Source organism: Lactuca saligna, chromosome 8, assembly GCF_052625555.1.
Source record: "Lactuca saligna cultivar CGN05327 chromosome 8, ASM5262555v1, whole genome shotgun sequence".
NCBI classification, from domain to species: Eukaryota; Viridiplantae; Streptophyta; class Magnoliopsida; order Asterales; family Asteraceae; genus Lactuca; species Lactuca saligna.
In genome coordinates, this window is record NC_136424.1 from 223,839,954 (window position 1) to 223,912,042 (window position 72,089).

At 34.7% G+C, this 72,089-nt stretch overlaps 1 protein-coding gene across 1 annotated transcript; it reads right to left on the reverse strand.

Moving 5' to 3' along the window:
- Nucleotides 1-11,357: 11,357 nt before the first annotated feature.
- On the reverse strand, nucleotides 11,358-40,659 carry LOC145012298 (WAT1-related protein At5g64700-like). Its single transcript, XM_078971090.1, has 6 exons — nucleotides 40,285-40,659; nucleotides 40,024-40,203; nucleotides 12,657-12,903; nucleotides 12,151-12,309; nucleotides 11,887-12,038; nucleotides 11,358-11,794 (listed from the first exon to the last, which is right to left on the reverse strand). The coding sequence occupies exons 1-6, from the start codon at nucleotides 40,500-40,502 to the stop codon at nucleotides 11,617-11,619; spliced, it is 1,134 nt and encodes a 377-aa protein (XP_078827216.1). The 5' UTR covers nucleotides 40,503-40,659; the 3' UTR covers nucleotides 11,358-11,616.
- Nucleotides 40,660-72,089: the final 31,430 nt, after the last annotated feature.

A 72,089-nucleotide genomic window follows, 5' to 3' on the forward strand; every position in this document is an offset into this window, starting at 1 on the left:
TACACGACGATCGCATAGCAAAGTGTCATATCGAGAACTAGTGCATCACATTCTATTTTAGTATATTCTCTTGTAGAGTATATAGTATTCTCTTCATGTAGTATATAGTGTTCTTTTCGTATAGTGTGTAGTGTTCTCTTCGTATAGTGTATAGTGTTCTCTTTTTATAGTGTATAGTACGTAGAGACTCGTAATTGTACTGACCATAGTGAGTATCATAGTAACAATAGTAATGAGTGGTAATCCTTAACTATACCTAATATAGTTAAACATAGATGTTCATTTAATGCCTTTGATACACACAGGTGTTGAACTGAATTGAAGACTATTATATCTAACACAAATATATATGATATATAACTAAGAATTTAACGACAGTCGGACAGATAACCAAATACCCTAAGTCCACAATCAAACAAGAACAGGAAATAAGGTAACTTATCATTTCTAAGTCCTTCAATCCTTACTTATATAAATATATTGGTGTAGATATGATTTGGAAATAAAATAAGTTTGAAAGTATTGGAAAATAGTTTTAAAACAATTAAACATGAAAATAAGTTTGATAAACGTAAGCAATTTTGTTGGCAAGGTAGTTTGAGAGTATAGAAAATCCTTTTGGTAACAATTTATAAATCACATATGATTAGTATTATAACTTGTTTCATTCAACTTGTATTCCCCCCCCCCCCCCCATAAAAGCATATAAAATGGTTTTAAAAGGTTGATTTAGGGGTATGAACTCACCTGCAGTGAGTGATGCAATGGTAGGATCAGTTTAGGAGGTTGAGTGTCAATTGTGGACATGAGCACAAATGAATTCTATTAACCATATAATGACATATATATATATATATATATATATATATATATATGTGTGTGTGTAATTAGTGTTTAGAATAATTATTTATTGCATTGGGACTGCTTTAAGGACTAGTAAACACTTATTATGAAGTGTAACAATCATATAAGATTGTACATGAGTGGTGTAGGACTACACAAGGGAGTGTATGGTCAAAATGCACAACAAATGTGTGTGTGCGGTTGCACACATGAATGTGCGGCCGTACAGTGGGTGTGTGCGGCCGTACACAGGAGTGTGTGGCCGTACACTTCAAATGTGTGCCCAGCATGTCAATTTTTGAGGTGTTTTTAAGCTTATCAGTAAATGAAGGCCAAACTCTTCAGTTTGGAAAGTTTTTAAGGTATGTGCGGCCACCTTATGAAGGTGTGCGAACGCACTCCTTCAAAGGATGAAGAACACATGAAGAACACTAATAACACTATGAGTTTTCAGCTTAGATTCAAATGTTTTACCAGTATAACTAGCTGATTGATGGGGTGATTCACGTTCTTGAGGCCCGTAGAGTGTTATTTGAGCAAGATTTTTAGAGAGAGAAAGTAGAGAGAGAAGTAGAGTGCAGCCAAAGAAGGAAAGAATGAATGAAGGGGGTCCTCTCCTATATATAGAGGTGAGTGTGTGGCTAGAAACGGGTGTGCCTGTGTGTGGCTATACACTCAAGTGTGTGGCCGCACAATCCATGTTTTGGAGTGCTTGGCTCGATTTTGTTTGATATGTATTGTGTTATCTTGTTTCTAGGTCCCTACAACATTTTTATTATGTATAGAACGCTCCAATAGATCCCAAATGCTGTTGAAAGCTAACAAAATGAGTCTAACTTGGATTCAATTGGTCTCTTGGACAAGAAAGAAATTTCCGGTTGTCATAGTTTTCTCTACTATACATGCAAATATGATTTTTCCAAGGTTCTCATCCTAACTAACATACCATGGGGCAAATATACTACAAAATTCTAGTTAGAAGACATACCTTTTGATGGATCTTGAAGCCTTGAACCTTTAAGAGCTTAGTGCCCCAAGTGTTGCACCTCAAATGGTTCACACAACACCACCAAATAACTTGAGAAGAAGGTTATTTAGGTTCACTCTATGAAAAATAGCTTTTCCCTCTTATGTGTATGCACTAGTCACCATTTCATGAACCATGGGGTCCTTTATAAAGTGTGGCTCATTAGGGTAACACCATGTAAACCCATGACTTTCCATTTCCTTCATGATTCATGGGTTTTAACCTCCATGGAGTATCCATGGGTTTTAACCTCCATGGAGTATCCATGGGTTATCACATGGGTTAAGCCCAACATGAAGGACAATAAATCACAAGCCCACATATATAAGAATGAATGATTTACATAATCAATCCTCATATATTTAACTAGTCTCTTTTTTATCAAAAAAATTAATTCCAAATTAATTCTTGATCAATACCAATTAAATAATATGATTTCATATTAATATATTAGAACTTATAATATATTAATATAAATCATGAATAACCTTTTTCTCATTTTTCTATTCAATTGTTCCGATGCCATGCAACCCAAATGGACCATGCTACTCTCGGGTCGAATACATACCAATAATAGTTATAGGCTTAGAAATCTAATCCAACAAATACAAGTAGAAAACAATATAATTGTGCTATTCATTTACATGTGGAAACAAACAAAGCAAAAGGATTTCTGACACTTAAATGTTTTTAAAACCATTTTAAATACTCTTTTAAACTATTTTAGATTTCTGTTTTTATCAAAATCATATTCGGGTACATATTTATGTATAAGTATGCCTTAACGGACTTAGGACTATTTGCTAAATATCGTAACTCCTGTTCCTTGCTTGGTTGTGGGCTTATGGTAGAATCACTAGTGCGATTGTCGGTTAAATGATAGTTATACTTGCTAAGTATATGCCTGAATATTAAATCTCATTATTTTCAAGGAATATGCTTAACTCAGTTATACACATTAGACAAATTGAGTCTTTTCAGTAATAGTTCAAATAAGCATACTAGTAAACTATAATAGTTATAGTTTAGAGGATCACTACATACTATTGCTAGCACATAGAAACAATATATGCGTCAGTACATACATACTATTACTATTCATTTACAAGAACAAGAAGGAACTTACATACTATAACAATAACAAGATAACAAAAATGTGAGCCACTATTTCATGACATAGCAATACACTTGCTATGTCACATTTTTTAACTAGAGTCTCCTGAGGGAGAGCCTGAGTTTGTGTATACATCTATACGAGATTAACAATCTTGCACCTTGCTGCTAAGTACAGTGGGACCTGCAGGTCTACGGTTGACAAATGTCATATCATTTTTGACGTCTGAAGAACGTCATGTTATATACTAGTCTATCGAGCATGGTTAGAACCAAATCACATTTAACTTTAATTAAGCATTTGGTTTTCAAGGTAGTTAATGCATCAATAGCGTATTTTGTATGATTATTACTGTAAATCTTCATTTTTCCATTACTTTCATATAGTGATATTCTCACATGAGAGACACATACTATTTTCGAGTAAAGATAGTTTTACAAATATGGAAAACATACATTTATACTATTTCAAGTGAAAACATACATCTTACCCTACTTTGAAAGAGAACATATCATACAACCAGTGGGGTCTTGGTAGAAGACTAATTTTCATTTAAAGGCAGGAAATATAGGATTTTCTAGGAAAGATACAAACATTTCTACGAAACAAATACAAACATTTCATGAAACAAGAGTAAACTTTTGACACTAAAATACTTATGCACTCACCAACTTAAATGTTGATACTCTCTTTAAAAATAACTTGTATTATCGGAAACCAGTAGATAGGTACACGGACATGTTTTTGAGAAGACAGAGCATGTTCAAACTCATTTTTTATTTTGTTATACATTTTTGGTGTCATACTACTTTACAAAGAACACACATGTATTAACTGTTTTATTAATGCAATGGATGTTGTTGCTTGTTTTACTATTATGCATTGTTATGATACTGTACATAACGTCCTCCACCCCCGAATGTTTCCGCAATCTTGGTTTGGGGGTGTGACAATATGGTAGGTAGTTTATATGGGAGCAAAAAGTTAATTCAAGCACTAGTTTTACCTATGGAGATGATTGACTGCTGCAGATCTGGATGTATTATATATTGGAGGCGCGATAAAGATCTTTATAGGTGTAAATTTTGCAATGCAGATAGGTACAAACAGTCAAAAATTTTGGTCAGATGTTCTTGCGTATCCATTAAGAAAATGCATAACTTTCCTTTGACTCCAAGGTTGAAGAGACTATATGCTTCACAAGCCACAACCGCTTCCATGCAATGACACTCAGAGAATCATGGACATGACGCTGGAGTAATGTGTCATCCATCCAATTTAGAAGGTTGGAAGCACTTTGAGAAAATTCATCCTTCATTTGCAGCAGAAATATGTAATGTTAGATTAGGCCTATGTACATATGGGTTTGCACCACAATGAGCATTTAGAAAACAATACTCATCTTGGCCTATTATTTTAACACATTATAATTTGCCGCCTTCTATGTGCATGAAAGATCCTTACATGTTTTTGAATGCAGTTGAGCTAGGACCGTCAAACCTTAAGTATAAAATATATGTATTTTTGCAACCAGTTGTTACAGAGTTGGAGCAGTTATTGGAAGGAAGTGTAGTAACATATGATATATCTTTAAAACAAAATTTCCATTTACGAGCAACTTTGATGTGGATAATAAGTGATTTTCCAACATATTCAATGTTGTCAGGATGGTCTACAGCCGGTAAGCTAGCATGTCCACATTATGGGAAACATACACAAGCATTCAGACTATAAGATGTCATGGTTTGACTGCCGTTGAAGATTTCTACAGGTAAATCACCCATATAAAAAGGATAAATATAAGTTCAAGAGGAATCGTGAAGTGACAAAAGGTCCTCCTGCAAGTAAGAATGGTGAACAAACGTTAAGGGAGATTAAACAATTAGGTTTGGTAAAAGTGATTGAACTAAATGCTGATGATGTAAACAAAAGATGTGGCGATCATGGTTGGAAATAGAAAAGCATATTTTGGGATTTACCATAATGAAAAACAAACCTCATTAGAGATAATTTTGATGTTAGGCATATTGTGAAAAATGTATTTGAGAACTTTTTTTACACTGTAATGGATGTCAAAGGGAAGAAGAAGGACAATGTAGTAGCGAGAATAGATCTGAAGCTCTATTATAGGAAGAGAAAAGGAGTCTAAGATATTCAAAGAGCGTACTATGCTCTGGACAAGAATCAAAAGAAAGCCATATGTGAATGGGTAGAGAAAGTTTCTTTCCCCAATGGTTATGTTTCTAATTTGAGGAGGTGTGTTGATTTAACATGGTGTAGACTGTTCAGAATGAAAAGCCACGATGGACATGTTTTTATGCAAAGATTGATGCCAATTGCATTTCGTGAGATGTTGCCAAAACATGTGTGGGAAGCATTAACAGAGTTGAGTATTCTCCTCAAAACATTAATAGAAACATCAATCACAACAAAAACATGGAAAGGATTGAAGTCGAGATCCCAATAATTCTATGTAAATTAGAGACCATCTCTATCCCTGGTATTTTTAACTCCATGGAACATTTACTAGTTCATTTTCCATACGAAGCGAAGATAGCCGGTCCCATCTAATATCATTGGATGTATCCATTTGAAAGGTTTGTATGTTACATCATAATGTATGTTTTGATTTTTGTAAGCTAATTTAAATATTCTTCACTATAGATATCTAATCAGTTAAAAAAGATGTGAAAAATAAAGCTCGAGTGGAAGGGTCCGTTGATAACGTGTACTTGCTTCATGAAGCATCAATATTTTGCTCTCATTATTTCGAGGCTGGTATCCCCACACGTAATAAAAAGTTTCCTCGAAATGATGATGGAGGAGGAGATGAGCAACTAGATGCTAATAATGAAATGTTTTATACATTTTCATAACCTGGTCATCATTATGGAAGATTCTGGAATGGAATGTTGTCTAACGAGGAAGTGCATGCTGCCTAAACTTACATACTCCTTAACGAAGATAAGATTAAACATCACATCAGGTAAGTAACATATGCTTCACTTTTAATTATATTAATTATTTGTTGTGTAATTTCTCTAAGTAACAGTTACATACATGATTTTGTTTATGACATCATAGTAACTTTAAAAATGTTATTCAAATGGTAATACAGAATATTTGAAGAAGTTTTGAATGAACTTAATGGGGATATGGATAAACAGGAGCTTGCAGCTGAAGTTGAGAAGAACTTTGTAGTATGGTTTAAAAACTATGTGGGTGTTAATTTTGTATTTTTTTTTTAATTTTACTTTTTTTGTTATGGTTATAATTAACTCTAATTAAGTGTTTTACCATTTTTCATATAGGCATGTAAGATCTGAATAAACAACAAGTATATATCTAACCTTTCCAAAATGCAATTCAAAAAAGTGAAATTATATAGTGTATACTTTGTAAATGGTTACAAGTTTCACACAGAAGCTCATGGTCTGAACAAATCAACAATCAATAGTAGATTGTCTGTTAGTAGCCAAGGATGTGATTATTATGGTAAGGTAGAGGAAATTTTAGAAGTCGAGTACCCTATTTACCCAATTAAAAACACAGTTTTGTTTAAATGTCATTGGTACGATCCAATAAGTAACATAGGAGTTAAGGTTCACAAACAATATAACTTGGTCGAGATGACTCTGACATAATTGGATGTTTATTGGCATACTCTGATTTTATCATGATTTTATGAACATGTTCTAAATGATGGTTTTATTATTTTAATAATTGAAATTTTATGGTCTTAATTTTTGGGATATTTCATGACATTTGATTATCGATCGGTAGTTTGTTTTTTATTTTAATTATTGAAAACATATAAGTTGCAGGTTTTGGATATAAAAGAGGGGTAGTGATAATTTTCGGTAAGAACATGTTATGTCGGAGAAGGTGATAATGGTGGGGTTGTTCTCTTAAATGGAGAAGATGGGGAATTAGGGAAGATGGTAATTGGAAAAGTTAAAAGTGTTTGGATGTTTAAAAATGGCACGCATCAAATATTTGTAATAAAATAATAATTATTGAAAACTTTTAAAAAGTAAATAAGATAATGTGGGTAAAATACTCTTTTTATATCTGCATAGACCAAAACCACAACTAAATAAAATTTTAGGGACTTTTCGAGTGCAAACAAATCAGTGAACAGACGCGCAAAGGTTTCAAATCATGGGGACGATTTCAGTAAGTTGTTCAAATAATAATGTTATATTTTGTACTGTGTAATTTTTTGAATTTAGGATTTTGAAATTAATTATATAACTTTTAAAGTTTGGATTTTAAAATATATAATTAAGAGTACTTTTGTTATAGGTTTAAAAAAATTCATCAAATGAACAAAGAAGATGAGTGTTTATAGCAAATGACCATAAAAACACAACTTTATTAAATGACCATGACTTCCGTAGAGAGGGGCTCTACAGGAATCCATACGCTCTGAGGAATGGGAAAATTGCTCTAAGGAATCTGGCACCTAGGGAAAGGACAAAAAATGCTTTTACATAGTTCCGAAGAGAGGGCTCTGCGGAATGCATGTACACCTCTAAGGAAATGTCAGAAAAAAATTATTACTTTCAGCTACGATTTCCTAAGAAGCGTACATGTGTTCCACAAAGGTGTACTCATTTCTGCAGAACCCTTCTCTATGGAATTGTGTAAAAACAATTTTTGTTGTCTTTTTCCCCACGTGTTCGATTCCTCGTAGCGATTTTCCCTTTCCTCAGAGTGTAAAGACTTTCGCAGACTCCCTCTCTGTGAAAGTCATGATCATTTAAAAAAATTGCGTTTTTCTTGGTCATTTGTTACAAACATCCCCTTCATTTTGGTCATTTGATGAATTTTCTCTTAAGAAAAAGAGAAAATTATATATATATATATATATATATATATATATATATATATATATATATATATATATATATATATATATATATATATAGGTTTTATAAGGATATACTTGTAATTTAAAATTTTAAAAGAATATGTAGACCTAATTATGTAAATTATAAAAATATAAATGAAATTACCCTAAAAAATAAAAAATAAATAAACATAAGTTTTGACAGGGGCTTCAATGAAAAAAAAATGAAATTGCAAGGAATCATCGATAAAATATCCAATCTAAAAGGAGAAGTTTGCGAGGAATTAGCAATGAAAATTGAATCGAAGTTAAGGTTTAGTATCGATACCCAAATCAACATACATAATGACCATTTGCAATAGATATATATTGTGTAGCTAAGTTCTTGGCAAATTAAAACCTCTAACCAAATCATTTGAGATGCTTTTTAATGGTTATTAGAATTGTCCATCGTTGATGGTTGTGTTTATGTTGGTGCACAATAGACTAGGAAAAACAAAAGGAATGCGGTCTATCACTTAGATGTTATTTGTTTTTTTATTTGTAGGTCTTCTTGGCCTGTTCTGTCTGCGCCGTTCTTGGCGTAGACGTAATCTAGAGTCTTCTAACATCTTCAAGCATCTTCTAACCTAAAAAAAAACACTTATATCTTAATTTTTTCTCATTTTTATTCCAGTTATATTTATTCCAACTTTATTAGTGACAAACAATTTGAAAAAAAAAAGTTACAATACTTAAAAAAAAGTTCGACGAAACTAACATGATATTTTTCACAATGTTATAAATAAAAATTTATTACAATAATGGTCGTTGAAGTTGTTGATATAAATATGAAAAAAAAAAATGATAGTATATTCTTATATTTTTTGAGTCAAATTTTATAAAACATTAATTAATAGAGTATCATAAATTTGTTGGGAAAATATTTATGGTACGTTGTTAATTGATTTACCTGAAAAAATCACAGTTTATCTCCATCAATTTATGTATCAAAATCTTTTATTCCTAATTATAATTTTTAGGTATAACTTTGCGACCAAATTTTTTGGTTTTTATTATATATATATATATATATATATATATATATATATATATATATATATATATATATATATATATATATATATATATATGTTAATTCATATAATTTTTATTTTTACTTTTCTATCCAATAATGCATAAAAGTTCATCTAGTTTCGTTAATTATTTATAATAAAGTCATATAAATATTAGAAAATCAATTTGAAGTTTCAAAAAAAAAATCAGTTATTTTAGTAGCCTGCTGATGTTAAAAAGAAAACATACATCTTTTTCAGACCGCAGACGTTTGGTCCACCTCTTCTACTGTAAAGGTCTACAAATATAGTCCGCAAATTGCATACATTTGTCTCAGAAAAAAATCACTTTACTAAGATAAGTCGGAACCTCAGTTCCCAATATAAACAATTAGAAAGAGACGCTTTTCATATTCCATCATGTGCTTTCAAATGGGGGAGAAAATAGTTTAGAGAGTGATGTCGTTCGGAGCCAAATTGGTGCAGGTAGGGAAGCAACCATAAATCTCCCGTCAGCTTCAAGGTCCCATCTCTATTGACCCTAACAACAGTAAAATCATCCTGATGACACTATTTCTTAATCACTTCCAGCACTATCTCTGTAACCACTAATGTCTATTCTCTAGTTCTACTTTAAAATAATATTTCCCCCACCCTGTTTGCATTCTTTGATTGATGCTACAGGTTAGTCACTAATCAAGCACAAAATCAAGCATAACTAGCCTATGGAAGCCTTTCGAAAAGTTATAGGTTCTTCCACCAAAACATTAGTCCCGAACTTGAGGTTGCCGTTGGATCAATATATTACATAATTCAGTGGATTTGTTAAAATATATTTACATAATTAAGTGGATTTGTTAAAATCAGTCACACCCAGTGCTGCTGGTCCTAAGTATTTAAATATCTCCAAATTTCCTTGATGAATCAGAAAAAAAAACATTTATCGTTATTATTATATGTTTTTTTTATTTTTCAATAAATATATATACATATATAACATAAGAGAAATTAAATATCATCTTATTTTTTATTCTGATTTTTCGTCCTATTTATTTAAGATGATGATAAGTATACATACATATATATATATATATATATATATATATATATATATATATATATATATATATATATATATATATATATATATATATATATATATATAACATCCCAATCAAACTTTAGTTAAATTTAACGACATTTATCACCATAGTCACACCTAGCCAGAAAAACAAATGAATATCATATCCAACAAATAAAGTAGAGGGGAAGATGTTGGAACATCCCCTGAGAACAAACCCAAACATACATAGGAATACATCTTTCTAACCTCTTGCATCTTTTTATTCAAAACAATAGAATACAATATATATAGACTACATGCTAAATACAATAAGTGATAACAAACTACCTAGCCCACGTACTCCTTTATTGTCTCCATAAATCCTGCCATGCATATATATATATATATATATATATATATATATATATATATATATATATATATATATATATCAATACTCAGTCAAAACAAAGAATTAGTAAACCCACTAACTCTTCTTTATTTAGTAATTAACCCTTGAGACTAAATCAACCAGGACCATGATCTATGACCCATAACCCGATCCATCTCCATGCACTTAACCCATCAAGATTAAGCCAACATTCACCCCCTTAAACTTGATGAACTTCATCTTGCTTCACCCTCCTGCTTGCTTCATCGTGCTGCTTGCTTTCTTTCATTCTTTCTTATGTTTGTTGACTACTACTTGCTGTGATTTTGCTGCTCCTTGATATATACTTTTTTTTTGGTTTGCTACTTCCTACAAACCTCTTTCTTGTTATCTTGCTTTTCTTTCTTGCAAACCGGCCCTCTCCTGCTTGTTAATCACTTACTGCGTGCTTCTTCCTTCTTACCTGCTAACAAACAACAAAATTTTGCTGCTGCATCTTTCTTCTGATTAACAAACATGATCGGACTTGTTGCTTGCTTTCATTCTTTCTTCTTTCTTTCTTTCTTTCTTTCTATCTATCTTTCTTCTTGCTTCATTCTTTCTTTCTTTCTTGCTTGCTTCATTCTTTCTTTCTTTCTTGCTTTCTTGCTTTCTTCTTTTTTTCCTTCCTTCTTTCTTTCTTTCTTTCTTTCTTTCTTTCTTTCTGATTTGTTGTTGTGCAACCTTTCTTCATGCTTACTGCTTACTTACTTATATACTTTCTTCCTATAGATCAATTGATCCTCCTACCACCGAACTTCTTGCTTTCATCCTCTCTTTCTTGCTGAGAACCAGGTGTGAACCTGGTTGCTCTGATACCAATTGTTGGAACATCCCTATATATATATATATATATATATATATATATATATATATATATATATATATATATATATATATATATATATATATATATATATATATATATATATATATATATATATATATATATATATATATATACTCGGTCAAAACAAAGAATCAGTAAACCCACTAACTCTTCTTTATTTAGTAATTAACCCGTGAGACTAAATCAACCAGGACCATGATCCATGACCCATAACCCGATCCATCTCCATGCACTTAACACATCAAGATTAAGCCAACAGAAGAATGATATATTTAAAAAATCCTAATCATGTGTACATTATCTTTAGATGTTCACTAATTGCTAGTTAAACCACGAGATTTCATCAGTTGGTTATCTCAGACACTTATCAAATCTAAAAGTATCATGATTCAACTTTGTTTGAATTCTTCACCATACAATCATTGACATCTATATCCAAAGCAACTTTATTCTCCTTCGTAACATCGTTTTTGCCCTCATCTAATATGAAAATGTTGTCTTTACTCTTTCCCCAAAGTACGCAATAGAGTCCGAGGATAATAATCAATGCTCCTATCAAGCTGGATCATTGGAAAACCAAAGTATAGATTAATAAAGTTATTTTTGATTTGGGGGTAGAAGTCACTATTGGTTTTGGAAAAAAAGATGTGACCTTCCCACATGAAGTCTCTCATTAAAAGCGATGGCTGAAAATATTCCAACAATAATAAGTTGTAATGGAGTAAACATCGCGGCAAACACCGGCCCCTTCTTATTGATGGACCATAAGACTAGGTAGTATGTTAGTCCTGAGACCATGAAACCCTAATCATTATATAACAACATGGTTTGGTTAGTATCTCTAAACAAGTATTTTTGTGAATTCAGTAATTATATCTGTAATTTCTAATAGACATTAAAATCGTAACCAACTCACCCCGTAAAGGATGGTAAAGAGTTTTACATCCCACTCGAGCTTCCATAGATTTGCATCTCTTGCAAAAAAGAGAGAAAGGAAAGAAGATTGCAATGATGCAAAGAGACATATCATAATGTTCATTGACAACGGAGCTGGATACATCTTATGTATTAATCCCTACAAAATGATTGCCATAAGTCAGAGTCGATACATCATATTTATGAGCTAAAACAAAAAATAATATCATTGGTATGTTAAAAACGTGTACAACATGCACTCAATTTGCATATTTTCTAAGTTCTAACATTGTAAATTCAATATTATTCGTATTAAGTTATTATGTCTTTTTTTTAGAATGAAACATGTTAGCATTCCAAACATTCAACCTAAGGGAACTCCTTTGAAAGTGTTTTAATTTTCAAGTGAAGTTTTAATAGAGAAAAATGAAAATATAAAAATATAATAAATAACTCAACGACAATATATTTCAAAAAATTTGCATTTATTCTATTATCTTACTTTACCTGGAAAATGAGCCACAGGCTCCAACAAATCTTGCTTGCTGAAATAAGGGTTGCCCCTTTGACCCAGTTTTCTTTATGAACGTGAGAAGCTTTAGGGTTATAAATGTCGATTAGTGGCTTGTTAAATAACCCATTCAATTGAAACCCTTCTCTCCAAAAGGTGATTGTAAGTGTTCCCACCATGCAAATAAGTGTCCCTAAAACTTTCGCTTGCCCTTTCGTACTTCTAATCTTCACCTTCTCCATCCTTAGATTAAGATACTTCTTTGTAATAAGAAAATGATACATTTGAAATTTTTTATTGAATTTGAAGGTTTACATTAATTTTGCTTAGTAAATAGTTATAATGGTAGATCCCGTCTTAATCTACATTTTTTTCTAATAAATGAAACCTAAAAATGACATGTGTCACGTGTCAATTTTCTATGCTTTTTATTATTTCTATTTTTTGGTAACAAATCCAATTAAATTCAAATTATAATAATAAAAAATGATAACCTAATAACATTATTATGTTTATTTTGCTTAATAAATTAATTTATAATTACTTACAATCGACAATATCTTGGTTTTTTTATATTTAAATTTTTTTTATCTATACAAAATTTTTAAATATAAAGACCATGGTTTCCAAGGTTATAACCTAGTCTAATAATAGTAAAAAAGGATGGGTGTGGTTGTAACATCAAAATCATAGTCTCTCCATCTTATAATTAGTGTCCATTTTTTATTTTTAAAATTTTTATTCATCAATTTTAACTTTAAATATTTTTATTTGTACTATTTATTATTTGATGAAACTTATAACAATGAAAATATATTTAAAAAAAAATACATTCATATATTTGATGAAACTGCACACGTGTACTAATTATCTCCATCTTATATTTAAAATTTTTATTCATCAATTTTAACTTTTGCCTAATTATCTCCATCTTATATCTTTTGCCTATTTAAAAAAAAATACATTCATACATTCATAAAATTTTTAGTACACGTGTCACAGCTTCCTCTAATTATTATTATTTTTTCTTTTTTTGTATTGTAAAGACGAAGAAAGAAAATTTATTTTCTCTCATGTTTACTACGGCGATGAAGAATCAAATGATCACTATGTTTATTCCTTTTAAAGGTGGATAACATAGAAATAGGGATCATTTTTTTCATTTCTTTAGTTCCCTTTTTTATCAGAAGATTTGTTTATTTTTATCTGATTTAGTCATTTTTATGTTTCATATAGACTATATGTTTTATATAATTTTTTTTGATTTTATACTTTAATGCTTTTATTTCATTATTTTCTCCACCAAACAGGACACCTGCTTCTCATAGTTTTTCTAGCATATCACTATTTCTATGTGTTAAGTATTTCTCACTTTTTGCTTTCTCAATACTCCACTTCCACTTTACCTCTCCCACCAGATTTGGAAGAACATAGTCCAATCCCTTCAACCTGATTTACTCACCGGTCCTCCATTCTACATTTTCCCTAGGGCATTTCTTGGTGAATGCAAAGCATCAGGTATCATAGATTATAACAATCCTAAAATTGATTTTGCCATATATCTATCCTGCATTAGATATTTTCCCATTCACATCCATATCTGATGGATAAGAAAAATACTCCAAATGAATCAGTTTCTTTCTCTTTAAAATGATATTAAAAGTAGGATTTAGCCATTACAGTTTTGACAAAATTGGTACCGCTCGTTTTGGTTGGGGTAGTAGAAAATAGTGACGAAATCTCATTTTAAGATTTGAAGTTCAACTTCATCTTCATTTTGATTCTTCTTCAGGTTCTGGTGGTTTGGTTTTATGACTTAAAGTAGTCGAGGAAATGAAATGTCACACCCCCAGTTAAGGCGGTGGAACTTGTCAGGCTATGCATCCTATTTTATGGATCACAAACAATTAGATATATAGTACCAGTACAACAATAACAAAATAGTATTTGTATTTCATCTTGAAGATTCAATACAAGGTTCTTACAGATCACAATAATGTACATGAATAGCCTTAATAGTTAGGAAGATATAACAAAAACTAGAAAATCAACCTGAAAACCATGACTATTCCCTCGGTTAAAATGCCTGCTAGTGATCTCTTGAGAATACACGTAGTTTAAGGGTCGACACATGCTTGGTAAGAGTTACGGGTTTTCTGTTAGAGTGGTAGTGATACTTTTAAAACGATCAAAAAGTATTTTCTCTCTAAGTAAACCATACTTAAAAATGATTTGGTAAAGAGACTTTAAAGAAACTTTGAAAACCATAACATTTTTTTCATAATTAAAATCGTACTTATAACGATTTTGTAAAGAGAGAAACATAATCCTTGGTTTCTGGAAAGATATATATATATATATATATATATATATATATATATATATATATATATATATATATATATATATATATATATATAGAGAGAGAGAGAGCGAGAGAGAGAGAGAGAGAGAGAGAGAGAGAGAGAGAGAATTAATCCTTATAGTGAGTCCTATAATCAAACTATGTGACTGAAGGACCCCTTACAACGCTTGAATAGACATTGTGGAATCGACTAAGATATTTATCACCGGCTTTGATTGATCCGTCGAGGTTGTAACTAGCAATCGCAGGTGGGGGTGTCAACCCTTATAGATCTATACGTAAGTATCTTGCTCAGAGGATTGATGGTTATACTGGTGTGGGTATACTAAGTGCTTATACTTATGTTATGAATAATGTCTCACTATAAAAGCCACTAACTAATGTATATGAATAACCTACCCTATCTTATATGTGGATAATAATCGAGATTGAATAGCCCTAACTTATACATGGATAACTCACTAGGAAAATTGATTTACATTGCATAAGTTTTATAAAAGTCAAGTATGTTTGATAAGTAAATATATAAGAGTTTATGATACTTGCTTAAATAAGTGGTAAATCTCATAGTAGTGTATACATGTGCATGTATAAATCTTAAGTCAAAATATTTTCAACTTATATATATATATATATATATATATATATATATATATATATATATATATATATATATATATAAGAGTTCTATTGAGAAAAAAATGTTGAAAATGAGGGAATCATTTTCAGCCACACATTTATTTTGCCGCAAAACACTTAGGCATACTGACTAAAATGGGTAACGGATATACATGTGTTTTCCAGCCAAACATGGTTTCTTAAAATATGCTAATCATTACCTTAGTATACACAAAAACATACTTTTTTTGTGTTTTTATTTTTAGAAAACTATTTTTATTGATTTTTTTAAATATATCAAAATTTATAATTTTTTTTTCTATAAATAGACATCCATATTAATATAGTTTTAAGTTAAAATAAAAAATTAATTTCTTTTGAGTTTTAGCTCTCGTTATTAATTAGTGAATAAAAATCAATCAGATTTTTATTACAGTACATTCATTATTCACTTATGAATAAAAGGTCTGTTTAACTTTTTTTTATAGTTTAAGTATCGTTCATATATGAATATAACATGTAATAAAGTTTTCTTACTTCAAATATATTTTTACATCATCGTTCGTGATATATTATATTTATATATGAATAAAACATATATCAGTTGTTTTCATATGTTATATTCATATATGAATTAAACATTTATCATATTTTTGCTATAGTTAATTTGTTATTCATATATGAATAAGTAGTATGTTAATAAAAGACGAACTGTTTTAAAATTTTGATCTACTTATTCATATATGAATAACAAATAAACAGTAACAAATTTATGATAATTGTCTTCATTATATATGAATATAACTTGTAAGGAAAGCTAGTACATGTTTTATTCATATGTAAATATAACATGTGACGAGAGTTGATGTAAATTGTAAAAAGTTTAGTATATGTTATGTTCATGTTCATATATAAATAATATTCAAACCGTAAAAAAAAAATAATCATATTCTTTTATTCATAAGTGAATAACAAATATATACTGTAGTAAAAATCTGATGTGTTCTTATTCACTTATGAATAACAATATCTAAAACTATAAAAAACAAATATATCTTAAACTATATACATATGAATGTCTATTTATACAGAATAAAAAATTATGAATTTTGATATATATATATTTAAAATCATTTTTCGATAAAAATAACTCATTAAAAATTTAAAAAAAGAAAAAAAACTATGTGTTTCTATATACTAAGGTAGAGAAAAGATCGGGTGATGACTCTTTTTTAAAGTGATGATTCGTGATGACACCTTAAAAAAGTTGAAAAAAAAATATAAAAATCATAAAATCGAGCATAATATTGTATCCGGAAGAAAAAAAATTTGGAAAAAAAAATTGCATCATTAAAATTGAAGCATGGATAGTTTTTGTAATCCGTGATTCAATTTTAATGATGCAAAAAAAAATTTCCCAATTTTTTTTCTCCAGGATATAATACTATGCTCGATTTTATAATTTTTATTTGTTATATTTTTTTCAGTTTATTTAAGGTACCCTTACGAGTTCTCACTTTAAAAGGACCCCTCATCGAAACCTACCCCTATTAAGGTAATGATTAATATAGTTTAAGGAAACATGTTTTGTTGGAAAATATAAGTGTATTCCTTTCCCATTTTCGTCAGTACGATGGATGCTTTTGCGGCAAAAATAAATGAGTGACTGCAAATGATTCCCTCATTCTTAACCTTTTTTTTTCTATTAAACTTATATATATATATATATATATATATATATATATATATATATATATATATATATATATATATATATCAAAATGGGATCGGGTGAGGACTCGTGAGGACACCTTACAAAAATTGAAAAAAAAATCTAAAAAAAATACAAATCATAAAATCAAGCATAGTACTACATCAGAGAGAAAAAAACTAGAAAAAAAAAACTGAAACGTTAAAATTGAAGCATTGATCATTTTTATGATCCATTATTCAATTTTAATGATGCAAATTTTTTTCTCCCGAATATAGTATTCTGCTCGATTTTATTATTTGTATTCTTTTTAGATTTTTTTTCAATTTTTTTAAGGTGTCCTAACAAGTCCTCACAGGAACCGAACCATATATATATATATATATATATATATATATATATATATATATATGTAGAGAGATAGAGAGACATTATGATCTTTGAAATACTACGAATGTGGTAATGTCACATATTATAATATTTATGACACATGTTTAATGACATAACGTCAGAACTTGGTTCTAGTAAAAAGATATGTTATTTTAACTAGTTGTAACATTTTTCAAACAACGATAACATATGAAAATATCAAGTTTAATAACTAGTTTTTGTTAAACAATATATGTGTAACATCCTGTTTCAAATTCTCCCCATTTTGAATTGAGGATTAAGGGTTTGGGTATTATCCGGCTTAGAAACCTCGATGAGTTGGGTTTTCGACCCAGTTGGAGTTAGATAATGTATCTTGGTTGCTCGAGTATTCAATTGGAGTTTTTGGACCAAAGGGTATGAATTTATTTTGAAGAATTGCAAGGAACTCGACGAGTTGGGAATCTATGAGTCGTTGAGTAGAAAGCTTTCCATCCGCATAAATTGGAGGACCTACTCGACAAGTTGGGGAGCCCCAACTCGACGAGTTGATGCTAGGGGATGAAAAACCTAATTTTCAGGCATTGTACCCTATATAAGCATAATGTTAAGCCTCGTTCTTCATTCTAAGTCAGCCTCACCCTCTAAACCCCTAGAAATCATCCTTAATCATTCATGGTGGCATTTTGAGCTTATGGAATCCATTTTTGGAGTATTTGACCGATTTTGAAGAAAGATGACTTTGATGCAAAGATGGGGATCAAGGAGAAGCTTATGGATCTGGCTTTTGTGACTGATTATCAGCTTGATGAAGGTATAAAGCTCTGAACTTGACCATTGATATCTTAGATATCACATTTGTGAGTTTTAGTTCATTTTGATCCTAAGGATGAGATCTAGTGGTCTTGATTTCATTCCAGGAGCTTTGACTTGTCCTTCTTAGTGTTATGAGGTTTAAGGTCCATAAAGTTGGTACCTTTAGAGTTTAAGACCATCTATGTGGGGGTTTGAGTCATTTCCATGAAAGTAGAATGCTATTTGGCCTTTTGGAGCATGCAAAGGCATAAAGTTGCCAACTTTATGCCATACAACTCATCAAATGACCTAGATATGAGGTTTAGAACCTTTAAATTCAAGAAAAATAACTTAATGCATTAAGTGAGTTGGCAGACTGGAGAACTCGACAAGTTCATAAGTGAACTCGGTGAGTTGAGTTAGGATTTTCCTCATTCTGTTAAGAACCGGACGAACTCGACGAGTTATAGGAAAACTCGACGAGTTGGATCACAACATTGTGATTCTAACTTTGGGGTGGACTTGACGAGTTGATGTGTAACTCTGCGAGTTAAGTTAACTTGGAGCGTTGACCTTGACTTTGGCTTTGACCACGTGTTGCCTAGGCTTGACCATTCGAAACTTTAGGCCTTTTTGGATATTGGGCCTTCTTAGGTTAGGTCCGTAATGGTGTTGGGCCTTATTGGGCCATAAGTAAGCCATATTTGGGCTTTGATGATTGTGGGATATTGGACCATTGGAATGCCAAGTGTTTGGACTAGAATCGATGGTCTGGCCTTATGGAAAGACCCATGTAGAGGTTGGGCCCAATTTGGATAATTGGGCTATTGGTTGATTAATTGGCCTTTGGGCCTTTCAGATTATAGTTTAGGCCAAAGTATTGGTTAGGGAAAGGTTAGGGTAAAATGTGCTTTTACCTAGGGTATGAAGTTATTGTTATGGATTAGAACCCAATTGATAGTTGGGTTGTCATCTGATTAGTATTAGGAGCTCGGAAAGTTGAGGAGGCGGCAACTAAGGATTTCATTTGGGAAGCTTCTGCATTCAAGGTGAGTCTTCTCACTATACCAATGGGCCCAAGGCACTAAGGCTGACCTATTATATGATACATGGATTGTTAGTTGATTATGTGATATGTCGGTATGATATTTGTATGGAAGTCCTCGGGGGTTTCCCGTGGCAATAGATTAAGACCATGAGGAGGTTCATATGGCATTTGGTATATGCCCTTGGAGGGTTTCCACAATTTCCTTTTATGATTACATGTTTTGCTCGTATCTTATTTCTATGGTTAGTGAAGACCGTGCGGAGGTTCCCACGGTAGGTAACCAAGACCACGTGGGGGTTCTAGCGGCAGCTAGCAAAGACCATGTGGGGGGTTCCCATGGTAGATAATTAAGACCATGTACTTGGTATAAGACCTTGGAAGTTTTCCATGGCATCCTTATATGTTTGTATGCACGACTTATGTATTATGTGTAGCTTATACAGATATTATGGGTTATGTAATTATATGGATTGTGTGGGGTATGCTCTGGGGAACTTACTAAGCTTCATGCTTATAGTTTTGTTTATGGTTCAAGGTATCATCGGTTTGGAATGGAAGGGTCTGGCTTGATCGCAGCGCATACACCCATGTTTTTCACATTATGTAATTATGGGATGTAACTCTGATACATATTTTAAGTAATCAATGTTTTTGAATGGTTAGATTAAGTAACATTTGTGTTTGACTATAATAAAAATAAAAAAATTTAACCTGGATTTTTGGGTCGTTACAAGTTGGTATTAGAGCCCTGGTTTGAGGGACTCAAACATACTCTTGAGTGTGTTTGAACTCAAACTGAGGATCTGTAAAGTTTTCAAAAGAAAAATGTTTCCAAGGAAAGAGTTTTCTAAGAGAAGAAAGGGTATGGTTCACGCAATCGGCTGAGCTCAAGTAAGTTTTCCCTAGAATACCCACATATGTTATCTATTATGACATGATTTTTAAATCTATGAATCGCATGCTAGTTGGGGAAAGGAGAGATGCATTTATACGTTGTATGAACTGGTAGACTTGCATGCTAGTGTTGAGTAGTTAGCGTTGGATTGGCCTGATATGTGATGCTTGTAGCCTTCGAGATACTGGATGCCATGCTAGAATGAGAATGATTATGGGTATTGGTAACTTCTTAGTGTATACATTGAAAGTTGTACACAGTTAGGATCTTATAGCTTTAGAATAACTGATTTGGCCTTATTTCTGGTTCCTTGTATGGTTGTGATCCTATGGTAAGGTCTACATTCGACAGTCTATTAGATCATGTTCTGTGTAGAATTTGCATGCATTAGGCAGCTGTCAATGATGGTGGATGTGGATAGCATGATTTTTGGAATATGGGTTGAATACCCCATGATAGTTCTTTAGATCAGAGTGCTACTGCACAGATGTTGCTTGCTTTGTGCTTTGTGGAACTCTTGAAAGATGGGAGTCATCTAGTAAGTGAATATGATGATATTCAGGAGGTAGATGGCAGGTGGATATCGTGTTGCTATTTAGAGGATATTTGGTGTATCAGTGGAGTAGGTGACTTAGAGGATTGTTGAGGAAGGTATGGATAGGTTTAGAAGGTAGTATTGGGCCTATACTACTGAAATCACAGGATACATACTAAAATCTGAGAGAGTCTTTGAGAATCTAAGAAGATTATGGGAAGGAGAATTCTTGGTTATGCCTACACCGTGGGAATAGCTGCTTTGTTGAATGAGGATAAGAACGCATAGGAAGGACTAGGTTTTGGTCTCAGCTCCAGTGGTGAGCTAGTTAGTGGAAGGACTTCCAAGGATTGGAGGTCGTGTTGGATTAAGGGAATGGAAAGTGTTTTCTGCACTAGTTCCTACTCCTTAGGAGCTAAGGTTTAGTTCACCTTGGATCTCTTGTATGAGGCGACAAGGAGTTGTTGGGGATTAATTGTGTGATCTATTACACCTTTGGAATTGGAGACTATGTCTTGAAAGTAGTTTGTAGTTCGGGTTAGGGTAGAATTTTCTCCAGCTATTGTAGTTCAACCATGGACGATTAAGTTGGTGAGTGTATCATGGTGCGAGGCCCTAAATGATATGATTTCTAGAACCCGAGGGTGGTAGATCGATTTGGGTACCTCGAGAAGAGAGATTCAGGTCAGGTTCATCTAATGGGGGGTCTCGAGAAGAGACCCAAGACTTCTTAACAATGTTTGAGAGGCCAGCAGGGACGGAGTCAGTGCAACACGTGCGAGAAACCGTACAATGATGTTATCGCTCCAGGAGTATAGGTTGCTACAAGCATAAAATAATTGATCATGTCAGTAGGTGATCTTGCAGGTGGGTGATCGACTTTGGCTGTGTCCAATCTGATGGACTGATGGTAAGGTTTTGGATAGCGGTGGTAAGGTGAGAGTATTATGAGATTGCGGGGTAGCCCGTAGCATTTACCAGTCCCTGGACAACGGTAAAATAGTGGTAAGTTGTATTCTCCTTCGGATTTCTTTGGTAAAAGGGTGGCTGGGGAAGTGATTAGGAACATCCAATTGCTTAAGATTGCAAGAGTATTCTTCAGGATATCCAGGTCTGAGTGATCATTGTGTTGGCTAGCAATGGGGCACGTGTGCTGTTCGGCGCAGGATTTGGGCGGATCATTCATATTGATGGAAATGGATCGGCGGTCCTTAAGGTGTAAGAGGCGGAAGAGTGTTGCCAAACCCAAGTGGAGGAGAAACAAGTGGTTGCTTAGGCCTAGGATGTGTTGGTGGGAGTTCAGGAAACTCCCAGTCGCCGGTTTGCATCATCTTGATCAGGATTAGTAAGCAGTGGGAAGCCATAGGCATGATCTAAGCTCCTGATGGGATAGAGGATTCAGCTCGAGAGGTGCAACATTGTAATAGTTTGAGTGCGATGAGGCCATGGTTGGTAAGCATGGTAGGATTGAAGTAGTTTTCGGTTGCGATAGGATCGTAGCATTCATCGGTCTAAGGTAGACTACTTATGTAATAGTCACAAGCATGTAAGAGGAATCAGCTCGTGCTTTGGACACGCCGACCAGGGATATCAAGAAATTATTCTTAGACTTGGGGTTGAGGATCTTCGGAGTCCATGGGCGAGCCTGGATGGATGTGGGAATTCAGGATAGAACTATCAGAGACCATGGGGTCAATGGTTTAGATCTTGAGTTGAAGGATTATGTGGATAATCAGTATGTGACGCAGCAGGGTTTAAGTTGGGTAGTCATGATATTGATCTCTTGGGAACCTGGTGGTTAGAGCTGGTGCAAGACTAATAGTCTTCGGGATTGGCTTAAGGGGAGTATGTATCCGTCAAGTAAGGGATGTCAGGAAGATGTGGTGCATTATGCAAGTGCAGATTCGGGGATCTCGGGGTAGGAATAGAGTATCGATTCGATTTTAGGTATGATCCCGAATCAGAGTTTGCATGTGTCTAGTGTGAGATTTTCGTTCCAGTGGAATAAGGATTGAGATATTCATATGCTGAGGGCATAAATCGCAAGGTTCAAGGGTAATGGATGGGTTTAGTTAATGGCAGTTCGAGTTATTGTGATGTATCTTGGGTTGGTTTTATCTGTGAAAGAGCCAAACACATGTGAAGTGAGGAAAATATGGATTGTTGGAGACCGGATATGAGCTGAGACTGTAGTGGGTCATGTAGCATTTACTCTGATAGTAGAATTTTTGATGGCAAGGTTTGCTAAGCAAGTCCTGCCAGTTGATTTTCTTTTCAGGAGACACGTGGGACTCCTGTGTGTGTGTGTTGTTCTGGTCCAACAATCGGTTAGGTGTCCAATGTTTCCAGTTGTCTCTAGATAAGGTAGGATAAGAGAGGTCTTGTCTGCTTCTAAAAAGCAGTAGGTGGTAGCAAGAAGAGTCAAAGTGGGTTTAACGATTGGGAATTCGTGTGAGGAGTTGCTTACATTCAGGGTATACGCTAAGTTGTTTGTAGTTGGAATAAATAAACTCAGAGTGGCTGATTAGAACTTATTGCGTAGCTCTCATCTGATTCTAACAGTTGTAGGGATGAGTCTCATACTCGAAGGATTATTTAAGTCTCGTGTCTGGTTGGGCGTTCTGCATCCGTATTTGATCAGTAACTTTGTTCTTTGGAAGCTTCTAGGTATTATGGGTGGAAAGTATTTTTTTTAGGCTTGTTTTTTTTTTTTGGAATAAGTTTGATGTTAGTTCAGTGTGGGCATTTGTCGGGAAGCTAGCTCAATTTGAAATTTCGAGTTTCGGAAGGATAAAGATGGTTTTTATGCAAGAGGGTCTAAGGTTCATTCCTTTTCAGGTTTGGTAAGTTCTTCTAGGGTTGGATTAGGTTTCCTTGAGAAGGCGGTATTATTCCTGGGTTGTGGAGGTATTGACTGTATTGTTGGATGTGCTGGTGAATGTAAGAATGCATTTCGAGGATGAAATCTAACTCAAGTGAGGGAGAGTTTTAACGTCCTGTTTCGAAGTGTCCCCATTTTGAATTGAGGATTAAAGGGTTGGGTATTATCCGACTTCGAAACCTCGAGAAGCTGGGTTTTTGACCTAGTTGGAATTCGATAATGTATCTTGGTTGTTTGAGTATTTAATTGGATTTTTTGGACCAAATGGTATGAATTTACTTTCAAGAATTGAAAGGAATTCGATGAGTTGGGAGGCTCCAAATCGTCGAGTAGAAAGCTTTCCATCTGCGCAAATTGTAGGAACTACTCGACGAGTTGGGGAGCCCCAACTCGACGAGTTGATGTTGGGGATGAAAACCCTAATTTTCGGGAATTGTACCCTCTATAAGAATAATGTTAAGCCTGATTCCTCATTCTAAGTCAGCCCCCACCCTCTAAAACCCAAGAAATCGTCCTTAGTCATTCATGGTGGCATTTTGAGCTTATAGAGTCAATTTTTGGAGTATTTGTCCCATTTTCAAGAAGGTGGAGTTCGATGCAAAGATGGGGATCAAGGAGAAGCTTATGGATCTGGATTTTGTGACATATTGTCATCTTGATGCATGTACAAAGCTCTGAACTTGAGATCTCTCATTTGTGAGTTTTAGTTCATTTTGGTCCCAAGGATGAGATATAGTGGTCTAGATTTCATTCAAGTAGTTTTGAGTTGTTCCTCTTAGTGTTCTGAGGTTCAAGGTCCATAAAGTTGGTACCTTTAGAGTTAAGACCATCTATGTGGGGCTTTAAGTTATTTACATGAACGTAGAATGCTATTTGGCCTTTTTGGAGCATGCAAAGGCATAAAGTCGCCAACTTTATGCCTTAGTACTCATCAAACGACGTAGATCTAAGGTTTGGAACCTTTAAATTCAAGAAAAATGACTTAATGCATTAAGTGAGTTGGCAAACTAAAGAAATCAACGAGTTCATAAGTGAACTCCGCGAGTTGAGTTGGGATTTTCCCGATTCTGTGAAGAACCAGAAGAACTCGACGAGTTATAGGAAAACTCGACGAGTTGGATCGCAATATCATGATTCTGACTTTTAGGCGGACTCAAGGAGTTGATGGGTAACTCGACGAGTTAAGTCAACTCGGAGCGTTGACCATAACTTTGGCTTTGACTAGGTGTTGACTAGGGTTGACCATTCAGTATTTTAGGCTTTTTTTGATAATTGGACTTCTCGGGTTAGGTCCATAATGGAGTTGGGCCTTATTAGGCGATAACTAGACCATATTTGGGCTTTGATGATTATGGGATATTGGACCATCATAATGCTAATTGTTTAGAATTGAATGAATGGTTGGGCCTCATGGCAAGACCCATGTAGAGGTTGGGCCCAATTTGGAAAATTAGGCCATTGGTTGATTAATTGGCCTTTGGGCCTTTCAGATTATAGTTTGGGCCAAAGTGTTGGTCAGGGATAGGCATGGTTAAAATGGTCTTTTACCTCGGGTATGTAGTCATAGTTATGGATTAGAACCCAATTACTAATTGGGTATCATCTGATTAGTATTGGAAGCTTCGGAAGCTGGTTGGGCAGCAGCTAACCATTTCATTTGGGAAGCTTGTGCATTCGGGTGAGTCTTCTCACCATACCAATGGATCCAAGGCACCAAGGTCGGCCCATTATATGATATATGAATCGTTAGTTGATTATGTGATATATCGATATGACATTTGTATGGAAGTCTCCAGGGGATTCCTGTGGTAGTAGATTAAGACCATGAGGAGGTTCCTATGGCCTTTGGTATAAGTCCTTGGAGGGTTTCCATGGCTTCCTAGTATGATTAGTTGTTTAGCTCGTAGGTTGTTTCTATGGTTAGTGAAGACCGTGTAGAGGTTCCCACAGCAGGTAACCAAGATCACGCGGGGGTTCGAGTGGCAACTAGCAAAGTCCATGTGGGGGGTTCCCACGGAAGTGAAGTTCAACATCATCTTGGTCTTTCTTCTTCAGGTTTTGATGGTCTAGTTTTATTACTTAAAGCTATCGAGGAAAGGAAATGTCACACCCCCGACCGAGGCGGCGGTAGATGTTGGGTTGTGTGACTTAGTGCATGGATCACAAGCACTTAGATATATAGTACAAATACAACAATAACTAAACAATATTTTTATTTCATCTTGAAGTTTGAATACAAGTTACTTATAGGTAATAATAAAGTACATGAATACCCTTAACAAGCTGGAAGATATAACAAAAATTAAAAAGTTAAGTCACCTGAAATCCATGACTATTTTGTCGTCTGAAATGCTTGTTAGTGATCTACTGACAATATATGTAGTTTAAGGGTAACACATGGTCGGTGAGAGTTACAGGTTTTTTGTTAGAGCAGTAATGATACTTTTAAAACGATCAAAAATTATTTTCTTTGTAAGTACACTATACTTAATAATGAGTTTGTAAAAAGCCTTTAAAGAAACTTTGAAAACCAAAAGGTATTTTTCCATAAGTAAAACCATACTTATAACTATATTGTGAAGTAAGAAACCAAATCCACAGTTTCTAGAGAGAAAGAAAAAAGAGAGAGAGAGAGAGAGAGAGAGAGAGAGAGAGAGAGAAAGAGAGAGAGAGAAAGAGAGAAAGAGAGAGCGAGAGAGAGAGAGAGATCTACATAATGTGTATAAAGAGTCCTATAATCGAGCTATGTGACTGAAGTAACCCTTACAACACTTCATTGGACGTTATGGAATCGACTAAGATATTTATCACTTGCTTCAAATCAACCTTCGAGGTTGTAGCTAGCAAACTTAGGTGGAGGTGTCAACCCGAATAAATCTATACATACGTATCCTGCTCTGAGGCTTAACTGTTATAGTGGTGAGGGTATACTAAGTGTTTATACTTTGGTTATGAACATTGTCTCACAAAAAAAAAGTCATTAACTACTGTATATAAATAACCCTCCGTATCTCTAACTTATACGTGGATAAGCATTCGGGGCGTATTAATCGAGAGTCAATAGTTTTAACTTATACGTAGATAAGTCACTAGGAAAAATGATTTACATTTCATAAATTTTACAAAAGTCAAGTATGTTTGATAAGTATATACGTAAGAGCGTACGATACTCGCTTAAATAAGTGGTAAATCTCATAGTTGTGTGTACATGTGCATGTATAAATTTCAAGTCAAATTATTTGTAACTTATATATATATATATACACACACACACACATACATACATACATACATATATATATATATATATATATGTATATATATATATATATATATATATATATATATATATATATATATATATACATGCATGTAAGTTATGATCTTTGAAATACTACAAAGGTGGTAATGTCACATATTATAAGATTAATGACACACATTTAACGACATAAAATTATAATTTCTTTCTAGTAAAAAGATTTGTTGTTTTAACTAGTTTTAACCTTTTTCAAAAAACTATAACATATGAATATATCAATTTTAATAACTACTTCTCGTTAAAGCTATATATTTCAACTAGCAATCATTGTAACCAAGATACGATTTTAATGAGAGTTTGCATAAATGAAACAGTGAGCTCATTTATCCCCCCCCCCCTGTGAAATGTATAAAAACTATAAAAAGGGGCTATAATAACTTACCTTAATGTGTGAATTAGTTATATACTTGAGAGCATGATTGTGTTTGGGAAGCACCGCGAGATAACACCAACTGGCAACAAAATTTAACATGGGTTTGGAGTTGACATAAACACACGAAACAACAACAAAATAACTTCAGGCTTGATCGAATAGTGCAACAAAAGAATAGGAAACATGATAATCAAAATTATGTGGTTGTGATCAAAGGAGGGGTGCCCGACAACCTCCTGGTTTCGGTTTTTTTGGCCGACAGTGGCAGCATTGCTGTCATTTTTGCTCCAACGAATAACGATATAGGGAAAATAGATGGAGGATGAGGAAAGGCGGGTGCTAGAGGGTGTTGGGTGGTGGTTTCTCGACAAAACATGTGCAAAAGGAGGGTGGAGGGTTGATGGTTCTCGATGGTTACTTCCACCTACGGTGGGGGAGTATTTGGCCGAGAAAGAGATCAAGGAAGAGAGGAAATGAGGGAGGGATACTTGGTTGATTTGTGTGATGAAATGGGAAGGCCAAGGGCTCATTTTATTGCCTCAAAAAACTATGCATGGCTAACCATTCACTATGCTTCCATGGTAAGTCAAACACACACAAGCACCGCGCTTGTCCTCTTGAAGTGAGAGGATAAGGTGGTGATGGAGTAAGGTGCTGACGGTGGACGTGATTAAGGACAAGAGCATGGAAAAAGGGCTCGCCATACACTCTTCCATGCAAGCTTTGTAACGCCTAGTGATGTCATCAACCTCAAAAAGCCCCTAAAACCATCCTAGATTTATATGCCAAGATCCTGATGTCTAATATTTTTTTTCCGAAAGGGGCAAATGATAGAGCCGAGTGCACTAATTCCAGAAACCCAAACATGTTAAGTTTTCAAGTTTTAGAACTCTAGGAAATAGTGTGACCTGAAACGTCCGATTTTTCGACATTTACAAATATTTTTGTTTAAAATATTCTGAGTATGGAATCAAACAATAGACTATAACCTGAGTCCAAAAACATTCTCAAAATTTCCATCTGAGATCGTATCTTTTGAGTATGAACTCCATTTTTACATTCTTTATATTGCCGAACTCAGGTCAACATGTACCATGAGACTAAAGTGTTTGGTTAATAAGGGTTACAGTTTGTGTTGTATTTTTCTTTTGTGATTTTCCGTAATTGGAAATAAGATACCATCAGATATCTTATTTTAATTGTAATAACACTATTTATTATTCAAAATATGCATTAAATTTCAATTGGCCAAGTTACAAAATGGTCCGCTCTGAAATGACTGTTTATAATTTTATACCTAACTTATGGGATGTCACATTACCTCCAAGTTAAACGAATTTTGTCCCAAAATTATTTTGTTCCTTAGTCGAGGGAGCACCGCTGAATAGTTGTTGATATTTTTGTTTCATCTGATCATCGCGTTCCCAAGTAAACTTCGGCCCTCTACGAGAGTTCCATCGTAATTTTACTATAGGTATGCGACTTTGTTTAAGGCTTTTGATTTCTTGATCCATTGATCTCCACGGGTTCCTCCATGAAGTGATGTTTAGTGTGGACCTGGATCTCATTGAGAGAAATAACAAGGTTCTTATCAGAGAGACACTTCTTGAGATTACACACTTGGAAGGTATCGTCAACTTTGATGAGTTCTTCAGGTAACTTAAGTTTGTAAGCCACCAGACCAACCCTTCCTATAATTTAAAAAGGTACGATGTATCGTGGATTTAGTTTATCTTGTTTTGCAAATATAATGACACCTTTCCATGGTCTGACCTTTAGTAGGACACGTTCTCCTACTTTGAATTCTAGGGTTTTATGTATCACGTCAACATATCTTTTCTGACGGCTACATGTAGCCTTTAATCATTCCTTTATCTGAACAATGTTTTGCATTCTTTCATGAATGATCTCAGGATCAGTAAGTAGAGTATCTCAAACATGATTTCTAGCCAGTTAAGTATCTCCAAATTCTACCCAACATATCAGAGAATGAAGTCTATGTCCGTACAAGGCCTCGAATGGAGCATCCTTTATGCTAAAGTGATAATTATTGTTGTATGAAAACTCAACTAGCTGTAAGTATCCAATGCATTACCTAAGTCTATCACACAATCGCAAATCATGTCTTCTAGAGTTTATATCATCCTTTCCCCATGTCCATCCGTTTTAGGAGGATATGCAATACTCATGTCTACTTTGGTTCCGAGGGACCTCTACAATGATTGAAAAAGTATGAAAGTGAATATTCTATCTCGATCCGAGGTAATAGATATTGACACACGGTTAGTCTGGATATTTCCTTGAGATAGGTCCAACTGAGTTTCTCCTTTATATTTGTTTCTTTGATGGTTAAGAATTGGGCGGACTTGGTCAAATGGTTAACCACTACCCAAATGGTCTCATCAATGTTTAAAGTTCTTGGCAACTTCATTATGAAGTCCATGGTTATCTGTTCCCATTTCCATTCTGGCATTGACAGTTTTTGTAGTAGATTAGATGGCTTTTGGTACTCTGCTTTGACTATGGAGCAAGTAAAGCATTTACTGACATATGTGGCAATCTTTGCCTTCATGTTGGGTCACCAACAAAGTTTCTTAAGATCTAGATACATATTATATGATCCGGGATGTATCGAATATCTCGACTGATAAGCTTCATTTAAAACGTGACTCCTGACATCACCAAATTTTTGGGCCCAAAGTCAGTTCATGAAATATCGTTTTCCGTCTTCCTTGAGGCTGAACTGTTTGCCCATTCCACGTAGGTTTTCTTCTATGGTATTTTCGAGTTTGAGTGCTTCTAGCTGAGCATCTCGAATTTGGGTGGTGAGAATGGAGTGGATTGTTAGGGTTAAAGGCATTACAGGAAGTGGGTTTTCTCATTCGTTCCTACTTAAAGCGTCTACTATGACATTTGCTTTACCAGGATGATAACAAATTTCACATTCATAATCATTTAGCAATTCTACCCGCCTTTGCTGTCTCATGTTGAGCTCTTTCTGATCGAAGATATGTTAAAGATTTTTGTGGTCGGTGAACACGAGACACTGTGTTCCGTATAAGTAGTGTCTTAAAAATTTTAAGGCAAAAACTATCGCTCCCAATTTTAAGTCATGGGTAGTGTAGTTGGTCATGTTTTGCTTAATTTTTCTGGATGTGAATGACTTTATTCCTTTACATCAATACGCATCCTAACCCTTAGTGAGAGGCATCGCAGAATACTAAAAAGTCTTTTGTTCCCTCTGGAAGAGACAAAATTGGTGCACATCACAACAATTTTTTCAATTTCTAAAAAGAGGACTCTTGACTGTCTCCCTAATCGAACTTCTTCTCTTTATGGGTTAGAGAAGTGAGAGGCTTGGCTATTTTGAAGAAATTCTCAATGAATCTTTGATAATAGCCCGTAGGCCCTAGGAGTTGGCGTACTTCGATTAGTGTCGTTGGTGCTTTCTAATCCCTAAATACTTCAATCTTCACGGGATCGACATGAATCCCTTCGCTACTGACCACATGGCTGAGAAAATGCACTTCATTCATCTAGGACTCACATTTAGAGAACTTTGCATATTATTTCTCCTTTCTTAACAATTCTAGAATTAATTGCAACTGTTGACCATGTTCTTCCTTGGTTCGTGAATACATTAATATCTCATCGACGAAGACAATCACAAATTTATCCAAATAGGGTTCACACACCCGATTAATAAGGTCCATGAATATGGCTGGTACATTAGTCAGTGCAAATAGCATAACTAGAAACTCGTGGTGAATGTACTGACTCATGAATGCAGTCTTTGGAATGTCTGCTTCCTGAACTCTGAGTTGATGATAGTTGGATCTCAAATCAATCTTCGAGTAGAAGCAAGATCCTTGTAGCTAATTGAATAGGTCATCGATCCTCGGGAGTGGATATTGGTTTTAGATGGTGTGTTTGTTCAACTATCGATAGTTGATGCACATCCTAAATGGCCAATCCTTCTTTTTGACAAATAATATCGGAGCTCCCCATGGAGATAAGCTTCGGTGGATAAAGCATTTGTCAAGAATTCTTGGAGTTGACTGGAGATTTCTTGCATTTATGATAGAAATAGATGATAAGGAGATCTTGCCACTGGAGCTGCAACCGGGATCAGATTAATTTGGAATTCGACCTATCTGACTGGAGGTACTCTAGGCACATCCTTTGGAAATACATCTAGGTAGTCGAACACTTGCAGAATGTCTTTGATTTCATTACCCTGGCCTTGCATATCCACCATGTGGACTAAGAAAACAAAGCATCTTTTCTGTAAACACTTTCTCACGTTCATGCAAGAGATGGCTCTTATATTCTTTCCAGGTTTATCTCCGTAAATCACTAGGGATTCATTGTTGGGTAACGATAGTCAAACGACCTTTTTGTAACATAAAATCTCCGCTCGATGAGGTAATAAACAATCCATTCTTATGATTACATTGAAACTTCCAATGGTCATAGGAATTAGCTCGACGTGAAAAAACGTGATTATTTAGGATGAGAATGCAATTGGTGAGTATTTCTAAAGTGCTTTCTAACTGGTCGTTTGTTAATTCTACCATGTAATCTTCGTTAATTGTGCATGATTTATGGTTAATCATGCTTCTAAACTTACAGTAAATAAAGCTTTTATCAGTACCAGTATCAAACGATACAAAAGCATAAATATTGTTGATAGGAAACATACCAGTAACCACAGTTGGTTACTAGCAAGCATCTCTAGCACCAATTACAAATTCTCTTCTATAGGTACCTTGATTCTTCAGTTTCGGACAGTCCTTCCTAATATGGCCTAGTTGATTGCATTCGTAGCAGTTACGACTTCCTCTTAAGTTATAGTTTTTGCAGACCATATCCCTACAATTTCCGACATGATGGAAATTACACTTAGTACAACAGGGTAAAGCCTCAGTGTAGGGCTTAGATGGAGAGAGACTGTTTGTAACTGTGGCGTAAATAACCACGAGTTCCGACTTTGGTGTGTGATGCTTGAAGTTCCCTTTTGATTTACCATGGAACTATTGTTTTGTACTCATTGTCTAGTTCTTTTTTGTTTGTGGGGTCATGGTACCCTAACAGATACACTACTCAGTCAATTGATAACCCAATCGCTTAGCACTATCAAAGGTGGTGGGTCTGGATGCAGTAACCAGACCTTGAACTGGCGAAGCTAATCCCCACATGAAACTTTAGTATTTTTGTATTTTGGTTTCACCATCCCCAGGTAAAGGTTTGTAAGGTCGTTAAATCGGGAGGTGTAGGCAGTTACCTCTGATCCTTTCATAGCGAGATTCCAAAGCTCCTGTTATAGAACATGGACTTCTTATCAAGGACAATACTCCTTGATCAACATTTTTTTAAAGGTTCCTAACCCATGACATAAGATGCATTGATTATTAGGGATTTGGCATGATTATTCCACCAAGTTAGGGAAAAATCCATTAGCGTACAAGTAGCATATTTGACTCACTAGTCATTAGTGCAAGAACTGATGCAAAACATTGTCTGCATTTTCTCTATCCAACAGGATAGACCAACAACTCCTTCCATGCTATAGAAGAATTAAAGTTTGCAGGCTAATAAATCCTTTTATGAATAGGATCTAGATTTTTTTTGGTTAACGACTGGAATACCACCACCATTTCTACTATTCCTTGAATATTTATTCCGAGAAGCTTCATATGCAGCCAAGGCCATGGTAATCCCTTGTGCAAGGAGGGTCTGTATTACTGTGGGTTGAGCACCGACCCCACCATAATTAACATAGGTGCATATTCCAGGTTTATTAATGGTATGACTTATGTACGGTACCAACCTTTTTCGAGGTATTTAACTTAAAGGATTGAGTTATTACTTTTAGTTGAAGATATATTAGAATTTTATTAAGTGTTCTTATCGCAGGTCAGACTGTACATAACTCTTATATTTATTGTTAGTGAGGTTTGCAATATTATTAATTTTTGTTTTGTACTCCACGAGTATCAAGTAAGGATCAGCCAGGTGAGAAAGTATCGGAGGGTAGGACTATTTTGGCGTGTAACCGCTCTGAAATCCAACAACCCAAGCGATAGTTTAAACTAGACACCTCTCTCATAAGTCGAGAAGTAGGGTAATTAACAACAATAATTTTATTAGGAACTTGTAGTGATAATTGTATTCCTCATTCGAGGATACAATTTCTCCATAGCATCTAATACCAATCCGTCACACCCTCGACCGAGGCGGCGGAACATGTCGGGCTATGCGACTTAGTTCATGGATCACATGCAATTGGATATATATATATATATATATATATATATATATATATAGTAAAAGTACACCAATAAAAAAATAGTAGTCGTATTTCATGTTGAAGTTTGAATAAAAGGTTCATACAAATAATAATAATAAAGTACATGAATACCCTTAACATGTAGGCATATATAATAGAAACTAGAAAACTAGTTCGCCTGAAATCCATGACTATTTCGTTATCTAAAATGCTTGTTAGTGATCTCTTGAGAATACATGTAGTTTGAGGGTTAACACAAGGTTGGTGAGACTAATAGGTTTTCTGTTAGAGCAGTGGTGATACTTTTAAAATAATCAAAAAGTATTTTCTCAGTAAGTAAACCATATTTAGAAATGAGTTTGTAAAGAGCCTTGAAAGAAACTTTGAAAACCAAAAGGTGTTTTTCCATAAGTAAAACAATATTTATAACTCTTAGAGAGAAATCGGATTAGTGGTTTCTAGAGGAGAGAGAGAGAGAGAGAGAGAGAGATCATGTTAATGTTTATAGTGAGTCCTATAACTGAACTATGTGACTGAAGTACCCCTTACAACGCTTCATTGGACATTATGGAATCGACTAAGATATTTATCACCCACTTTAATTGGTCTGTCAAAGTTGTGGCTAGCAACCGCAGGTGGGGGTGTCAACCCGTATAGATGTACACATACGTATCTTGCTCTAAGGATTAACGATTATAGTGGTGTGGGTATACTAAGTGTTTATAATTTGGTTATGAATAACATCTCACTATAAAAGCCATTAATTAGTGTATACGAATAACCTACCCTATCTTATACATGGATAATCATCTGGGGCGTAATGATCAAGAGTGAATAGCCCTAACTTATATGTGTATAAGTCACTAGAAAAAATGATTTACATTGCATAAAGTTTATAAAGTCGAGTATGTTTGATAAGTATATATATATATATATATATATATATATATATATATATATATATATATATATATATAAAAGAGTGTACGATAGTCACTTTAATAAGTGGTAAATCTCATAGTAGTCTGTACATGTGCATGTATAAACTTCAAGTCAGAATTTTTATAACTTTTATATATATATATATATATATATATATATATATATATATATATATATATATATATATATATATATATATATATATATATATATATATATACTACAAAGGTGGTAATGTCACATATTATAAGATTTATGACACTCGTTTAATGACATAAAATTGTAACTTGTTTCTAGTAAAAATATATTTTATTTTAACTATTTGTAACCTTTTTCAAAGAACTATAACCTATGAATATATCAAGTTTAATAACAAGTTTTCGTTAAACAATATATATTTTAACTAGTAGTATTTGTAACCAAGATACGATTTTCATTAGAGTTTGCCTAAACGAAATAGTGAGCGCATGTATCCTATATATATATATATATATATATATATATATATATATATATATATATATATATATATATATATATATATATAAAATGGGCTCGTACGCACTCACCTAAATGCATGAGTTCAGTTTAGACCCGAGAATGTGATCGTGTTCGGGAAGCACCGCGAGAAAACATCAACTAGCAACAAACTTTAACCCGAGTTTAGAGCTGATATAAACTCAGGAAACAAAATTAAAATAACGCGAGGTTTGATCGACTAGTACCAAAAAAGAATGGGAAACATGAGAATCAAAATAAATGTGGTCGTGGTCGAAGGAGAGCCTGCTCGGTAGCCTCTCGGTTTCGTTTTTCTTAGCCGATGTTGGAAGCATAATACAAAGTTTCAGTTTTTCAGACTTATTAACTAGGGTTACAGATTGTTTTGCATGTTACGTTTGGGATTTTCCACAATTGAAAATAAGATAACATGTGGTATCTTATTTTAATTGTAATAATTGTATTTTGTTTTTCAAAATATGCATTAAAGCTCAATATGTCTGGTTACAAAAAGGTTCGTGGTGAATTGACTATCTAAAGTTTAAGACCAAAATTTCGGGATGTCATATGAAATAAGTTGGAGTAGCTTGGAGTGACAGATTCAAATCAAACCATTTATGATCCATATCTGTCAAATTTTAGCTAATTATATGTTTTTCGTTCAAATCAGGGGAGCAACAAGACACTCATGAAAAAAATTCAAGGATACTAAAGAGACTAGATATACCAAGAAAGGTAAAACAATTGATGCCTGTCTATCATTAAAGCTTTAGAAATTCCGATCTTGAAAGGGTGTTTCAAATGAAAAGCAAAATGGTTCTAAAAGTTGTTTCCCACTCCAACAACTACCTAATTCTCTCTAGCTTCATCTCTTAGAGATGAAAGTAATATATAAAACTTATAAATAAAGTTATATTGTTTTTGTTAAAAATATTGCTAATTTGTTTTTCTCTCAGTATCCCATGTTGAAGTAGGTTCAGTAATCTCTATCGCCTAGATTATGCAAGCCGGATCAGTTATTGTCCATACCCTAAATTCATTCATCTTTTTTTATGAAAACTTTAACCCGATTAATGTGTTCTTAAATAACACATGATACTATTAAGTAAGTGGAGAGGCTAATTTGTTGAAACTAAGCTAGTTGAATGGAGCCTATTGCAAGCTCTACGTTATAGAATGAGTGTTGAATGTAAAACGATTAAGAGTTATGCCAATACGGTCTCGAAGGAGGCCGTTCTTGCTTAACACTATGTGTGTATACTTGCTTCCCTTTTCTCTATTCTATGTAATAAAATTAATTGTTCTTGTTGATCTTAATTTAATTGGATATTTGTTTGAATTTTTCCTATGGATAACCCCTTTTTCTACACATGAATCATGAAGGGATGGTTGTGTTTGAGATGTTGAATAAGGCTTTGGAAAACTTATAGTACTAAAATTGGTTTCATTATGGAATACTTTTTTAAACTGTAGTGATATATTATGAAACAATTGAGAGTATGATGCTAAATCTAATAGTATGGGCTAAATTGTTTAGATAGAAAATATCTGTAGGTGTGAGATTATCATCATGACATAAGCATGAAATGTATGTTTCAAAAAACAATATATAATAGTTCTATGATGTACCTTTTTAAGGCATCATGTTTATGTAAATATGTTACAAGGCTTTTTAAGGTTATTTTTTAGTTGGATGATGATGTGAAATTGAAATTAGGTGTGTTATTGATGATATTGTTTTGAGACGCTTGCAACTAAAGACGCGATAATGGAGAAATGATTCATATTGTGGAATTTAGATCACAGATTCCATCTTTTCTTGCTGGTGTCCCTTATGTCGTCTTGGATATAGGTATGTCCCATTAACTATTATAAAAACAATTTAAAACTAATTTTAATTGAGATTTAATTATTTATATTATTGTTAGATATATGCTTCCTCTGTTGCAGGATGGTTTCGGTAGGCTTGAGAGATTAGGTTGGAGGGAATCGTTCCCTCCCAACCCATCGAACCCACTGTCACATCAATTTTTGTCTATTGTTTTTCTTCATTTTTCTCAACCCACAACACACGGAAATCCTGTCTTTTTGAACCTACTCAACCCACTCAATTAAAAAAAAATACAAAACTTTTCATAAGAACTTGTTGTTATAAGAACGAAAGATAACTCACAAGGTCAAAATGAAAACTTGTTCGCGGGTAAAATTACCATTTGACTTTCTCCTAAAAAAAATACCCCGTAAATTATAAGAAGTTCCAAAATTTATGTGATCAGCTAAAGCTGTTTCAAACTTGACATTTTATTTTTAGTATTGAAATTGTGATTTTTCACATGAGATTGCAATTTTTAATTTTCATTTTTTCCATCGTCTTCTTTAGGGATAAATGCAACAGATAGCAGTGTACTCTCATTTAATTGTTTATTATAACATCTTACTTTCATTGTAACATCTTTTTGGCAAAAAGGGTTGTACGTTTTGAATGAATTGGAATTCATAATCGCACTTATTATTGACCATTATTAAGGCTAGTAAGTTGCGTTCTTCATCTCTCAGGGTGTTTTTAATTTAATTTTTATTTTATTTAGGATTTGGTGGTATAACTTGTGGCATACATGTATTTATTTTGATTGAATTATTTTGAAGTTACATAAATAAATGAATAGCTGCCTTCAATCGGATGTAAATTACCGATTTCGAAAGGAAATGTAAAATGTGAAATTGAGAAGAAAAAGATGTGGGTTATAATTATGAGAAATTAAATATTCTCCTAACTTTTTTTTTATGTCTATCTTTAAGGTCCCGACGGGTGTAATTGATACTCTTGAAAAAATAAAGAGAAAAGTTATCTGGAGTAAGGAATACAACAAAAAAAAAACATATGTTGGATTGGTTGGGAGAAGATTAACGCTCCTTAAAAAGTGGGTGGTATCGGGTTAGGCTCGATACAATCACTGAACATCTCCTTATTAGCAAAATGGTTGTGGCGACTGAAATCAGATAGTAGTGAATTGTGGGCTAAAGTCATTTGTTGTGTCCATAATTTAGAAGGAAGACATTGGTCTTGTTTTGCTAGTAGTACTAGTAAAGGAGTGTGGAAGAACATAACAAAAATCAGGTCTATGATGGCGAAAGTCAACATCGATCCTAAGGAGATTGTATCATGGAACTCGGATAAGAGATGTTGGGTATCTGAGTTTGTGATTGATAACAGATTCTCTGTGAAATTATTCAGGGAACGGCTTGAACTTGCAGGCCATATCGTGTGTTATGGTCCCTTTGACTGGAACAAGATGATCCCATTCAAGATTCTCTGTTTCACATGGAGAGCGAAACAGGGCAAAATCCCTTCAGCAATTGAACTTCAATCAAGGGGGATTACTATCCCTTCTACTGTGTGTGGTGCATGTAAGCAAGAGGAGGAGACTAGTGATCATATGTTGATCACATGTCAATCGGCGAGGACTGTGATGAATGAAATCCTTAACTGGTATGAAATCAGGTGTGATAACTTTAATTTGGTAAGGGACATGCTACTATTTCTATCGAGATGGAGCAAATACAAAAAAGGAGAAGCCTGTTGAACGTAATTTTATGTGGAGTTTTGTGGTGCATATGGATCGAGAGGAACAATGGGGTATTCAATAACATTCCTATTGATCCGGCGAACATAGTAGAAAGGGTAAAATCGTTATCTTTCATTTGGTGCAAACACAGGGGGCCATACAAAAATATTGATTGGAGAATTTGGAACCTTTGTCCATTTCTTTGTTTCTTTTTTTGTACTTTCATATACCCATCATCTTGATGTGGGTTTAATTTTAATATATTTGCGGTTTCCAAAAAAAAAAATCCTTCTACCCATTTAAATGATTACATGTGTTATATTTGTATCCTAAAATTTTATTAAATGAACATTAAATATTACACATGATATATTTTAATTGGCTAGGAGGATATATAAGAATAAAATCTAAAAGGATATTTAATCTCTCTATAATTATTTGATGTAGTCATCGTCGTCATTAGTTTCTCTAAGGTTGCTTGAGAAATAGGAAATGAATAAAATTGACATACGATTACTACATGACATTCCTTTTTAAATTAATTTTGAAAAACATCTCTTTGATAGTGAATGACAACTTTACCCATTTATTTAAAGATAATGTTGGTTAAATTTTATCCATCCTTGCTTATCACTCATGCTGAATAGATAACAAACTGTTTTGTCGGGTAATTGATAATTTCCATTTGTTTTCTTATCGACAAGCCAATTCATAGTTTAATAGATGAGTTGAATGATGAACAATGTCTTGTTGAAATTCAATGAATAAAGTTAAGAAAAGTGAATGCTATAATGTTATTTAACAGATATAGCTAGAGTTCAACCGACAATGACAATTAAACTCTTGGGAAAAAAATGTACTATATTATTTTTTTACGTTTAAAATAAATGTTATATTGAACTTTTATATAGTTCAATACAATATAGGAAAAAAATAATAGAAGTAAAATGATAATATAACAATTTATTAAATTCGATATGGTTCAATGCACCATTAATACCTTTAGACGGGTAACCGATCCAATAAGAAATTGCATGTTAACCTATTTTGTTGTTTAGTTCTACTTAAATAAATGCACGTCGGCATGACTGATTGTTAATGAAGTTATAATTTAGAAGAAACAATATATCCGTATATGTGTATAATATCTGAAACTTACCTTAGAAGAAATGCAATGAGAAAGGTCAAACTGGGGGTGATGCAATTTAAAGCACTCGCCACGGTTGCAGAAGTATATGTTAAACCATATGCATATGCATTAAGATGGATTGTGGATCCGAGGGATGACAAAACAAAAATCTTGATCATCACTACAAGGCTGAGCGTTGGTCTTTCTTTCCTGTAAGTTTCATGCTCATAGTTTACGAATATATAACTCTTAACTAGCAGTTAACTGATAGAGTAGAGATGAATGGATTACCTTTCATATACAAAAGCCAAAGGGCAAAAAAGAATTGTGCTTATTAAATGGCGATAAACCACAAATATAAGCTGATTAAGTCCATTTGCAAACCCGATCTTCATTGTAATACTTGCTCCTGCAAAAAGAAACTGTACAAACACCATTGCAAAGTAGGGAAAGCTGCTGGTATTCATGATATGGGTAGTAGATAGATGGCTACATCTTGTCTCAAACATATATGGAAAGTTAAGGTCATAAAAGCATTAAATAAATAATAGCAAGTTCATTCATAGTGGAAAGGGATTGTAGATCATATAAAGGGCCAATTGGTGTAACAACCCTTACATAAAAATGCATGTCTACACATCTTGTAATCCTAACTTCTGGCTAGCTCCTTTTCAACAAAAAAAAATTTGTTTTTTTTGTTTCGAAAATAGAAGATCATGTATGGTGACAGTAAAGTAAACAAATGGGATTTAAATACAATATAACTTTTTAACAATCAATATTTTGTTAACTTAAGTTGCGAAAGCCGTGCATCATGATCATGACAATATGCAATACCTAACTTATAGGAAAAGATAGTCTTGGCTTCATTCTCTTCGCCTTTAAAATAAGCACCCAAAAAAGCACCCAACATTTGTTTTATTCTTAAATGGTTGTTTTTTTTGAACGGCAACTTTATTCTTCTTAGTTGCTAATTAAAGCACTCAAAACACGAATGAAACATGTTATCACTCAACCAAAAACTCCCATAACTTTTAGTTATTTGACAAGGCTGCAAAATTGGGTTATGTGGTATCACCACAAGGAATGAGGCCTATACCAATGATATTTTCAGCAACTGTGCAGACAACATGTCTTTTGTAATGCATATACCGACAACTTATCATCGGTAAAAAGTCGCCTGGATAGCCCCATCAAAATGCCGTTGGGATAAATGTCGGCGGTACAGAGCCACCAATGCAGGCCACATGTCCTAATCAAAGGGTCGTCGAGACTAATTTTTGCGAAAAAAAAAGTTTTATTATAAACATATTCAGACAACATGTCTGTAGTGGCATTGATTATGATGAAAAATACAAAATAAGAAAGATCACTACAAGAATGTCACCCTTTAGCGACACCACTATTACCAACGACATGGGCTTTTAATCGGATGTTGTTATGTAATTACCACGACATTTATTACCACCAACCAAAATCGTTAATTAAAAAAAAATTAAACTTAAAATTGTTATTTTCGGCGACACTATTACCGGCGACACACCTCATTACCGGCGACATATATCAATAGCGGCGATAGTATGATCAATAGCTTCGAGGCACTAGCGGCGACTTATTATTGGCGACGCGTCGCCGCTAATACTATTACCGGCGACAACCCTAATTATTACCGACAACTTTTGTCGCCGCTATTGATCATTTTCCTTATTGTAGATCTAGTAAATCATCATATAAATCATGAACATATGGAGTAAATAAATCTTTTAAGCTCTCATTAGTATAGTTAGAAAAAGTACAAATGAGTTTGTAATAAAAACTCTCTAAAACTAATGTTCTCCAAAACTTCCTTACATAATGGGAGTCACTCATTTTCTATTTATAGGAAAGACTTTCACATTTTTCTCCTAAGTTCGTTTCACTTTGACTTTCTCTTCTGGAACAACTCTCCATTGTCGAACTGAAGGATTCGACTCCTTGGATGAAGAGCTTCCATTCGAAGACTCATTCAAGTAGCTTTCATAAGCAACTTTATTTCCTCTTTAGAAAACTTTCCAGACTGATAACGTTTGCCTTTTCCCTCTAACCAGTAATTGATGTTTTTAACATCAGGCGTGCCTTTGACAACTGAAACTTTACTTTGTTGCTTCGAATGAAGGTTGGGAAAGTTAGGTTGTTTAGGCTTAAACGAAGAATTGTTCTTTCCATTTACTTCCAATTTTTCAAATTTTAAACCTGGAAATACTGGTTTTGACTGTAGTTGAAATCGATTTTGAAAGCATTTTTGATAACCAACATATGAATGTTGAAAAACATGTTGTCCATTCAAAAATCCTCTTTGACTGGGAAATTGAGGAAAAGTCCTTTGTTCATTGGATGAAAAACCATTTCTTTGAAAATTATTATTTGAAAACCTTTTATGTTGATGAAGTGGAACATAATTCCTTGATTCTTGAGATTTCACAAAATTCTCATTGTTTGTCTTTTGAAAATTTGGTTTGAATTGGACTTCGAAATTAGTGGTTTACTTTTTGAAAAATCTTTTTGTGATTGTCCTTTTGACAAATCTTGTTGTGGTTGAGAGGGTGTTTTCTTAATAAAAGACTTGTTTGGAGAAGAAGCCTTAACTAATGTAGACTCTTTCTTTTCAAATGATTTAGTTAACAAAACACTTTGTTTCTTTCGAGTCTCAGTATTTTACCAATACACCTTCTTTCTCGCTTTTCTCATTGAAATCCCATGTTCTTTTGAAATCTTTTCAATTTTTCCTCTGAAACTTTGATCATTTAATTTTGGTTTTTGAGAAACAATATCATTTGTTTGTTGTTCCACTTTTGATTTTTTAGTTTTGACTACCCAATTTCTTTGTGGTTTTTGTCTTCGAAAAATGTATGAGTTCTTGGTAAGATTATTTTCGACAGTGCTTTGATTTGAGAAAAATCCTTCTTTCGAAGCTTTCTTTTTATCCTCTTCGACAGTTTTGTTGATTTCATGTTTAACCTTATCACCATTTCCTGAGGTAACAAACACCTTATTTGGAAAGATAACATCATATGTGCATTTGAAGTTAGGATATATAACCAAATTTGATTCAAGATAATGAGAGCCTTTTTTCTTTCATCACTTTGTCGAACTTCTCAGTTTCACCATAAACTTAATCGATTACATCACTGGGTATGGTTGTTTCTTTTGAAACATCATCATTATCATCATCACTGTCTATTTGACAATCTTCGATAGTCACATGGTCAAGATCATGAACTTTCGAAGATAATGGTTGGTTAGTGTCAACTTTAAGCGAAGAATCATTATAAATTTTTTAGCCTTAGCCATTGAAGTGACATCAATGACACATAACTAGGAACAATCAATAACTTCCTCTTCCTTAATTTCACTAATCTCATCAGAAACATCTTCGATATCATTAAATTTTTTTGAGAGTCGGATACCGGAGTCTCAATTCTTTTCAAAAAAAAATATTTGTTTGTTTTTGGCCAAGGTCTCATTAACAATATCAACTAGATCATTAGCATCTAAGCATTCATAAATTTTCACAACACAATATGTAGAAGAGTGATTTGGGACTTTATCAAATTGGGAAATCTTCTTTTCACAGTCATAAGAGGTTGAATCAATTTTCTCCCTTTTGAAAGTCAAAAAGGGCAAAAGCTTCCTATGTTGTTCTTTGCTAATTTCGGACAAAATGATGTAATGTAGTTAATTTCCCATACAACCTTTTAGCAAAGTTACAATAAATGTTTCGATGTTTAAGTAAAATACTATTGTCTGTCCTAAGGTTGTCTTCGTCACACATTACATTTGTTAATTGCAAATCTAGACTCTCTATCTTAGATTTCTTCGACTCCAAACACTTCTGAGTTTCTAGTAGTTGATAATTGAACCTTTTGGCATCACTACTAGCAAAAATAAGCTGATTGTTAACATAAGTAATTAGGACTGTAAACGAGCTGACCCTTCAACGAACTGTTCGTGAACCGTTTGGCGGGAAGTTCGTTTATGTTTGTTTATCTAATAAATGAACGAACATGAACACAAATTCTTGTTAGTTTAGTTACACAAACGAACATGAACAATGGTCTTGTTCATTTGATTATGTTTGTGAATGTTCGTTTATGTTGTTCGTTTACATTTGTTTAAATAAGTTCCTTTTATGTTTATATATGCTTAATTGTGTTTGATTACATTGCTATATTATCTGTTCATTTATGTTCATATATGTTCAATTATGTTTGCTTATCTTTGTTCATTTATGTTCGTTTAGCATGTTCGCAAACATAAACGAACAAACATGAACAATGTAATTTGTTAAACAAATGAACATGAACCAGAAAACTTGTTCGTTTATCCGTTCATGTTCATTTATTTGTTCAAGTAACTTAAATGAACAAACATGAACAAGCCCCCGTTAGTGTTTGTTCGGTTCATTTACAACCCTATAAGTAATAGCTTCATCAAACTCAGGTAACATCGAAATATATGCTCTAGAAGGAATATTAAAGGATTCTAAAAGAGAACATACTAGCGAAGTCAAGGGAGGATTATGAGCAATAGCTGAAACAAAGCAACTTCCTATAACTTTCTCGTCATCCTCTTCTTCGAAACTCACAAACATCGCTCCATGATTGGGATTTCGCATCTCACCGTCATCTGATCCTGATGACCATATTTGATATGTCCCTTCCTTATCAGCCATCCCCTTCGCAACCAACGACATCCTCTTTGCCTTAGTTCTTACCTCATCAAGCCTCTCGATGTAGTAGGCTTCGTCCATGACTCTATTCTTTTTCTCATCCCTTTTCTTGAGCATGCAATCATTTAGCATGTGATTCGCTCCATTACAGTAATGACAGTCAAATCCTGAGTCACCTTTGAGTTTTTTCTACACCTTAGTATCCTCAACCTTGACTTCCTTTTTCTCCACTTTCTTTTCCTTACTCATAGTTTTTCTAGAAAAAACTTTCGTTCACATCACTTGCTCTTGGCTTCAGATTAAATGGCTTTTTGAAGAATTTCATCACTCGGTTGTTTGAGTAAAAAGCCACTACTTCGTCATCAAAATTGACGATCAATCCTCCATCTTCTAAACCTACTTTTTCAGTTGTTTCTTTCTCAACCTCTTTACTTGCAACCTTTAACATCAGCGCCAAAGGACCTCCCAAACTATTCCTCATTTCCTCAGCAATCTCATTAACTTCTTTTTCATGTGTCTTCAACACATTGTACATATCACTTAGAGAAAAGAATTCGAAGCTTTGTTGAGTTTTTAACATCAAGCTAATGTTACACCATTCCTTGCGAAGTCACATGATGAAAATCAGGTTGAACTCCATTGTTGACCTAATCACACCATATCTGTTGCACTTGTAGATTAGTTCATTTAGATAGTCATAATAGAGCTTAATGGATTCTTTGTCTTTCTGCTTGAACTCTCCCAACTCCAACAGACACTGCTTAACAGAGCTAATCTTCGTCTTCTCACTACCTTGATACTTCTCATTCAGTGTAACCTAAATCTTTTTTGATGTTTTTCAACTACACACATAGGTGTGCACAATAAGAGGAAGAGCACCACAGAGTTCATGCATACATCTCTTCTTGTTTTTCTTCAGTTTTTAAGCTTGTTGAGCAACATCTTGATTGTTAGCAGCAATTCCTACACTTTGTAGCACACTATCAAAATGATTTCCACCAATAATGCAATTCCAGAGATCCTCATCGATTCCATCAGATAGTCCTACATTTGATCAAGCCATTGATCATAGAACTCTGGAATCAACATAGGAATCTTTGTGGATGAACCAAAAAGATGAGAATATGAAATCATGGTGTTCATGTTAAAATTCGTCATTGTTGTATGGAAAGAGTTTAAGAAAAGCTTCCAAAAATTGAGATCTAATGATTAAAACTTCCAGAAATCGAACAACAAATACTTGATTTCACAAAAAAATGCAGAATCGAATCAAAATAGATGATCCGTTACGATTTTTAGAATCAAAAGAGTGGAAAATACTAAATCTAGAATGAGACTCAAAAACTTTTGAAAATATAAGAAAATCAGATCAAAGCTAAATGAATCATGTTCTAATACCAATTGTACTTGTGATTAATCGAGTATAAGAAATGAGATCATAGTATTTAAAGAATTATGAACACGAGATGTAAATATGATAGGATTGGCTCGATTACGCTATAAGAGATACAGAGAAAATATAGATAGTACAAGTCGAAGACAACCTAAGACCCCTCTAACTCTAGTATCCATTCCATATTTATAGGGATAACAAAAGCATACAAAAAAATAAAGGGAAAACATTACACTTTCAAAACTAACAATGCCCTTATAAAACATGCAAACAAGCTTCAACACTAAGACAGACTCAGACAAATTTCGACACCTCACAACTACATTCCACCTCAACAATGTCATTGGTATAAAGGTCACTTTTACCAACGACATGTCGTTTAGACAGGTTTAAGCAATACAGACGACATGTCGTCTGGAAAAGTGGTGGCAGACAACTTCCATTTTAGTACTAGAGACGACATGTCATCAGTAAAAGTGAAACGATTATTACAGTTATAAAGCTATACCGACGACATGTCGTCTGTATAGATTTTTTTTTAAATATTTTCACAGGTTTCATTATATATACCAGACCTGTTTTTATAAATATCAAATAAATAATAACCATAACAAACCATTAAAACTAAAAATAATCTACTACATAACACAAAAAAAAGTCTTCAACAAACATTGTTAAAAAAACATAAAATATCAATCAGAATCTTCATTGTTCTCGTTCTCATAGTTGTCCTCGTTCTCATTGTCGTCCTGATTCTTCTCCTTGAGCTCATTGGTTGGTGTATTGGAATTGTGTCACACCCCGAAACCGATGACAGAAACGTTCCGGGGCGGAGGACGTCATGCAGAGTATCACAACCAATGTACATAGTAGAATCATTACATTTGTTTGAAAGTCGGAAAGCAAAGTAATACATGTTTATAGATACATAAGTTTAAACAAAAGTTAGACGTGACTTCCATACGCTCCGTCTTCAGTAAAAGAACGCGGGATACCTGTCTAAGGAGAACCTGAGAATACAAGCAATTTAAAAAAATCAAGCATAAAGCTGGTGAGTTCATAAGCTGTTTGTTTATGTAAAAAGATCATTTTTCCTTTGTTTTTCTGAAAAGTTGTTATCCAAGAAAATCCCATATTTTCTTATAAAGACAGTTTAGTTAAACTTCTGAATTTCGTTCGGTACAACAGTAGATTGTTTAATACGTAAAACTATAGATTAAAGGAAGATATAAAAATCCGTGAATAAACTTATATTTTTAATACGTATTGTGAGTCAGATAACCTTGCTAATATGACACGAGACCTCCTTGACGTTCTTCAGGCGTCGGATGATATCTAGAATTTGTCACCCAGGCATGCCCGCCTAACTATAGCTAGCAATTAAAGTGTGGGATTGTCAGTCCCGAATAGATCTATTCACAAATTCCACGCTCTCCCTCCAGGAGACTCTGGTTATACTTCCGGAGAGGATTTACTGATAACCTGAAGGAATGAAGACAAATTTCACAAGATAGTATTAAATTATTCACGGTGTACTCGGTCGTTATCAAACATTATAATCGTTTTGAAACATAATACAGTAAATACAATTGAATACAAAGAAATTATTTGGCATGATACTCTAAATTAAACAGATATAAACTGAATCAGACATAGTTTATCTATTAACTTTGCATGAAATTTGCACTCGTAAAACAAGAACTGAAGATCCCAAATTATTCCCATAATAATTTGATGGTTTTGATTGTTTCTCACACTGTAATTGCAAACTACTTAGTTATATTCAGAAAAAACATCCCTTATGCTCCGCATGATACAAAAGGGGTAAAGATATCTAAAAGTTTTCCAGATATCTATAGAATTACATCAGTTTTAAGTTTCGAAAACATTTATATTTTTCTTGTACTCTCCCCCCCCCCCCCCCCCTTAAAACATTGAAAAACACTGAAAAAGGTGTAAGGGTATGAACTCACCAGTCGGGAAAAGTGTCGGCTAAGATGCTAAATGACAGCTCAAGGCTTGAACGCGTGCGAGGCTCGTATGTAATATGAAAAGATACATAATTGTATCCAATTAGACTTTGAACTATTAATTAATTGAGAATATACACTCTCAGACGTGAAAACACTTCATTCCAAGTGTTAGGAGTGACCCGGGTAGCATCTAAGGGTGTGTATGGCTTAAATTTGGAGTTTGCTCTTCAAGAGTAAACTCCTAATGGAGTTTTCGGCCCAATGACCAACTCCCCATGAGTTTACGGTTGTAAACTCATGGTGGGGGTGTTCTTGGGTGCCTAAAGGTCTTACAACTCTAGTGGGGTAATGCTAGGATCAATTCTAGGGCATAGGAAAGGTTTGAACCACCAAAGGGACCATCTAATGGAGTTTACGGCTGTAAACTAGGATTTTACGGCCGTAAGCTCCCATATACCCTTTCCTTTTATGATTTGGTGGTCCTAAATTAATCACATGTGATTCTAACTAATTTTACAAGTCATAGGATGAAGTTAAGGCACCGTTTGACCAAGTTATAGGAGTTTAGGGCCCAGGAACCTTTCCTTGGAATTTTTACGGCGTTGAACTCCTAAGGGAGTGGGTTTATCAAGTTTAAGGTCCCTAACACATTTGTGGTTGCTTCTAGACATTATTCTCAGGCTTAGGAGGTGTTTAAGGCGCATCTTAACACCTTGAAAGGTGTTTACGACCTATGAAAAGGGGTTTATGGTCCAACCATGATCTTGGGTCGTAAGCACATGTTTACCCCTTAAATGATGAGTTTTTGGTGTTCTAAGTCCGGTCTTGAAAGTCCTTAAGTCATAACTAAGCTCCGAAGGTGGTTTGGAAGTGTTTTGAGGCTCAAAAACCCCATGTATATGAGTTTGCGGCCCAAGGGTGTTCCTGTTGGATAAGGTGTCTAAGTCCATAACTATTTCTGGTATGTACTTGACCCGACCCGACATGGTCCATTTGGGTTGCATGGCACCATGCAATTGGATAGACTAAATGAGAGAAATAACACTTGGAGATTATTAATATATTATAAGTTCTAATATATTAATAATATTATTTGATTAGTTTGATCAAGAATTAATTTAGAATTAATTAAGTGATCAAAAGATAACTAATTAAATATATGGGTTGATTATGTAAATCATCCATATCTTGTATAGTGGGCTAAAAGGCTCCATGGACTATCAAGTTGGGTTCCACCCATAGGATGCTCCATGGATGCTCCATGGGAGTTACAAACCCATGGGTCATGGAAATGAAGAGTCATGACACATTAGGGTTTAACCCTAGATGTGTCAACACTATATAAGTAACATATTCTCCACCCAAAATCGGCTACACTAAGAAATAAGAGGGCTTGGCCGATTTTGAAGAAGTGAGTATTCTCTCATAAGTTCATCCAAGAGCATTTGGTGTTGTGTGAAGCATTTGAGGCATCACACTTGGGGTGCTAGGCTCACAAGGTTTCAAGGAACACAAACAACAACAAGGTAAGTTATTCTATCTATACTTTATGTTAAAATTGTTCCCCATGTATGCTAGATAGGAATATAACCTTGGAATTCAACTTTGCATGACGATTAGACAAACATAGATCCAAGGTTATTAGGGTTGCATGTACACTTAGGAAGTGTTAGAATGCTCAAAACCCATCAGTGGTATCAGAGCCTAGGCTTGTTTGCTCTTATTTGTGCTTAAAAGTTGAAAACAGAATCGGAAATTTTGCTGTCTGCGAATGGACTCGTCGAGTCTATAGGGGGGACTCGTCGAGTCCATGAGTATCTTCAACCAACTCGTCGAGTCAGTTTATGCACTCGACGAGTAGGGTCGACTGAGTGCAGATTTTCGATTCAGTTGCTGGAAATGAATTAGAAACATTACCCTAAACTGTTTTGGTAATTGAAAACTTGTTTTTGGTGGTGTAATGTCTTTGCTAATTCATTTACAACAACTAGTTATCAAAATTACAAAGTTTTAAATGTAATTTTTGATTGTGTTAATATTCATGTTCTTGTTCTTATGATGTTTTAGATGATCATAGGAATTATTTGTAACCTATGTGGTAGATTAATTCTTGATCATAATGTGTTTTAATGGAGTCCATAACTTATCCTTAAGTTATGGAAAACCAAGAGTCACACTTGAGTTAAAACCATTAAGAAAACACAAGAGTTAGAAAAATGAAGAGTCTTCATTTTATTACTCTATTAAACTCATAAGTTACAAGAAATGAAAAGTTTTGAAAGTTACAAAACTTGCCCTCAAGTTTTGGAACAAGTAAAGTTAAGTTAAAACTTTAAGTTCCAACCCCTAGAATTTTAAAGGTTAAAATTCAACCGTTATACTTATATTATGATGATTTAATAATTATATATATATGTATAAGAATAAATTCGTCTTACCGCTAGTACACCTCATTCATGAAGCCGGTCTATAAGGTGGGTATAAGGTTGTTGCCTATAAAATGGTGACTTAATGAGTGTATATTCTCACCCACCGCTTGCTTGACTGGTGGAGGGTCGTTAGCCGAACGGGTAAGACAAGGACTTATAAATTCTCATTCAAAGTATGATGAATATAATAAAGTAACTAAATGTTTATTAAATTCCCAATCTTAGTTACTTTAGGAAAAATGTGAATAAGGTGCTAATCCATGAAATTACACTTTACACTTTGTCTAAGTCGTTGGTGGAGCGTGTGTGGTTAACCGGCACACTAACTTGGACTTAACAAGGTAGGTAGAGGGTGACTTAAGGTTTATTATAGTATCGGTGGAGCGTGTGTGGTTTACCGGCACATCGATTGAGTGATAAACTTTAAGGGTACCAAGTGATTTGCATGGTTACTTCACACCTCGTTTTGTGATCCTCGGCATCCCAGTCACAAAACCTGGAGGGCACTCCCGAGATTGAAACATGCCTTTGAAAAGTTCATTGGATCTCAAAGAATCTAGGAATTTCTAAAACCAATAAAAACTAAATATCTAATATTTCGGTTTTCGTGGTGGAAATTGGTGAATCGTCATTCACCTACCTTTCAAATATGGTATAGCTTAGATTACGGCATACCTCTTCTAAGTTATATTATATTGTGATTGGATCCTAGCCTTAATATTACATTTGGGTGTTTTATTAAGGACTCTCTTAAATCTAAACTAAACTTGTTCTTCTCTTTCAGATGTCTTCAAATAATGCTTCTGGCTCGAATCCTAATGGCTCCTTTACTCTTATGAGTTTGTGTGGGAAAGTCACCTTTGATGGATCCAACTTCAATAAGTGGATCAGAAACATCAGGATGATTACCCGCTACGAGGACAAAGAATATGTCCTTGATAAAGAGCTTAAGGAAATTGACGAGTCCACTGCAACTCCCCAGGAGATTGCTGACTTTCATACTCATGAAAGAGATGCAACCAAGGTGGCTTGCATCATGTTGGCCACCATGACAGCTGAACTCCAAAAGTCTTATGAAGATTTCTACCCTTATGAAATGCACCAAGATTTGATGGAAAGATACCATCAAAGTGCACGACAAGAGAGGTACGAAGTCATATGCTCCATGATAACAACCATGATGAAGGACGGAGAGTCCGTCACGAGCCACATGAAGAAAATGCAAAGGTATGTGGATCATTTGCTGAAGCTTAATGTGAACTTCCCTGAGGAGCTTGCAATAGATATCATTTTGCACTCCTTACCATCGTGCTATGATCAATTCCGCATGACATATCACATGAACAAGGAAGAGGTCACCCTCAGCAAACTTCAGGGACTTCTCAAGACCGTAGAAACAGGTCTTAAGGGGAAGTCGGTTGCTATCACTCCTACTCCAGACTCAACTCCGGTCTTGGCAATCGGGCAAAGTCGAGGGAGGAAGAGAAAGAGATCATCGAAGGGTACCAAGGCTCGGACCCTTGATGGATCTTCTTCAAGTGGAACCAAGAAAGGTTTCATTACTCCTTCTTCTGACCCAAAAGAGGCTGAATGCTTCTATTGCCATGAAAAAGCTCATTGGAAGCGGAACTGCCCAAAGTACCAGCAGGATGTGAAGGATGGGAAAGTCAAACCCAACCATGCAGGTATTTACACTATCATTTCTAATAACTCACCCCATTCGAAATCTTGGGTCCTTGATACCGGTTGCGGTATTCATATTTGTTGTGACTTGCAGGGACTAGGAAGAAGTGAGAATGTGGAGCAAGGAAGAATAAACTTAATCATGGGGAATAGGAAGGTTACACCTGTCACCAAGATTGGAGTTTATACTTTATCGCTAAGTAGTGGGTTAAATTTAGATTTGAATAAATGTTGTTATTCGCCAGAAATGGCAAGAAATATTATTTCCTTTCATGCATTGTACAAACAAGGTTTCACCTTTTCGTTTGATAATGAAGTTGGTTCGATTAATGCTTTCTTTAATAATGTACTTTATTTTAAAGCATTACCTTGTGATGGTGTGTATGAAGCTGTATCTATTGTAGATAACTTGGGAAATAATGTTTTGTGTATTGATTCTACTAATAATAATAACTTGGATAAAGCATCATTATGGCATTGTCGTCTTGGACATATAAGCAAGAAACGCATAGGCCAACTCCAAAAAGATGGAGTCTTGGAGTCGTTTGACCTAAAGTCAAATGATAGTTGCGAATCATGCTTACTTGGAAAAATGACAAAGTCACCCTTCACAGGCTCGTGTGAAAGGGGTGAAGGTTTGTTGGACCTTATACACACGGATGTGTGTGGACCATTCAAACATGCCACAAGAGATGCTAGTCGTTATTATTTGACTTTTACTGATGATTACAGTAGATATGGATATGTCTACTTAATCAAGCATAAGTCAGAGACTTTCGAGAAGTTTAAGGAATTTAAACAGGAAGTTGAGAATCAATTGGGCAGGAACATTAAGATGCTTCGATCCGATCGGGGTGGTGAGTATCTTAGTTCAGAGTTCCTCGACTATCTAAAGGAATGTGGGATTGTCTCACAATTGACACCTCCCAGGACACCGCAGTTGAATGGTGTGGCTGAGAGGCGTAATCGAACCTTGTTGGACATGGTTCATTCCATGATGAGTCGAGCTTCGCTACCAATCTCATTCTGGGGGTATGCCTTAGAGACTGCCGCCCATATCCTTAATCTAGTCCCTAAAAAGAAAGTTTCCAAAACTCCTCACGAGATGTGGACTGGTAAAGTACCTAAACTAGACCACATCAAGATTTGGGGATGCGAGGCTTTCGTGAGACGCGATACTCATGATAAGCTCGAACCCCGAAGCGAGAGGTGTATTTTCATCGGCTACCCACAGCAATCCTTTGGTTACCTCTTCTACAGACCTAGTGACAATGTGGTCTTTGTAGCAAGAAGAGGAGTCTTTCGAGAAAGAGAGTTTATAAGCCAAGGAGATAGTGGGAGGCAAGTTGATCTTGAAGAAATTCAAGAGTCAAGTGGTGAAGGAACTTCAAACTCTAGCCCTCAACTTGAGGAGGAAACTCCTGTTGAGCCAATTGACGAATCTGTACCTCTGAGGTGTTCCACGAGAGTTAGGAGTGCACCTGAGCATTACTATGGATTCCATATTACTGCAGAAGGTGAGACACTTATTAGTGATGAGACACTAGTAAGTCAAGATGACCCTAACAGCTACGAGGAAGCCATGGCAGGCCCCGAGTCTGCTAAATGGAAAGAGGCTATGGATAGCGAGATACAATCCATGTATGACAATCAGGTTTGGAACTTGGTTGAGAATGTACCAGGTCAAAAGACTGTAGGGTGCAAATGGGTCTTCAAAAAGAAGACCGACATGGATGGTAAAGTACACACTTATAAGGCTAGACTGGTTGCAAAGGGCTTCTCTCAAATTCCTGGAGTGGATTATGATGAGACCTTTTCTCCGGTAGCCAAGATTAAGTCTATTCGGGTTCTGTTAGCCATAGCTGCATTTCATGACTATGAAATTTGGCAAATGGATGTCAAAACCGCTTTCCTTAATGGGAAGTTGGCTGAAGATGTTTACATGAGTCAGCCAGAGGTTTTTGTCAGCAACAAGTACCCTAATAGAGTGTGTAAGCTTGAGAAATCCATTTATGGATTAAAGCAAGCACCTCGCAGATGGAATCTTTGCTTTGATGAAAAGGTCAAGGAATTTGGCTTTTCTAGGAGTGAAGATGAATCTTGTGTATATGTCAAGGCTAGTGGGAGTATAGTTAGCTTTTTGGTATTGTATGTGGATGACATACTACTCATAGGAAATGACATTCCAACCCTGCAGGAAGTAAAGTCCTGGCTTGGAAAGTGTTTCGCTATGAAGGACCTTGGTGAAGCTGCCTATATTTTGGGGATAAGGATCTTGAGAGATCGGAGTAAAAGACTAATTGGACTTAGTCAAAGTACCTACTTGGAGAAGGTTCTGAAGAGATTCAGAATGCAAGACTCCAAGAAAGGAGAGTTGCCCGTCCAGAGTAGCGCCAAGTTGAGTAAGACACAAAGCCCTAGCACTGAGGCTGAGATAGCAGAAATGAGTCGAGTACCTTATGCTTCGGCTGTAGGTTCGATCATGTATGCTATGACGTGTACTCGACCTGATGTAGCCTTTGCCTTGAGCATGGTTAGCAGGTTTCAGGGGAACCCTGGCAAGGCACACTGGACTGCGGTAAAGAATATTCTCAAGTACCTACGAAGGACTAAGGACTGGGTCCTTACCCTCGGTGGGAGTGATGACTTGAGAGTTGTAGCGTATAGTGATGCTAGCTTCCAGACTGATAGGGATAACTTCCGCTCTCAGTCGGGCTGGGTCTTTACCCTAAATGGAGGAGCAATTTCTTGGAAGAGTTCCAAGCAAGAGACAGTGGCAGATTCTACTTGTGAATCAGAGTATATTGCAGCTAGCGAGGCGGCAAAGGAGGCTTTATGGCTGAGGAACTTCATTGGAGACCTTGGAGTTGTACCAGCTATTAAAGAGCCAATGGAAATTTTCTGTGATAGTGAAAGTGCTGTTGCCTTAGCCAAGGAACCAAGGGATCACGGGAGATCCAGACACATCGACAGAAAATACCATTTCATCAGACATCGGATCGAAGAAGGACTCCTCGTGGCAAAGAGGGTATCATCAGATGAGAATCCGGCAGATCCCCTCACGAAGGGACTGACTCGGATTAAGCATCTCCAGCATGCTCGGAGCATAGGGCTGAAGGATGATATTAGATTTAGTAGTTAGATAATATCGAAATTTGTAAAGTGTAATTGACATTTGATGATGAATAAAAGTGTTTTATTTATGAGTAAAGTGTTACTATCTCTTGTCGATCGTTTACTATATTTCTTTTGCATGTTTTGACTTCCAGAATAATTTTGTTTGGTATAACATATTATTCAAAGCTCCACAGTCGGTCATATGTCGGAAGTAGGTATGAATCAAGACTGTCATGTTTGGTTGTAGAGGTCTGGGACAAGGCTACAACAATCATGAGTGCTCATAAGTTCTGAGCATTGGACTCAACCCACGCTCACTGGAATCACTTCATGGAATTCTATCTCGAGTGATCGTGAGACGGTAATATCATATAAATCTTTAAACCTAGAGATATGATTTGTTACTTACAAGTTGGTTATGCATTGATTGTACGAAAAACGCATTGGTAACTCGATGTTATAAAATCGCGCTCTTATGTGTAATTCAATGAGTAGTAGAACAAACATATGAGTCGAAGTTTATCTGTTCCTTCTTGGATTAGAAGCTGATATCTGGGCCCCTCGATGATTTTTTTTTGACCTATGTACCGGGCCCGGTCAGAACTAAGTTGATGTGTTCAATTAAGTTCTTTGTCAAACAAATCGGAAATCGGGAAACAAATTGTTGGACAATAAGTAAGACATTGTTCCATGTATTTGTCCGACTGATATCTAGAACAGAGGATTATATGATCACTTATCTTAAATGGCGTACCATCATCTTCTCAGTTTCGAGAAACCTTGTAAAGAGCTACGATTGTCGATCGGTTCCTGAAGTCATACTTGCAGTAATAGTTATTAGACTTATCCAAGTGGGAGACTGTTGGATAAGGTGTCTAAGTCCATAACTATTTCTGGTATGTACTTGACCCGACCCGACATGGTCCATTTGGGTTGCATGGCACCATGCAATTGGATAGACTAAATGAGAGAAATAACACTTGGAGATTATTAATATATTATAAGTTCTAATATATTAATAATATTATTTGATTAGTTTGATCAAGAATTAATTTAGAATTAATTAAGTGATCAAAAGATAACTAATTAAATATATGGGTTGATTATGTAAATCATCCATATCTTGTATAGTGGGCTAAAAGGCTCCATGGACTATCAAGTTGGGTTCCACCCATAGGATGCTCCATGGATGCTCCATGGGAGTTACAAACCCATGGGTCATGGAAATGAAGAGTCATGACACATTAGGGTTTAACCCTAGATGTGTCAACACTATATAAGTAACATATTCTCCACCCAAAATCGGCTACACTAAGAAATAAGAGGGCTTGGCCGATTTTGAAGAAGTGAGTATTCTCTCATAAGTTCATCCAAGAGCATTTGGTGTTGTGTGAAGCATTTGAGGCATCACACTTGGGGTGCTAGGCTCACAAGGTTTCAAGGAACACAAACAACAACAAGGTAAGTTATTCTATCTATACTTTATGTTAAAATTGTTCCCCATGTATGCTAGATAGGAATATAACCTTGGAATTCAACTTTGCATGACAATTAAACAAACATAGATCCAAGGTTATTAGGGTTGCATGTACACTTAGGAAGTGTTAGAATGCTCAAAACCCATCAGTTCCAGGGCCGTAAACTCATGTACTTGGTCCTATTTCATGATTTAAACACAAATTTGAAGGCTAAAGATGTTATACTATGAGCTAGGAGGGATTACATACCTATTTGGAGCTTGAAAGGGGGTGATTTTTGGATCAAAAGCTTAGATATGTAGAGAGAGAGTAGAGAGAGGTTGAAAAAGCTTCAAATGTAGTTCTTTGAACTTTATATATGGGTCGAATTTGAGACACGGTGGAATTCTACCCGATACTAACGTTTACCGAGGCTTTTGGTCGTACCCGATTAAGTGTTTGTAATCCGACGTGGTCGTAACTAAAAATTATCCAATTAAATATCAATAGTGTTTTCACGTGTTTCTAACATGTTTGGATACTTACATGATCATAATAAAAGTCTTAAATTAAATGACCTAATCCAAAATGTTAACGGGAAAATTGAAAGACAAACGGGTTTTACCGACGGGAATGGGTTACAGCGACGGAACAATTTACGGGTTGTCACAAATTGTAATGGAATTGTGGCATTGGTTGTGGTTGGAAGTTAGGAATGATGGACGTGAATATGTTATTATACATTTTTTGCATATGCAACATTTGTTGTTGCATGTATTGCATTTGTTGGCTTAATGCATCAACTTGAGAATTATCTGAAGATTAGGATGTGGAAGCTTTGGAACGCTTGGTATGTTCATTTGGAAATAAATTATTGTTGATGCTTAATTTTCTTCCAACACTATGAATATGTCTATGTCTCTCATTGAGGGAACGAGTGAGATAATGTTCTTCATTTAACATTTCGTTCTCCATAAGCCCTTCTTGCATCAACATCTTCTCTCGTTGAATATTTTCCTAAAGTAAAGAAAACAATAAACATACATTAATCAAAACAAATAACTAAATTTATACACTAAAATAATAATAATGTACCTTAAAATAATAATAATAATAATAATAATAATAATAATAATAATAATAATAACAACAACAACAACAACACCGTATTTATCAAATAGTGTATTAACTTTGTTTATTACTTACCCAAGTTACTTCCGCTTGCGCTAAACACCGACCCCGAATTTCTTTAAATCACATTTGTCTCCAACCATCGATTTGTTGCGGGTCTTGCCATTTTGCTCACTATAATAAGTCAAAAAAAGTTTTAAATATTTATATAGGTGTGAATAAATTTTTTATATGATACAAATAATTACCTCCTCGTAACATCTGTCTACATATGATCTACTTCCATTAGCACTCGTATATGGAACTTTGGACCTACTTTCTTTACCTTTATCACACTGCTTTCTATAACCCTAATCCAAAAAAAGAAGATCAATCATCTTATCCCAAGCTTCGTCGTCCATAGCATCCGTTGGACATTGTGTTGCACCTTCCACATTATTATATTTGCCATCCCTATCAAAAAAAAATTCATTTGATGTTTGTGCTATTTATAAGCTCTTTGGTAATCACTCTGTAGAGCCGCTCGAACGGCTTCCTACATATATTTACCCCGATAAATTTAAAGATGTAAAAATTTCTGCAATAAAAAAGCAAATTTAATTAGTAAAAAACGTTTAAAAAGTATAAAAATTTTCACATACAAAAAGTATTTTGTACTTACTTCAATCTCAGGATACATAGCTTCATAGTAATGCAAAGGAACATGCCTCCAAGTCCTATAATAGAGTGGTACATGATCTGCCACCAAACATGAGATAAACCTTGTCAACATTTTCCCATTTGTATTTATGAACTTATAGGTCCCCCCGTCGCTATCAACTTCCATGGGTAAAGGTTTTTGACCGCTGACATTGAACTTTTTTTCGCATATTTAAGCATCTTCCCTTTCCACGCCGACGTGTTGGATTTGCAACATTGAAACATAGAATTGAAAATCAAGAAATTTAAAACTTTAAAAATATATCCAATATATTTAAGAATTTCATGTAACTTATAAGATTGACAACCCGTTGGTATCTTGCCTACGCGCTTGTGTACAAGTCAGTCCCTTCCATCTCCTCCATGCCCCCTCACAACATGTGTAGCTATCTATTTAACAAAAATTAGAAAATATACTAAACATACTTCAAAAAACTAATAAACAATTTTAAGCAATCAAAATGTTTAACAACCGTAACATAGCATCAATCAGAATCATCATTAGAATAATATACATGTACAACATCATCATTAAGGATTTCATCATCGCTTATTAAATCATCATCATTATCTTAAGAGTACGCATCACCACCACCATCGTCATCAGTAAAGAAACTGTCATCGTTTATAGTAGGGCCACACTTGATTCACCATTGTCATCATTATTTGAAGAGTACATATCATCACCGTCAACAGATTATGTATCATCATTGTCATCACCTAAATCGATAGTCAAGGAAATATCATTTGCTCAAGTGTCATTCACCACATCTATATCATTAACACTAATACTTGGATGATCCCAAAGTTTTTGATGATGAACATCTTCCACAACTCTCCAATTATTGTTTCGAGTAGGATCTTGGAGATAAAACACTTGTTTAGCTTGAGTAGCTAAGATGTATTGTTGATCGTCATACCATGTTTTAACAACATTCCCTTTATGATTGGTATCGATAACAACCATATTATTTTTACTAATTGAACATCCATTACCTAATGACGCATTGAACCATTTACCACGAAAGAGTACAACTGAGTAACAATGTAAATAGTGCAACTCTATGATGTCCTCCAGTTGACCATAGAATGGTGTACCTTCTACTCCTAATGTAAGAATTCCACTATTTTGAGTAGTACGTTGGAGATGACGGCTAAGCACAACAAATCAAACACCATTTACTATGCAGGTAGTGTAAGAAGTTGCATCCAACGGACCATGTGCCAACGCCTTTAATTCGTTAGTACAGTTTGAAGGCGATTCTCTTTTTAAGATGATAAATCTATAAGGAAATATAATATTGTAAGTTTAAGTAATAACATAAATTAGTTTTATATTATAAATTAGCATACAAGGCATTTACCTTTCTTTTGAACCATGGTGGAAATTCTGTTTTCAAATCACTTTCAGGCGATTCTGATTCGCATTTGCTGGATGTGAAACAAAAAAATTAGAATAGTTTGAATATATCATAACACTATCGAAAAAGTAGTTAATAGATCACAAAACTTACGATATGCAACATTTTAGCTCATTCTCATTGTAGATGTTTAGTACAAACCAATGCAATGTTTTTTTGGCCTCTTTACAAAGTTCAGCGAGCTTCTTAGTGGAAATTGGTCGACATTGTAATGAGAACACAGTAAATTGCCTTTTTGGAAGGTCGGATCCTCATTTCTATCAACACAATCGAATTTGGTTTGCATACCCTCAAAGATACATAGAGTAGAATGTCAAAGCTTCGTCTGCAACATAACCCTCTGATATTGAGCCTTCTGGCTTGGCTTTGTTTCTGACATAATTTTTAAGTTTTTTGATGTATCTTTCAAATGCATATATCCATATCATGTGTACAGGCCCTCCAAGAATTTCTTCTTCAAGTAAATGAAGAATTACACGAATCTACGACGACAACATGTCGCCTGCTTAGCTTTTCCGGTCAAAGTTGGAAAATATTGTGCCGACGACATGTCGTCTGGATAGGTGGACTTTTGCCAACGACATATGTCATGGGGATATGTGCCATCTGTACACATTGTTATTCTTGTCGTGTAGACATTTTTGCTGAGGTTTAGTTCAAACCTCTAATTTTTTTGATAGGTGGTCCTTATGAGTTGGTTTGCTTGTAGTTTTGGTCCATTGGAAAACTAAAAAGACTAAAATACCCTTGAGGTATTTCTTTTTTATTTTTTATCTATTTTTAATTTAAAAAAAATAATAAAACATCCATCCCTCTCTATCTATCTCAAACAATGTTAAACTGAAAAAGTCAAAATGTTTTTCCTCCCTTCAATCTCCTTCAACATTCAAATCCTAATATGAACCTAATAACTGCTCAGTAGTGCCATCATCACCACCACCTACGATAAAATATCACCGCCTATAGTCCACCTTTGCAAAAGGCCTCTCAACCACCATTCTAGGTCTCATGGGTACAAAATGCTTGCAGGTGGAGAAAATAGGCTTTAGTCGTTACCAATAGTGAAGGAAAAAAGAGGGATTGAACTCTTCATCAGAGGTCCAATGGCGGTAATGGTTTCCATTGATAGGAAAGATAAAGGGGAGGGTGGGTGAGATTTTGTATTTAGATCGAACCATCGCCATAAAAAAACTTCAGATCCTCCTCAGCGGTTTCCCAACTGATGTTTGACAGAACTTATAGCCAATATACCAAGCTTCATCGATGTAAACACATACACACTACATGTTCAACCAAATGCCTCATTGACTCTTCTTTGTTTTCAGTTTCATTTTGATTGGCTATGGATGTAAGCTTGTCAAGGTAGTTACTGTGTTGAGCCTCTCAACTCAAAAAGAAAAATGTGATGTGGGTGGGGGTAGACTTGGTATAGTCTTCGATTTAAAGAAACCAAGTGATGGTATCCAACCAACTTCTGGTGCATCTCGATTCCGATAACAACAAGACAAAAGAAAATAAAAATCCATGGGAAAGAGATGTATATGTATAGATAAAAGAAAACATATCTAAATCTTTATTGTTTGTTATGAAGTTTTGAAAAGTTAAACAAACTCTTTACTTCTTCCTTAATTTATTAGATTATAATTGGTAACCATCGGAAAGCTCTCAATTTGAGAAGTTCATTTGCAAACCGGAGAAGGTGTCGATGTGGTTTGCGTTCTTAATTTACAATACTACTCCAATGGAGTTTCAATGTTTTCTAGATTTGATTTGTGTTTCGTGTGTTTCTCATTTGTTTGTGATAAGAAACTTGAACATGTGCGACTTCTTCTTTGTGTATCCCCAACAACAATAAGAAAGTTGAACCCATATGTGTTTCTTGATTTGAAATTAGTTAATTTTATGGAGATGAAGGTGGGTGGAGAAAGAGAGAGAGAGAGAGAGAGAGAGAGATGAGTTTTTTCTTAATTTTTTAATTATAAAAATAGATAAAAATGAAAGAAGAATGAAAAAGAAATACCTCAAGGGTATTTTAGTCTTTTCAGTTTATCGAGGGCCTAAAACCACAAACAAACTAGCTCAAAATGACCATCGATCCAAAAAAGTCGAGGCTTGGACTAAATCTCAGAAAAACTACATACCAAAGGGATTATTTTTGCAGTTTTGTCTAGTTATTTTTATAAGACCTCCAACGTTTTTACTTTCAATATTTAGCAAAATACTGAAATATATCATAACTTTTTACGATATTCCTCATATTCGAGTAGAATAAATTAACGAATATTAGTTCCTTACTTCAGTTTCATGATTATAAGGACCAATGGCTCTCTCTCTCTCTCTCTCTCTCTCTATATATATATATATATATATATATATATATATATATATATATATATATATATATATATATATATTATAACACACTCAGATTGTGAAAAAATAGAAAATAATCTTGCTGAATACGTTGGAGAGATATTATGTAATATGATTCGTAACTTATTGTTTATAATATCTTTCTATCTTTTAAAACACTGAAACCGGTGTTATAAAGAATAAGCCTTGAAGCATTCTTCCCTTGCATGTATGCCAATTTTAATATGTTTTCAAGTAAAACAAAACGATGAAAACTTAAATTGCAAGACTAATATATATATAGGACTAATATCGCTAAAGTCCCATGTTTTTGGCACTAAGTTGGGAAAAGCACTTAATGGAATTTTTCGTTTTCTGTGGCCACGATATTTTCGTGGAATTATGCAAAAAGGTTAAAGTATTGGTTTCAGCATGTTGTAAAGCCTAGTCAAATGTTGAAGGTAATTGTTAGTTGGATTTTGTTCTATTCTTCTCTCCAATGTCAAACCAAAAATATGGTAATCTCCTCTAAAACATGCACATAAGGGTACAAAGAATGGGCTTTAAGGAATTGTTGGTCTGAAGATTTGAGATGCGAGTGTGATTAACCTGCGACATTCTTGATCTTCAAAACCGTCGATAACCCATGGAGGAAATTCACGGGGTGTCCAAACTATCATGTAATATTAAGTTTCCTAGTTTTTTTTGGTCTTGTTGAACAAGTATGAGGAAGTGGTTGTTGTGCAGGACTCTAAACAAAATGCGATTTTTTTATGGCTTGATCCACCACTACCAAACACTTACTACAAGGGAGCTAAGTGGAAGTTCCATATGGATTTGGAGGAGGCTAAGAACAATAAAGCATTTGGAATGGAGATTTTGACGCTTCGGAGGAGGCCAAGAACAACAAAGCAGTTCAAATGGATATTTTAAACTTATTGAAGGTGGAGCTACATATGATGGTCATGCTTTTGGTGGTTGTGATTGTAATGAGGTTTATGGTTCGCAATGTTGTGGTTAAAGCACTGCAAAGTTATGGGCATTAGTTAGGTTTAAGTGGAATGGTAGTAGTAGTTTAGGTGTAAGGGTATTTTGGTCAAGATAGGCAGTAAGTTGATGAATGTGTTATGTATGGTAATATTTTGGTGTTGTAAGAGATGATAATGATAACAACTTATTATGTCTTAATGATTACAATGTATTAAGTCCTTTAACACATACATATGTATAAAAATAACCAAATACTGAAAATTTAATAGCAACCTACATACCAAATAACCAAAACATGGAAGGTAACAACAATTATAGTGATCAATGCATATATATTGATAACTTGACAATCACACCATGTCGTTTACAAAACTTCCCAAATATCAATTTCAGTTAACGACCCTAAAAGGGGAATGTACTTTACAAAGCTCCCCAAAAACCACTACCATACCATCTAACCTAATTATAACCAAACTTCCAATTCTACCAAACATTATGGATATGAATTGGAATTTTGTTACCTGGTGGTTTTCGAGGCCAACAAAATAAATAACCCTAAATCTTTTACACTAAAATAGTGTATAGTGGTAAAGGGATCGTATCCACGGAGATTGGTTCAATTTTATAACTCTATGATAATCTTGTTATACAAACACTTGTAAAACTAAAATAAAATAAAATTGGGGGATTTTGATTTTTTGAGATGTTTAACAGAAAACTAGAGTTACACGAAGATTTAAAAACATAAATCAACAAAAGAAAAGTTTGATATAAAATCAATAAAAGAAAGATGGTTGACTTTGGACTTTCATCACTTGAATATTTGGTTAAATAATCATGAGAATACCAAGGTGCAATACTTGTATTTACAATCAAACTTGGCTATAGCAATTTATAAGTATAACTTACATCAACTCTTCTTTTGTATTAAAATGACTAGAGAAGCTCATAGCACATTTCCTAAATCAAAGTCATAAAACTAATGAAGCATGTAATTTTGTGAAAATCAATTAGCATCAGGCTTTAAGAGTCATCAAATTCAAAGATTTGAGATATATAAACATTAAGGAAGTTTTCATAGAAAATATAATCTTAGACATTCCACACAAGTCCATGGAATTCTTCAAAATAACCAAAACATTCAAGCAATTACATCTAAGTCAACCAAATATGAGTCTAGCCAAGCATGGCCAAAATAAAAGAAATGAAAAGTAGATTAGTGATACCGAACATTTTTCAAGATGCAAGTTGGAAGAAAATTTTGCTCCAAGCTTCTAAATCTTCAAATCTTCTAGAGAGCAAAAGTGTTTGTTCCTTCAAGTCTTGGATGAGAATAATACCTCCAATCTCCAGAAAAAAGGGTCTCATTTCCATATTCAAAAAGGTGCTAAAAGCCACCCACCAACCTTCCACAAATAGAGTCAACAAGTCAAACCCGGATTCAATTATCCATTCTTTATGTTGACCGCGTGTGGATCCACGTGGACCGTATGAGTCATGCTGCAATCATCCCTTGGCCCATTTGTGAGTACCATCCAGCCCAATCTTCTAATTATGCTCTAACCCATTTGTGCAAATTCATCACAGCCCAAGTGTGGAAATCCAAAGCCCTTCCAAGATGCTCAAATGCTCCTTTAATCTTCTATAGCTCGAATTCTCATCGTCCAGCCTAAAATTTAAGTCTGATATGCTTCGTGCTTATGTTGACACCAAGCCCATTTGTACCACTTCAAGTCCATAAACAATTTGCAAGCCTCCAGCAGTCCCGCATTCCTCCCACACCTCCAATAATAAAAAGACTTCGAGAAATCCTGCAAATAAGCTCAAAAGACTGGAAAGCACCCGCTAAAGGAGAAAAATAATAAAAACAGAAAATATGCATGAATATTAACTAAAATGAGATGGTTTTAAATAAAAACAAACTATGAGAAGAAGTAATAAAAACGAAACTATCAAATCACCCCAAGCTTAAACATTACTTGTCCTCAAGTAAGACAAGACTAAAATGAACTTGGGATGAACTAACCTAGAAAAAAAATGAACATCTTAGGCTGAAATTCACAACACGCCCTTAAAATAATGACATATAATCCATTTTTAGGGATAAGAATCACTTTCTAGCAAGGGATACATGTTGATCAAAATGCAACTAGTATGGTTTATGTAACATTGTTTCGTGGTCTGATCTTGCCCACTAGCCATAAGAAAGTGTCCCTCGGTTAGCATGTTCCTCACTCCTCACAACTTCAACCCCACGCCAAGAAATAAAACCTAGAAAAAAGATAACCCGGGCCAAAAATGGCAAGAAACAAGTTATATACAAAGGTTGCCAAACCACCATCATCTAGGAGAATAAGTGCTTCCACCAAAACAGGATCATATAAAGCGAAGAATCAAGCACGTGATGAGAAAATGCATCATCGTAGTTGCCAAAAAAATGATATCTAACTAGAAGAACATCAAACTAGAAACTAATTACATGAGCTAGAATCCGAAAAACCAAACATTTTCTAAAGCAAACAAATGAATAAAACTCCATGGCCCGACCCTTTTTTCTCTCGCTCTTTTTTTGTAAATTTTAATTTTAATTTTTATTATTATTTTTTTTATTATTTAATTTTTTTGGACAACAAAACCCCAAAGACATGTTATAAATACAATAACTTAAGACACAAAGAGGAAAGCACTAAAACAATTTATAATTACATTCGCATTTTATGATTGCGATAATATCCGACTTTTCAAAACCTTTTTTTTTTGTTTTATATTATCTTCTAAAGACTAGAACCAGCAAACATACTGTTCAAATTTCACGAAAGATTAAATTTTGACTTCTCCAAACAAGTTGGTTACATATGAAATTTCACACACAAACTGAATACTACACTCTATTGAAATTTTTGGTAAATTGATGCAATTTTTTTTTTTCGAACGACACTTTTGTTTTAACAATTTACTTTTGACTCACAAAACAAAACAAAACAGGGAAAAATGGGTAGTTGTCTCTCTTTTTTTTGGCTCAATTTTTTGGTTTACCACGAGAGTTTTACAAGAATAACCCAAAAAAAATACAAAACATAATGTAACGCCCGCAGATCCAGGCTAGTCAATTTAGAGGTAATAGGGGTCGAAAACGACTTTTTGACAAAGTATTATTTTGAATAAATAATTGTAACCAAGTTGTAGAATATGTCACAAGGTTTCCGTACATATAAAGAACGCCGAAATCCGAGTTATAACGAAGAAGTTATGACCCGTCGAAGTTTCGCAACGGAACCGGCACGGCACCAGAAAGCGTAAATAGTGAATTTACGATAGAGAGAGATCTAGCCTTACTGATCTAGACGAAATTCGTAGAATACGTAAAACCAAGAGCGTCCATAAAAAGAACGCCCAAATCTGACTTCGTATGAGGAAGTTATGATTTTTCGAAGTTTCGAATTAGCAGTGTACAACCCAAAATTCGAATATTAGATCGAGTGGTTTTTAGCCGACACAACCTAAACGAGAATCGAAGATCTCGTTAAGAGTAGCGTAACGAGAAAAAGATGGGCGAAAACGGACGACAGATGAAGAAGTTATGAGAATTTAATGGACGAATCCTGTCCCAGCCTGTTAATAATATAAAATTTAAAATCGAGTCAAAATTAGCCGAAGGAGTCTAAACGAAAGTTGTAGGGTACGTTCCCGCCTTTACGTGGATATAAAGAACGTCAAAAACAGAGCTCGTATGCGAAGGTTATGATTTCTAGAAGTCGAGAGTGAAATTTATGAAATCTGATGCAAAAATGACGACGTGGCATGATCTAGGCCGTTCCTTGTTGCCCACGACTGGCTTCGGATGGGTGACAGCAGGCTCGCTACGCAGCACGTATAAGAAGAAAACGCCCTGCATTCGGAATCGCTAGGCTTCGGAAGGTCCATGTCGCACCAAGGAGGCTCGGATAAGTGGTTGTACGAACGCGCAGCGTAAGGCCGGAACGCCCTGCGTGCGAGGTACGCCCCGCGGACCCTCGCAGGAATTCCCAGCGTAGACCGAGGCTGGTGCCCATAAAAGGGGTGCGAACCCTTCCGACTTTTTCACACATTTCTTCATTCTCTCTCTAATTTCTTTCTCTCTCTAGCTTCCCTAAACCCTCCTAAACCCTAGGTAGATCCCCTAGCTCCCGAAGGAAGTCTCGAGGCTCCAGAAGTCCCAAGAAAAAGGGTCTTTCGGTTTCAAAACGTTGCTACAAATAAAGCTCGGTTTTCTTTAAAATCCGTTGTGAGTGAGCTACGTTTATGCAATTTTTTATATAGCTTTCAAATAATTATAGGAATGTTATTAGGTCCTTAAAATAACTATTTAGACTATTATTATGAGTTATATTGGGTGTTATTAACGCTTATATAATAATAATAATAGTCAGACTATTAATTTGTCGCAGTTATCGTTAGACTAAACCCTAGTGGTATTGATACTAAGTTTTATCGAAGGAAAATTGTTTTGAGAGTATCGAAGCGTTGTCCGAGTGCTGAGTCACCATCTTTCAAGTGAGTGCATAGTCCCTTTCATGAACATGATTTTAATACAAGTATCGATTGAAATTTTGAATATATGTTTATGTGCGAATTATTTGATGTTGCTTGAGATACTTGTTAAAGAACATACCTGATTATATATGCTGATTTAGGATAAAGAGTAAACCTAAATTAAATATGAGGAATATTGGATAGTGTTTTCTTACGGGTACGAGTGAACTATACTCAGAGAATAAAACCTTAGTATATGTCATTGATCCGGGAGCATGGATTAAACATAGTCATTGTCCTTACTCCGAGAGTATGGATTAGGCATAATCATTCATCATTAATCTGAGGGTATGGATTAGTCATTCGTCCCGAGTCCGAGAGTATGGATTAGGTAAAACAGCTAATCTTAGGTCCGAGAGTATGGATAGTCTTGTTGTGAGGATCGACGGGGTGGGATAAGACTTGTTTATATATATGGTGAAATTGTATATTTTGTGAGTTTTAAACTATATATATATATATATATATATATATATATATATATATATATATATATATATATATATATATATATATATATATATATATATATATATATATATATATATATATATATATATATATGGTATAACATTGTGGGATTGAAATCCCTATGTACTCACCAGGTTTCCCAACCTGACCCACTCAGTTTATTTATATCACAGGTGTTGATATGAAGTCACATTACACTGAGAGATTAAGGAGATATAAATCACTAGTGATAATGAATGTAAGTTCTATTTATGCTTATGTTTCTGTATTGACGATGATATCCCAAATGTTTTAAAATGAATAAAAATACTTTTCTTCGGAAGTTCTTTGATAACGTATTTATCATTATTAAAAGAGGTACTCTGATTTTTATAAAGCATAAACAAAATTGGTATTTCATGGCTGTGAAAATGGGGATGTCACACATAACTATATACAACTATAAGCGGAATCTAAGTCTAACCCAAACAAGAGTCCAAACGAGCACAACGATACCAAGACTAATTCGAGATCGAGTGGAAAAATGTTTCTAAATCATAAAGTAATGAGATATGATGTGAATTGTAACAGTTAGACACTAAAGATCTCTAAATAGCAAAATCTAGCTTTTATTCCTTTCTTCTGGGTTTGATTGTGGCTTGTGAGGAAAATTCAAGTGAGGAACTAGTCGGCTCGAGGCTAAGGTATCCCCCTACTTATGCCACACTTGACATATGTCGGTTCATATGCATAACTACTTGCTCTCTCTTCGCACGTATATATAAGAGATGAAGCAACAACTGAAAGTCCCCAATAGTGATTCTTATTTGTTATGTGAGTTTCGAAAAGAATTGTATTTAATGTGTGTCGTGTTTTTCAAGTAAAGAAGTTCGGAGATGAGAATAAAGAGAGAACAAAAATGCATGAATTTTTATGCCCTAAGCTAAATCTTAGGCAAAAATAAAAGGGAAATCTCCAGAAAAGTCCCAAAATTTTAGTCTAATTTATGAAAAAGTCCCGAACTATTTTTTGTTTACAAAAAAGCACAGAATACCGGCTAAAACTTCGAAAAAAACCCATTTCGGCCGGTTTCGTAGATTTAGCCGGTATTCTGTCCTTTTTTCTTAGTTTGCTCAAAATATTAGGGCATTTCTGAAAATTACCCGATAACCAAAATATTGAGACTTTTTTGAAAATTACTATGGACTTAATGGATATTATTATTAACAAATCATTTATAAACATAATTTTTTGTTATAAACAAAGGAAATACATTTGTTGCTAATTTCTAGGAATAGAATGGTCGACTATGTACTTCTCTTATGTTTGTTGACCACTTGAAAATCTCTATGTTCTTCCTATGTACCATTGTGGGTGTCATAGTGACAAGTACTCTGTTAGGCGTGGCCAATACAAGAGTTGATAATATATATTAATACACAATCAATAAGTGTCTACTTTCTATTAGGCATGATGCTATATGATTACGTGTTATCAGAAAATATCATTACAGGAATATATAGATCTTTCATTATGTTCTTTAACCTAACTACCACCTAACCTCCAAACATTACCTGGTAACAACCATAAAATTACACACATCTATTGAGAGTGAATAATAAACTTTGAATGACAATTAAAATAGATAATAACCCTTCACTTGTTTCCATATAAATTATCATTCACGGTTCATTTTTCACATTTTATAGATGTGTGTTAGCCGATGGTTGCTAACATGTAAGGTATGAATGTTGGTTGGTAGTTAGGTTAAACAACATAAGAGGAACACCAACATTAGAGGAATGCTAACTAAATTAATCTCACCATCATACCCACAACAATGCATAGGAAGAACGTAGAGAGTTTGAGTGGTCAGGAAGCAATAGAGTACTTAGACCACCAATTTATTCCTAGAAATTAGCAATAAATGTATTTTCTTTTTTTATAATAAAAATAATTTTTATGTTTATAAATGATTTGTTAGTAATAATATCCATTAATTTCATGGTAATTTCCAAAAAAGTCCCAATATTTTTGTTATTATGTGATTTTTGGAAAAGTCCCAAAATTTTGAGCAAACTAACGAAAAAGGACAGAATATTGGGAAAATCTGCAAAACCGGCCGAAAAGGGTTTTTTCGAAGTTTTAACCGATATTCTGTGTTTTTCTGTAAATAAAATTTAGTTTGGGATTTTTTTTCATAAATTAGACTAAAGTTTTAGGACTTTTCTTGATATTTCCCAAAATAAAAAGGGAAAAAGAAGAAAATAAAATCTTTTTGCAGTTTTATATATAAAAAAATGAATGCATTTTAAGGCTAAAATGCTATGCAACCTAATTAAAATGCATGAGAAATCAAAAAGAAAAGGGAATACCCCACCCCAAGCTTAGAAAGAGGCATTGTCCGTAATGCTTGGGGCGATTAGGGGTAAGGTGGAGGTGGATAAGGATGGGTGGGTGGAGGGTATGGATAGGGAGGAGGAAGTGGGACGTTCTCAAATAGGTTTTGTCATTGGTGCCACCACCACATAGGGTGCATCTGCTGGGACATGATTTGGTTGGAGACACAAAGAGTCTCGAACCGTTCGGAAAAATTAGGGGGAAGCAGGTTGTATCCGGGAGGTTCTTGGGGTTGGGCTTGCTGGGGACCATGGGTAGGCTCATCACCGGACTCCTCATTTGCATGCATGTCGATGTCATCTTGAACCTAGAGTGCATCCTCATTGACTGACTGATGGTCCTCTCGAGTCTCCACTGAGTGCGATCGTGGGGGATGAAGTTTGAGACTCGAGGGTCAGGGAGAAAACGATATCCAACCCCTTAAGGACAATACCATGTGAAACTGTTCCTGCTCCGGCGACAGATGTGGTGCATGTTTGTGAGAGCACGCTCATCCAAAAGAGTTTTATTGTGAACATGCTAGTATTCGTCTAGAAGTTCGATGTCAAGACCGCGGGCTAAAAGGGTGACAAAACCACCGATGCAAATATCACCGGACACTTTGGTTCTCATAAGTGTGCATTTATAAAAAATGAATGAAGCAAAGTCCGATATTTGTGGGTTTTCACATCGTGTCATGCACCAAAGGAAAAAAAGCTCATTTTTGGTGACCTGGTTGGCTTCTTTACGGGCAAAGACAGTGCACACCAAGATGCGATGGGCAATACGGAGGCACAAGTGAATGATGGAGGTTGCTTTATCCCCAACCGGCGCATGAAAAGATACCCCCGGTGATTTCTGTCCAAAAGGTCTCATGGTTGAACTCGGCAGGTAAGACGTCGAGAACCGTGGATGTGTTCAAAGAAGGCAAGCCCAAGATGTCGTTTATTGCTGCAAAATCAATGTACCTTAGGTCCCCTAGAAGTTGGAATGAGACTTTTTTCTTCCCGTTATGTAACCCGAAATCAGCAAGCAACTCTCTAGTAGGGAGCTCGTAAGTGTCTGCCATGAGATTGAGAAGGTTTTCCCACCTGATGTTACGGAACAATTAGGTGACCCCTTCAAGAACCCCTAATGATATAATCGTGGATTTGCACACAAATTTGGTGGATGCAACCTTTCTAGGAAGGCTTTTCATGTAATTTTCGGCCGCCTTAGCATCCCAAAATCTTGGAATGTCGGGTGCATCATTTTAATTTCTAGCTAAGGCTTTGCCTCGGGCGGCACGCGGACATGGTCTACATGCAATAAAAAATATAACAACATCATGAACCACAATCTC

Bases quoted from the DNA above. Each gene is read 5' to 3' on its own strand.
- LOC145012298 (XM_078971090.1), bottom strand. From the start codon at position 40,502: ATGTTTGAGACAAGATGTAGCCATCTATCTACTACCCATATCATGAAT. The intron at 40,204-40,284 runs GTAATCCATTCA...TGAAACTTACAG, and splicing joins TTGGCTTTTGTATATGAAAG to GAAAGAAAGACCAACGCTCA. The intron at 12,039-12,150 runs GTGAGTTGGTTA...TATAATGATTAG, and splicing joins TCTTTACCATCCTTTACGGG to GGTTTCATGGTCTCAGGACT.